We start from the raw sequence: 72,089 nt of genomic DNA, 5'->3' as shown, positions 1-72,089 counted from the left end.
AAAAATATTATAATAACAAATTGATTGGATGTATTCTCTTTTTGATGCCACCACCTCTAGCTTCATTTTTTCAATATCTCTAAGCTTTTTTTTCTTGTCTACGAGACCTAATGAGGTCTTCTTAATTCTTAATTCATCCCTTTGTTTGCCAAGCCCTAAAATGGTTTCCTTGCTGCTAAATAACTTTTTCACACACTGCTCCATGGTTTGCTTCAAATAAAATTTCTCCTTCTCAAACAAATCCCTATCTAATTTAAGAACATTACTTGTTGCTTCAAATGATGTGTATATCCAAGAAGCCCATTATAGCCATCTCCAACAATGTTAAGCAGAGATATATCCCTAAATAGGGATGTGGAGTTTATCAAAGAATCTTTAGGATATAGCCTCCTTTCAATCCATAAATCTATATTTTCTTCCCTTGCATCCTAAACATTTCTTTAGAAGCAATAGATAAAGTAGTGAAACCTCTACATGTGTTGTGTCCACACACAGCTAACCCTAGCTAATGTCCACACACTATGACCAGCTGGATGCGGTCATTTATGTCTCACACATGTTACTACCTAACATGCCAGCACATAGTGCAACTGGCACAAGCTGACATCGAGCTTGAATCTCAACAGCCCCTCTCAAGCTCATGATGTACTGCCATAAATGAAGATGTAGATGAGCTTGGGCTATCAAAGCTCTCAACACTCCCCCTCAAGCTCATCCCATGTACTCCCAACATTGTACGGAAGTACTCAAACTTCTCCCTGCTAAGTGGCTTTGTAAAGATGTCGGCCACCTGCTCTTCAATCTTCACATACTGCAAATCTACTGTACCATCCAACACTTTCTCTTTGATAAAATGATAGTGGACCTCTATATGTTTGGTCCGCACATGAAAGACTGGATTCTCGAAAGTACTCAAACTTCTCCCTGCTAAGTGGCTTTGTAAAGATGTCAACCACCTGCTCTTCAGTCTTCACATATTGCAAATCCATTGTACCATCCAACACTTTCTCTCTGACAAAATGATAGTGGACCTCTATATGTTTGGTCCGCGCATGAAAGACTGGATTCTTGGCCAACTTTATGCTGCTCATGTTGTCACAACAATGAATGACAACCTTGCCATCAATAGACTCCATCATCAAACAATATCAGTCCTCTATGTATGAACATGAAAATCACGAGAATTGTGTGAATAATCTAAGGCAAGCACCACATTCTTAAGATCCTCTTCACTCCAAGGATTTAGCCAATCTCCACTAGGAGGAACTAAGCCAAAAATGTATAGGTAATCTCAAAAGCTAGCTTCTCTTGTTGGTAGCTAAACCATAAGTTAGAATCAACCATAACAATGGAATAGTAAGATTAGAATGTATAGGTAAACTCAAAAGCTAGCTTCTCTTGTTGGTAGCTAAACCATAAGTTAGAATCAGCCATAACAATGGAATAGTAAGATTACAAAGTATTATGCAGGTGATTAAATTGCCAATCTTTTATAAGCAAAGGATCTACATGGAATCTTGTAAAATTCATAATTTTAGTATTGTCACAAATGGATGAGGATGAAAGTGGAACATCCTTTGAAGCACTTAAGGATTTTTTAAGATTCTCTATTTCATGAGATTAGACACCAATTACTCATGTACTCTCTTTTGATACTTGAACATCAACCACTCATGTACTTCCTTTTGAAGCTTGGTCATTAATGTTACCATTATTGATGTTGAGTCGCTTTCTTCATTCTCTAGAAATAGTAAGTTTGGATTTCTCACAGTCTTGCCTACACAAAAACAATTCATTCTTCATTCTCTAGAAGAAATAGTAAGTTTGGATTTCTCACAATCTTGCCTACACGAAAACAATTCATGAGATTGGACATTAACAATCACTCATGAGATTGGACATTAACAATCACTCATGTACTCCCTTTTGAGACTTGGTCATGCTGATGTTACTATTATGATGATGTCGAGTCTTTTTTAAAGTTACCACTTCATTCTCTAGAGAAAAACAGTAAGTTTATATTTCTCACAAAATCTTGTTTACATAAAAACACTTTAGCTTGTAATGTCATAAGCTCAACTTAAGAGGGTAGAAATATCAACTCATCTTTATTCGTATAGTGAGTTCTCCAAATCTACTCTTGGAGCTGGGAAGCAAGGGTATGATACTTTTCCTGAAAAAATAATGCAATGAAAGGGTAAATGGTAAAGGGTAGCTAAGGAAGATGAAACAGTATCCTCAAATATGCCCTTAAGACCCAAATTTTGAACTAAACGTCAACTCCTATATGAAGTGAATCATGCATCATCAATTCCCTTCCTTTCTCATTGAAAGGATTGGTACTTGTACTCACCATAATGTTTGGAAAAGGATTAGATGATGCAATAACCTTCTTGGCTATGGTGGATCATAACAAGAAGAGAGATTGATTAACAACATGATTAATTAATAATGATGATGATTACCAGTTAATAGACCTCTAATGACACACAAGCTAGATTAGAGAAAAAAATATATTACTTTATTCATAAAATTAAGCCTCTTTTATAGGCACATTCTTGATTCCATGTTTTCTCAAGAAATCACTAAACTCATTGAAAAAATACTCACATATGGAGCCAAGATTGATTCCCACAAAATCCTCCACTATTCTCTCCTTTTGACCCACTTTTCTCACCCCAAAATGTAGGCCTTTAGCTAGATTTGTGGTGGGCTCCTTTGACTCTCACTTGATTTTGTAGAGATTCCTAGGTATAATTTATGGCTTTTACTTGCTTACTACCTTTTGCAAAGCTTGAATGACTCTAGGTTGTTTAAACTAATACACATTTGGCTAAATGACTCTTCCTAGTGATGGGTACTACTTACACTCCCAACATTATCCCCCCCAAGTGTTATACATCCCTTTAACATATGGATTTAACCTATTTTGATACATAGATTTTCACCATTTTAATAATGGGTAATGTTTTACACAAGTAGGAGTTGGAGATGGCCTAAATACCTTTGGCAAGGTTTCCCCTTCTTCCAAGCTTGAGGCCCCTTCTTCTTCATTTGTTGCAAAGTAAGATTGAGACTTCTTCTTAAAGTAACAATCCTTATCTAAGTTATTAATCCTCCTAGTAGTTTCAGTTTATTTTACCCTTTTCTTTGTTTGGACCTTTGGTAGGCCCTTTGTTGGAGTTCTTGTTTTGGAGAAGTTTGCTATGTTGGAGTTCTTGTTGGAGATGTATGATGTGTGATGCTCCCCCTTCTTGCTTACTTTGAAACAATCTCTCCTTTTCTTGGAGTGATGCGATCACCCCTCGATCACCCCTTCTAATGTTGGCTCTAGAATATTCTTTAAATTGGTGACAATGTGGCCATAGATATCATCAGGCATTGTCTTGAGTAGCACGATTATGCCATCATCATCAGACATTAGTGCACTAATGCCTGATAACTAGTTCATGATACTTTTCATGTGATTGATGTGAATGGCAAAAAAATTATGTGTTTTCATCTTTAACTCAAAGAATTCAGTTTTAAGTGCAATTTTTGAATTCTTCCCTTTTTCTCGAGATAGCTTCTCAAGCTTCTCCCATGTATCAAATCATGATTGAAGATAAGAAATATGATGTATGTAATTATCACTCAAAGATAATGTGACGGAGCATTGGGGAAAATTTGGACTCAACTTTGGGCCCTCTAAGAAGTGCCAACTCAGCTTAGAGAGAGATAATCCATGAAGTCTAAAAAATAAGATGAAATTGAGGTTAACATATTTTCTCTCCATTTCTTTTAAAATATAAAAGATACATTTCTCTTCTCCAATCCTTGAAGTTTTTAATCACTATTTCTCTTCTCCAGTCCTTGAAGTTTTTAATCACTATTTCTTTTCATGTACATGAAGAATGAAGTGGTCAGTTTTCAGAGTTTCATGGCTCATCTCTCTAAAAATCTATGTACAAGCCGAAATAGCATCTCTCAAAATTTGAATGAAAAAGGTGCCTAAACAGTAGAATGAAGTAAATGGCACCTTTTTCTTTGCATTCTCATTTTGCTACTAGGGTTATCAAAAGCAAGGAGGAACACAAAGAGGATCAAGAATATGGTGGAGCGATCAAGAGCAAGGAGGAATAGAAAGAGGAGAGACATGTATAACCTGCACATCAAGCTGAATGCAAATATGAACCTGTGAGTAAGAGAAATAATCCCAATACTTTGTCTACTGCTTCTAAATAAATGTTTAGGATGCAAGGGAAGAAAATATAGATTTATGGATTGAAGGGAGGCTATATCCTAAAGATTCTTTGATAAACTCCACATCGCTATTTAGGGATATGTCTCTGCTTAACTTTGTTGGAGATGGCTATAATGGGATCCTTGGATATACACATCATTTGAAGCAACAAGTAATGTTCTTAAATTAAAAAGGGATTTGTTTGAGAAGAAGAAATTTTATTTGAAGCAAACCATGGAGTAGTGTGTGACAAAGTTATTTAGTAATAAGGAAACCATTTTAGGGCTTGGAAAACAAAGAGATGAATTAAGAATTAAGCAGAACTCATTAGGTCTTTATAGACAAGGAAAAAAACTTAGAGATATTGAAAAAATGAAGCTAGGGGTGGTGGCATCAAAAAGAGAATACATGCAATCAATTTGTTATTGTAATATTTTTATAAACATTATATTATTATTTTTTGTCAAATGTATGTTCGTGTATATGAATTTGTGCATTTCAATCTGATATTAGATCATTATTGCACCCTGATAAAGAATCATAATCAACAACGATAAAACCTTTTGGGGCACATTTTAGTCTTCTTTTTTGAATCACCAATATGTAGAATTAATGATGAAGGATAAGAAATACAAGGTCATAGATATGCATATAGAGGACTTTATCAAAGAGAATCAACTCAGTCCACATGACATCCATGCAATACTTGATGAGGCGAAGGATATTCAACCATTTATAAGATTTTATAGGCAAAGATGAAGGGATTTAGTATAAAAGGATTGTTATTGCCAAATCCTTCTTCATTAAAAAAATGTGTAAACAAGTAAATGAAGACATAGTGTAAGCATTGGGAACCCCATTTCATATTGAAGACGCTACACCAATGGGAGATGTGGTCTAAACTAAATACAATAATATTTTTTATGATTTGGAGGTTTTGTAATCATATGGCATTCAATTGTTTGAAGTTAATCCTGAAGAATGTGATGATATTCTCAAATTTGTGCTAAAACTTGATGAATGCCAAATTGAGGAGAGAAAGTTAAAAAGGGTTACCATCACACTGATGAACAAGGCAATTGATCTATCTATTAAAAAAGATGATCCTAGATGTTTAATCCGAAAATAATATATTCTCTTTGGGATCCTTGGAGGTAATTTTTTTATATATTTGTTTGTGAAAAAGCATTAGCTATAGCAAGCAATGAGTGCTTTATTCTTATGTCCTTTATGTGTTGCAAGTCGACTCAAAGAATTTTGATATTTCACATTGGATTTTTCATAGGACTTCTATACATGAGATCATCCGAGTTGAGAAATGGAAAAATCTTAGATGTGGAAGGTATTGGATAAGATAAGGTGGAGTGGCATATGGCAAGTGATCTTAAAGCTCTGAAATGTATATACAATGTATCAAAGGGTGCCAATTTAAAAAGCTACTGCTTATATTTCGTGCAAAGGTGCTTGATAAGAGGTATTGGAAGAAGGCACCAGATAGGCACATGAAAGACCAAAAATTTAAGACAGTTCTCGATATTCCATTGTCGAGATTCCACATTTGTACAATGTATGCTCTCTCCAAAATCATTGAAATTGTTTTTTTCTTATACATATTGGGAAGCCCTTGCACCATAGAAAGAGTGCAAGAACTAGCCAAGGTCGTGGGGCTTTGCCTAACTGCACTCGGGAGCATAAAATAGCTCAAAGCGAGAAGTTAATGTACCATAACCTAGCCCACAATTGCATAACCAAGATGTGTCACTCCAGGCCATATAAAGAGTGTAATAAATAGCCAAGGTTGAGGGGATTTGCCTAACTGCACTCGGGAGCATAAAATAGCTCAAACCGAGAAGTTAATCTACCATAACCTAGCCCATAATTGCATAATCAAGATGTTTCACTCACCTTGTGAATTCTTGTGCTCGGATTCTCCTGTACAAGACAATGTTTCCATGTAGCCACACTCCAAGATCCACTCCAATGCCACTGCTCGTTGCACTCCAAAGGAATGTCGACCCTCCTCTCACTCAATCACACATACTCACTCTCACATACATGCAAGAAAGAACACAAGAGCTCAAAAAAGCAAGAGGCAAGAAAGAAATCAATATCATAGGAGAGTAGAGATGAAGAGCACTCTATTGAATTAGCATCAGAGAATGAGTGGTGAGACTACAAAATGACCCTTATCTTCATCCCCAGCCTTCACACCTTGGGCGACCATACTTAAAAAATAGGTCCATGGCTATCCACGGCTACCTATGCTTATGTAAACACTGAATCTAAGAATATAATCTCCATAATTAATCCTGTGGCACGCCTTTCATAGACAAGGGACGATCGCATACGTAAAATGTACAATGATGCCAGAGAGGTGTTCAATGAGGGTTAACATGCCCCCCTTGTTGATGGAGATTTCGTCCTCAGAATATGTTGATAAATATTGGTCGAGGTTGTTGCTAGATGCATGAAATGTCAGAGGTCTTGGAAGGTCTACAAGGAAACATGATACCACGAGTAAGGTGCATTTAAGCATAATGCAAACACTAATCAAGAAGTGAGGAAATATATTTACGACTGGTCAAATTTTCTAGTTAAGACAAGTGCATTTAAGCATAATGCAAACACTAATCAAGAAGTGAGGAAATATATTTACGACTGGTCAAATTTTCTAGTTAAGACAAGTGTAATATATAGAGTGAGATCGCATAGGTAAAGGTGACTATTAACTATTGTACTAGATGGCGACAATCGTGGGGGAGTGGGGGGTGCCTTCACATGTGTTTGTGCATGCCCTCGTACACCTAGTGAAGGGTGATGGGCTGCATACATGGATTGCCTCTGAGAGCATCACCCAAATGAAGGATCTAGTGGTTGGGGGGGCAGGGGAATGAAGGGTCTGATGAGATGAAGAGGTCACGGGCAACGAAGGATGAGGGAAGGGACCCAAGAAGTCCTCGCCTGAGAGGGTCACCGAGAGAGTCATTATGCATGCTTAGAAGTCCCTAACTAGAGGAGAGAAGGTATGTTTGCAAGTGTCTCTCCTGATCTGGTGAGGAGCCACATTAATTTGTTTTCTTTGTGTAGTGTGATTGTGTTTTGCTCAGGTAGGATCCCATCGAAAGCTAATGTAGCGAGATGGCTGTAGGATGACATTTTTCATGGTAGTGTGATATCTTTGGTTTTTTATTTAGGCAAAGGCTTCTTTAAAATTTTATTTACTAAAGCACAAGCCATTCCGAAACTGTTTGCCAGAGCCCCCCTTTTCATGGATTATAGGCTGATGCATGTGATTCCTTTTGATCCCTTCTTTGATGTTAATAGAAGTTTGGATAAGTCCTGTCCTGTGTGGGTGGAAGTCATTGGGCTACTCCCTTGGCTTTGTCCTGCTTTGAGGGAGATTACTTGTATGATTAGCCCAGTGCTATATTTACCTAAGGAAGAAGCAAGCAAACAACAAGGTAACAATGTATGTATTGCATGCAATAGATCTATAGAAACTCCTAAATTTGTAGAGGTGGACTTAGGTGACTTAGGCAAGATGGAGTTAATGTTAAAATTTGGTCCTTTTCCCGGTGCATGCTTCAAATGTGGGGGTTTCGGGCATATGGCTAGAAAATGTGTTAAAGGGAGTCTGGGGAGAGCAGAGGCTGAAAGTATTAAGAGACTAAGGTTATGTAGAAGGGGAAGAGAAGGGTGTGTGTGTGAATGGACCTATGGTCCACTAGCTCACCTATTTGAAGGTGGAGCTAGAAGGCATTTTGTATGGAGCAAGAAGCCTAGTTGTATTTGAGCAACTTAATAAGCAAGATACTTTCTTGTATTTTGTGAGTCCCTCTCCTCCACATACTTGATCTAGCATGAGCACCACGAATTCTAACATGGTATCTAGAGCTTTGGTTGATTAGGTCCCTTTGTGGTGTAGAATAGGTCATTTTTCCTTATCTTTTCACTTGTGGAGCTAAACCTCCTGGCAGTGGAGCCCTTCCAGCACCTCGTGGAGGCAATATCTCAACAAGTTTTCATCTAAGAAAACGTAGAGGAGGTCTGGGCGCTCATCTTCATAGTACGACCAATTGATGGGTAGCACCTCTCTTCGCCGCCGTGGCATTGCTGTCTGAGTGCACCGGCGCCGATTCTCTGCTACGCTGGATGTCGTATACCTACAAGCAATTTGAAGCAGCATGGGCTTAGGGCTTTTGAAGCCCAATGTCTCAAGGAGCTACAGCTCTAATCTTAGCCCCAATGGCTGCTCCATTTGTCTGCTACAGTTAAAAGACTAGGGCTGCCTTCTTCAAATCCATTAAAGCTTCAAAATTAAGCTTTTTCTTGCTCTAATCCTCCCCTCTTTGCTCTAATCACCTAAGTGATCTTGTGAGAGCTTGTTGCTAATCTTATTTCTGAATTTGAAGCGGTGTCCATACACCATGAGGTATTCATGAGCCTCATTCTCATCAAGCTCCATCATCAACACCATCTTCAAGTTCACAAAGTTTTTCAAAGTGTGCTTATGAGCACTAATAGTGTTGATTAACACTAATGAGGCTTCTAATCCAACAAAGGGGAGTTATTCCAAAGTGTTTTTAAACTCACGTCCCCTATACCTCTACACACTTTATTAAAGAGTGGTTTCCCTAGTTCATGCAAACTCTACCTTGGCTTTAAAGACAGCTGATTCTGTGAAAAAGGTAATTTCATATTGGGTGTGTAAGTGGTGTGATTAATTTTAAGTTTGCATGAATACTCGGCTAGGGGGGCTAGGAACTCTTTTCCCTGGTACCCGGGACAAAACCTAACCAAATTCTTAATTGGATCCCATCACTATAGTGGTTGGGGGCGGTTGGCTACGGGACTGGATGGGGTTTGATGGATCCCTAAATTAAGACTCAATTCTGTTATGGTATGATAGATGAAGTAAATCCCGGACAAAAATTGTTCTATGCAAAAGAATCAACGGCTGTGCCTCTCAATGAGGAAAAAAGCGTTGGTCTCTATGATCCAAGTGCAATCTTTTCCCTGATCTGACTATGGGACTTACGGGTTCGGTTAGATCAATTCAGTTTGTTAAGGCTTTTGACTACGTTAGAGAAAAATTATCCTGGAGGAACTGCCCATGCTTTCCGGGCAAGGGAAGTTTTTCTAGGTTCGGTTTTTGAAGAACCGATGGATTAGTCTCTTGTCCGGACATCCATGGACAAGGCCCTGAGTAAACTTCAAGTGATGGGTCGTACCACAGGGCAAGCTTGTGCCCACCATGGTTCCATCCAGGGATGTACCTATACTAGGGGGTTAGTGGTAAAACGAGGTTAGTGTGTTTATGTATATTATAGACGGCGTGCATGCACATTGGGCAAAAACATGGATGAATACTTTATTCTGGTTGATGCTAAACATGAGGATAAACCAATATGATCTTATGTCCACCAACTTTTAATATGTCCTTGATCAAAGGCTTGTATACAGTTAATGACTTTTAATTGCTCTTTTTACTTCTTGAGTGTCATGATCACTCAGAAGCTTTACCTATACCATCAACCTTTTTCTAGTACACACTTGTATACACTAACTACAACCAATCTTACAGATAACCTCCTTTCCATGAGACACAATTCCCAAATAAGATTGTTCTATTACCTTTTAATACTTTACGTACTTGACTGACCTTGCATACCATAAGCAACGAGCGAAGAGTAAAGTAACCATTTACTCCCTTGGCCAATTCCTTTTACTTATCGACCGTCGATGCAATCAAGAAATTCTTTTAGATGAGACAACCTCAACGTTGCCTTGTCAACTCCTTTTGATTAATCATACGTTGGCTAGCCCACATCAATAGGCATCCCATTCCACCTAGTTGCTCCCAAGTACCTTGAGTAAACCGGTCATTAACACTAGACCTTGCCTTTTAAAAGTTTGGACATCCTTGAATTTGGATCTAGGCGATAACTTCTTTTTCATTACACTTCAATAAGTGAAACAATGTCCACATAGACATTTCTTTTTATTGGTAAACCTTTTTCAAGCAACTTATTTGCTTGATAACTTTTATGCATATATAGAAACAATTATAAGGTTCCTTGTACCATGTCTACCATTATGGAATCCACGAGCATAACCACTCGTAATTGTTGCCTCTCTTTGTCAACTTTTCTTTTCACAAATGAGTATGTCTCATTATTTCTTTTACAAGCACATACTCATACCTTTACAATTGTCACCACTATGAGAATTTATAGTCTTTCCTCTTTTCCAAGGATTTAGACTTTTATTTATAGATAGACAGGCCATTTTTACCCAGGCATTAACTATCTTTACTGTCCCGAATCAACATTGTTAACATGTTTTGTTCATGACCCAAAGTGGTACTTTTTTATGAGTCATACCTTTAAACGAATCTAAAAAGATTGTGTTTGAGACACATGGACCATTAAGGTTAAACTTCGTAAATGAACTTACCTAATAATAGATGTGAATTGTAATCCATTATGAACTGACTCACAAAAATCAAATCAAACGCTATAGTTATTATTACCAACCTTTAAGTGCTTGTACACAACATAAATACTAAAATAATTCAACCTTAAAATGCTTATATGTGCAATACATAAACATCAACATTTATCTTTAGATAACCTTTTAATCTCAATGAAAAATCAATGATCAAAGGAATATCCCCTTAAGTAACAAACTTCTTCGAAAAGGTAAGATCTCATTGGAATATGTTCTTACTAAGCACATGACACATAACTTTTGATATTGACGTCTGTTACTACCTTTTAACAATAAACACAAACTGTGTTCACTCAATAGGTCAACCACATAACATTGTGTGAAAGACCCTCGACCATATATTTCTAAAAAAATATGATTGACACAATAGGATCTTATGATACAAATTCACAAACCAACTTATTTGATGTGAACTCGACATAACATAACATAACACAAACATACACGTGATATGCATAAAAATAGTAAACCATAGGGCCAACAACTCTATGTCCCTTTACATCCACATGGAAGTAAAACTTACAAGAAAATTCCAATTGCATTGGTTTCTCAATCGTGTTAAAGCTCATTTACTGTGCAAGCAAGGGTACTACACTAAGATATGTACACTATGACTCAAATGAGTTGCTTGGACATAAATCAAAGACTTGAAAAAAATCCTCAACTGAACTCTCCAATAGTTCAAACTTTGTTGTTGACACAATACATAAAGAGAGTAAGGGAAAATTTTTTGTCCATAACTTTCTAGTGTGTCAGTAGTGCACCCCTAACTCCATTAAAAACATTGACTATTGATTATCACTAAAGGGTGAGGAAAAAAGAACGGTTCAAGAAGAAATCATTAAGTTGTAGCGTGAGAGTAGCTAAAGTGCAGCTAAATGCCCACACCGTACAAACGTGCAATCTTCCAGCAATAGCTTTACACATCCTACAACATCTACAACGCTTCACAGAACAACTACAGCCTTAGTGGCCTCCACTGCAACACGTGGGATGGAACCAAGTCTCTGGCATGGCACTTCGAGTTCAAACCTTTATTAACCATTGATATGGATTGAACTTTCTATCATACACTTAAATATATATAACCACTGAAGGTTATAGATAAGCTTAGCTAGTCATCGTGTTGTAACTGATGCCAAGAGTCTTTTGAAATCAAGCAATCATAGCTCCGATTTTCTCATTCCAGCAAAAGCAAGTGAACAAGAGAGAGAGAGAGAGAGAGAGAGCTGCACGGTGGTATTGTGGTGGCTCTCCTACCCATGGGGTGCCTATTGCTTGCTATGGCTAGGCTGTTGTGGGAATGTAGCCATGCAATGGCTGGTGTGCGACTATGCAGCAAATGTAGCCATGCTATGGCTGGTCCTCTCAGCATACACAACTGTTGTGCCCATGCCGTTCTATGCCATCACATTGACGTGATCTTCAAGAAAACACATGTCAGTATCTATGTATGTAGAATTCACTGACACTTGGTTATTCGTGCGATGACCACTCAAATCAATGCGGTTCCAACCTCAAGAGGATTTTTGGAAAATCCATGGCATACACTCAACACCTTGCATGCAAGCACTAATTGAGCGCTTAAACATCACACTCGTGCTTTTGCTATTTTGTCTTCTTCTCCTTGGCTCTTGTGTGTGTATACCAAAACACACCCTATATTATCAATTTGGAACGAGTAAAAAGAGAGTCTACATAGAGTCCTTTTTTTTAACTCCTTTCTCTTGAAAAGCAAAATTTCTTTCATCTTTTACCCAAGAGACTACTCAAAGTTTGATAATCAAATCTTTAAACTTTCCTTTATTTTTCCAAAGAGAAACCCTACCATAATTGCCAAAAATATGGCTATGGCTATTGAATCTTTCAATCAAAATAATATAGCAAAAAGATGAAGGAAAGCACCTTATCCTCTTACTAAAAAGAGCAAAAAGATAACTTATCCATTCGTTGTGTTCATCGCGAGAAGCATGAAGAGTCCCCCGAGATTGAACTCTAGCTTTGATACCAATGTAATGCTCCTTGCATTATAAGCTTGAGGACTTGTAAGACTAGAACTTTGATTCTCCACCCAACCATATCCCAAATAGTACCTAAACTCTTGGTTATATAGGCCTAAGTGGTGCATGACCTTCCAACTTCAACCCCTTGACCTTTCATTGGCTAGACATTTCATGTCCTTCAACTACCCCTAGGAGTGCCTACTTCTATGTCCCTTGGGCTTCCATTGTGCACCATCTACTTCCCTTTTTACTTTAACTTTACTGCTTTATCAACCATTGCTTAGGTATTTTCTATTTGAAATTCCCTGGACCTTATTTATATGTAACCTTTTACATATAAATAATCTTTCCTAGTCTTACCTTTTAGTGTTTCCTTTCAGTCTCATAGCATACTTAGATATCTTCAATCGGTATGCCAACATATCCAAATGATAAAGGAACTCCATGCATGATATTAACATTGGAGATTACATGTAACACAATGCCAATAGCTACTTTCATATTGTTGAATATTGAAAACACTCATGTCCCTCTTTCAAGTTAAGAAGGCATCATATTGAGGAGACAAGAAAGAGAGGAGAAGAGAAAGGAGCAAAAGAAGAGGTGAGAAATAAGAGGGGGAGGAGGAAGAAGAGTAGAAAAGAGATTAAAAAATAGAAGGGAAGGAGACTCAAAGAGAAAGGAAAGAGGATAGGTAGAGAAAGTGAACAATAATGAGAAGATCAAGAAGAGAGAGTCACGGGAAAGATATAAGGGAAGAAAGAGAGAGACAAAAGCAAGTTATAAAGGGAGAAAAAGAGAGGATGGAAAGAAACAAGAGAAAAAAATCAAGCACAGCTAGCAAAAGAATAAGAAAGAGAGAAAGAATAAAGAGGAGAAACAAGGCAAGCTTTTAGGGTTAAGGATAAGAACGAGAGCAAGAAAATAGTGAGGGAAACAAAGTTTGCTTTTAAAAAAGAGAGAGAGAATAAAGAGAGAAGACAAGACAAACTTTTAGGGTTTATAAAAAGAAAGAGAGAAAAGTGAGAGAAGAAAAGGTAACTTATATAAACAAGGGGGAGAGAAGAGGGAGGAAGAGAGAGGAAGAGAAGAGAGAACAGAGATAGAGAAAGGAAAGAGAGAGAGAGAGGGGAAAGATAGAGAGAGAGAGAGAGAGAGAGAGAGAGAGGAAAGAGGGGAGGAGGGGGCGAGAGAGGAGGGACGAGACAAGGAGGCTAAGGGAGGTCGCCCTTACTTAGTAGCAGCGACCCCCACGAAGGTCGCCCTTACTAAGGGCGATCACCCTTACTAAAGGTGACATCACCCTTACTATAGTGAGCGGTGACCCTACCTGGTCACCCTTACCAAGGGTGATGTCACTCTTCCATTGGGTAGGGTCGCCCTCACTAAAGGTGACCTACTAAGGTCGCCCTTACTAAGGGTGAGGTCGTCATCACCCTAAGCGTCATCAAGGGCGACCTCGATCCTATTAAGGTTGCCCTCACTACTAAAGGTGACCTCCTATTAAGGTTTCTCTTAGTGAGGGCAACCTATTAACGTCACCCTTAGTCAGGGGGGCGACCTAATAAAGTCACCCTCTCTTTCTCCTCTCTTTCTCTCTCTTTTCTCTTCTTTCTCTTTCTCTCACTTATCTTAAAACATTATTCAAACTTGCATGCTACTTCCTTGCATACAAAACTTCAAGGATTCTTTGTCAAGTTTCTCCCACTAAGATACCATAGGTACATACACACATGAAAGTTCCATAGCTTTCACAACTTTGCTCATCTCCTTGAGCAACCTCCACAAGTGCATCCTCTTCTTGATGCACACACATGGACTCCAAATCAAGCCCACAAACTTGCCTATCCCCACAGCCAAGCAACTATGCACCTTCAATTTTTTGGCCCATTTGCAAAGAATCATGGGATCTTCTCATCCCATAAATCAGCAACCCTTCTTTAAAATTTCATGAGGAAAAACTCACAAAACCAACCTTCTTGAGACACCTCTGTCTCCTTGGCAGATTCCTTCTTGACACCGAAGACTCCATAGCCTTTATACTTGCTGAAAATCCTTATTTCAGCTTCTTTGATGATGAGCAAGCTCTCCATATTGCAAAACTTCCACTTGCAACTCTCTTGGGCAGCTTCTTTGATGTTGATGAAGACTTCATAGTCTTCATATCACTGAAATCTCCATTTTTAGCTTCCATGGACACCATAATCTCTAACTGTTGATAGTTTGGTGGAGACACCATTGAGAATTGGTGAGCCATCATCCAATATTGCCAACCTTACTTTTAGAGTTGTGCAACTTCATTGAAAGCTTTAAAAAATAGTGGAAAGAAGTTCCCTCTGAGAAATCCATGTATATTTTAGAAAGAAGTGCCCTCTCCTTAATGTGCTGGAAAAAGTGTTGTTCTTCACACCCCCTCTCAGGCCAAAAAAGGGACCATGAGAGAAGATGAAAGAAGATGAAGTATGCCAAGGTCCCACACAAACACAATGGAAGAAGGAAAGTATCCCCCTCTGGAATCAAAATCTGATAAAGTCAGAGAGGGCGATCGTGATAGCAAAGGTGGTGTCGATAAGGTGATGTGCATGGGTGATGAGTAGCTTCCAAGACTCCAAATGCAATCCATGATGATAAGTGTGCATAATTTTTTTCATAATAAAGTGAAAATAATGCTTAATCAAATAACCTCATAACCAAGAAAACTATACATAAATATTCACCACCATGACCAAGAGTCCACCCAAGCTCTGATACCATGTTAAACAATCCTAAAATGGGATTGATCATGGTGATAGCCATAGATTAAGCAACATAATTAAGGTAGATTAAACCACACCTTATAAGAACTCCATAAGAGAGAGAGAGAGAGAGAGAGAGAGAGAGAGAGAGAGATTACACACTCAACACTCAATTCTGTTGCATATCTCAATTGAACCATACAATGATATAGGCTTTCTAGCCTTATCCCACTTTACATGTCATCATCCATGTAGCAACTCCTTTTCCACTCTTTTGGTCAATACTCACACACCATTCAATATTACATGTTGCATTCTTATCTTGCCACAATATCTTGCACCTCTAGGGTGCTTTACCACACACGAGCTTTACATATTTCAACACCCCCTCTTAAGTGAGGTGTTCTCACTCACCCATCACCCATCAATGTAGCATTGCACAACCGCAATCGCTACCTCTCAACATAGACCCACACTTAAACAAGTGCAAAATAAACTATCATGGATAAGTGTCAAAGGTGAGACACACTTGGAACGCAGATTCCAGCCATCATTGAAGAAAGCAAGGAACATGTCCAATAAGAAAGAATTCCACACAAGATAAACTCGAAAAAAAAAATCATGGAAAAATTAAGTCACATGATGAATGGAATCAAACAAAGGTTCAACCATAACACCATCCCATTCACCAACTGTGAATGTGTGTGTCAAAATAAAATTTGTGTACAAAGACACACATATGTGGCACAAAAAGTCTTAATCTTTCTAGATTCTACACTTTACGCCTACCAGGTTTTCTTGCCCTCTTCCTAGCTGCCGTGTTTTCTTAGAGAGAGGGGGGGAAAGCATAAGCTTCACATGACATACAAGCACGATGCCAGTCAACACGCATGCAGGCTTTTCGCAAAAAACCGCTAAAAACAGCCTAATTTACCATTTCTATGGTCAAAAAAATGTCTTAAAAATTTTAGGGAAAAAAATTCCTAAAATTTCATGAGATGTAAGGAGAACCTTTCTACCGAAATTATCTACAATATCATGTGCAGAACTCCGATAACAAATCCGCAAAATGCTTATTTTACCCCATGAAAAAGAGAGAAAAATAGCATTTACACTCACAGAATTCCCTCGCAACGTCGATACGTCCATTGAAATTGAGAAGCATGCGTTCTGATCGCCATATTGACATTCCGCATGCATAGGTTACCAAAACCAACCAAAAAATAACATTTTTTGCTTAGTAAATATTAAAATTTACTTTTAAAAAATGCTAAAAGTTTGGTATAATGAGAGAAAAACATCAAAAATTAACTAGAGACCGCTCTAATACCACTATTAAAACCCTAAGATCTCTCTAGCTAATAACCATGCATAAACATGCATGAACCAAGCACATTCTCATCCACCCAACCACCCCCGAGCCCAAGGGTATACACATAAATACAATAAAGTATCACATATCTTACCTTAGTGTCCCATACCACCAAGAGATATGACTTCACTCTAGCAACACTTGGCTTTAGCTTGAAATGGCAAGAGAGTAGACACAATGCTCTACACAAGAGAACATCTCTTGAGAGTGCCCCATGCCCTTATTATATAGGAGAGCTCTTAAGTGACTCTTGACTCTCTATTCCAAAGTGACTCTTGACCTTCCATTTCTAGAGTGACTCTTGGCCTTCCATTTCCAAAGTGGCTCTTGACCTTCCATTTCCAGTGTGACTCTTGGCCTTCCATTTCCATGTGTGACTCTTGGTTGCCTGATCCTAACCTCAACCCAAGGTTAGACCTAACCCTTACCCCACTAGAGCATGTTCCCATGCTCCATGTTCATATGCCTAGGATGGGTTAGCCTCCTAGTATATGCACATATAATGTGCACATAACATCATCGAATCCGGAGATCTATATGTGTGGAACATGAAGATTAGAACTGCCATCGATACCACTTGGCGGAGCTACGGCTACATTAGTGAAGAAAAGGAGGAGCCCCTCTAAGAGGAATTAAAGAATAGAGTAGCCCATAAAAGCACTTAGGTGTAGGAACCCTTATGTAGTTATCTCATATTGTCTTTAGGAAATAGTATTTAAGGCTGTAGCCCTTAAAAGTACTTAGTTGTAGGAACTTTTATGTAGTTACGTGAGGATATTATGTTGTCTTTAGTAAACAATATGTAAGGCTGATGTAAAAACCTTTTTAGAATAAAATTTTCTTTTAACTATAATTCACCTTGTCAATTTGACATTGGTCGTTGTTTTTAGGAAACAGTATGTGATCCCGATATAATATGTTTTGTGGAATAAAATTATCTTTTACCCACAATTGTCTATAATATTATCCTTTAAAATTTTACATTGTTTGTTTTATTTATGAAATAGTATGTAAGGCTGATGTAATATCTTTCCAAGAGAAAAATGACATAAAGTCACATGCAAGGTAAGCAATGACATGAAGTCATATGCAAAAGCATGCAATGACATATAGTCACATGCAATGACATGTGCAGGAATGCAATGGCGTGCAATACTCCTCAAGTGCATGCAATGACATGAAACACTATACAATATAAAGTAGTACCATGCAATGAAATGCAATTACATGCACATGTAATAACATCCAAATGCAATGCCATGCCATACAATGCAATGTATTGTAATGTCTCATACATGCATTGGCATGCAGGAGAGAGTAATTAGAGAGAGTAAGTAAGACGAGAAGACAGAGAGAGGGAGGATGGGAGAGTGAGAGAGAGAGTGAAAGAGGAGGGTGGGAGAGTGAGGGGGAGAGGGAAAGGAAGGAGAGAAAGGGGGAAGAGGGTGGGAGAGGGGGAAAAAATTCAGGAGATAAGAAGAGAGAGGGAAGGAGAGAGAGTGAGAGGGAGGGAGGGTGGGATAGGGAGAAAGAGTGAGAGAGAAGGAAGGAGAGACTATGCATACAGAGGGTGGGAGAGGGAGAGGGCAAGGAAGGAGTGAGGGAAGAGGGTGGGAGAGGGGCAATGAAGGAGTGAGGGAAGCGGGTGGGAGAGGGAGAGGGAGAGAGAAAGGGAAGAGGGTGGGAGAGAGAGAGAGAGAGAGAGAGAGAGAGGGAAGGAGGGTGGGTGGAAAAGGGAGAGAGACTGAGAGAGACGGAATGAGAGATAATGCATAGGGAGGTTGGGAGAGGGAGAGGGAAGAGGGCAAGGAAGGAGAAAGGGAAGAGGGAGAGAGAGAAAGGGAAGAGGTTGGGAGAGAGAGGGAAGAAGATATTATATGTAGGAAGGGAGAAGGAGAGAGAGAAAGGGAAGAGGTTGGGAGAGAGAGGGAAGGAGAGATTATGCATAGGGAGGGTGGAAGAGGGAGAGGGAGAGGGAGAGGGAGAGAGGAAGGGAGAGGTAGAGAGAAAGGGAAGAGGTTGGGATATATTGAGAGAGAGGGGGGGGGAAGGAGAGAGGGTGAGAGGGAGGGTGGATAAGGGAGAAATATTGAGAGGGGGAGAGAGAGATAGAGACAGAGACAGAGACAAAGAAGGGAGGAGCTAAGTGGGCTAGAGGGAAGAAAGTGGGATGGGGCTGAGAGGTGGAGGTGGAGGTGGAGGTTGTAGGAGGAGATGGGAGGATAGTGGTGGAGGGGCTAGAGAGAGAGTGTCTACATTTTTAAGAGAGAAGAGTTGCCAGCAAAAGCTCCCTCCAAAACTCCCTCAAAAAACATACTCTTTTTCAACATGAAAGGCTTGAGCTTTTAACATCTTGATGGGGAAAACCTCTATTGCTTGGGACTCCTACTTGGCAGATCCTTGCTTACAGGTAGCCTTAGTTTGTGTGACTACTATCCCCATATATAGTTCTTCACGTGGTGCAATTGGCATGTGCACACATCATGGGTAGCCATGCTACATTGGCACAACCCACCATACAACCACGCTACATTCACACAATCCATCGCTCGAGTATCAGTAATAGAGTATCAATAATACAGCCAACCACCACCTACCACTAGTTAGAAGATTGTAAAAACTTTACACTATATTGGCTTAACCTCCTCTGCCCGCATATCCATAACATGGCCTATCGACCACCTATCACTAGTTTAGAGGCCAAATTTTTAATCCGAGATCATCTGGGCCCTCAAATGGCCCCACAAGTTAAGAATAAAATGGAGCAACTTGCTCAAACCACTCCTCATGGGAGGTCACAAGTGAAGAAGCACTACTACACCATTGTTCTTGACAAGGATCATCAAGATAAGAAATGTAATTACATGCATTTAAATACATTAGCTTTCTCCCACATAATTTAGATCATTACTTGATCCTTGGGATGAAAGAAGAGATGCTCCCCTAGGGAATTGTCATTTGATGCATAGTTGATGTGTTCAAGTTTGGTGTTTGCATGGTAAGGGTGCTCACCTTTGTTCACTTGGGTGCCCTTGAAATATATTAGATTTATTTCACATACTTTAGATCATTACTTGATCCTTGAGATGCAATAAGAGATTCTTACCTAGCGAGTTGTTATTTGATGCATAGTTGATGTGTTCTTGGGATAAGGGTGCTCACCTTTCTTCACTTCGGCACCCTCAAAATAGGCTAAAAACAAGCCTTTCTTCACCTTTAATGTCTAATCTCCCTTAGCTACAAAAGAAGTTTCATTACAAGATCTTCTAATGAAACGTCACACATGAAGTCAAGCATTTTGTAGGAACCCAAATATCAATATGCACAATTTATAGTCCGATAAAAAATGGGATATCTATAAGTATACATTTTCTTGTGCACACTCTTAGCAAGTACCTCATGGATTGTAGAATAGTATTGTCCTTAAAATGTTTATAACATTTGTCGTCGCTGAGCTCCAATCAAAATGCCACCTTAAATACAATAAAATTTACATAACATAGAGTTTAACTTGATTTATTGGTATTTTTGAGTTTTGTTTCTAATTTTTTAAATTATTTTAAAAACTTATGAGTGCTGAAAAAGACACTACTTTTTGTGCATATAAGATTAATGACTTACAATGCTTCATTTTAGAGATCCAACTATTAGAACATAGATGAAGTTTAATGGAGTGTGGGGCTTGGATGAAATTATAAATTCAATGGCTATAATTTTTTAAATCTCATTTATAAAATTTTATCAATCTATTAGAAGTCTTGTGGAAGTTTTATAATTTAATAATAAAAATCTAATATTAATACTCTAACTTTATGTGGATTAAGGTAGTTGTAATGGTCAATTTGTTTAAAAGAAAATGGGTTAACATGAGTTTGGGAAGCCTATTTTTCACCCTATACAAGTGAAAATCCTCATTTTCTTTCCATGCAAGTTTAAACCCAAGCCTATTTAGGTCTGGTACTAGGCTTGGTAATAAGCCAAACCTAGAAGCCATGCCTAATTTAACTATTGTATCATCCTAGGCTTGGTAGGGGCACACCTCTTATATGTCTATGCCACCTTGTATCCATCTCAACTTGGGAAGATGAGCATCATGCCACCTCAACTATCTATGTCAACATAGTCAACCTAATTGAGTTGCTAAGTCATCATTCTAGTCATCAATAATGCCACATCATTCCTGCCACCTCCCATATGTTGAGATGGCATGACACCTCATGTGATCCCATGTCATGCATGTATGTACACATGGATATGTCACATCACCATCACCTCATGTGATGCCATGTGGTAGCAGTGCCATGCCACATCATCATCCATCCACCCATAATTCCATGCATGCACACCTCTATGCTTTAAGTGATTTTTTAATCTATACTTTAAATTATAATTATTTAGCAGTAGTGCCATGCCACATCATCATCCATCCACCCACCCATAATACCATGCACCCACCCATAATACCATGCATGCATACCTCTATGCTTTAAGTAAATTTTTATTCTATACTTTAAATTATAATTATTTAACATAAATAATATATATTAAAAATAGGACTATATATTATTTAAAATATATAAAAGTAATATATATATATATTTATCATTAAAAATATATATAAATATTTTATATTAAAACTATATGATAATGATAATTTAATTAAATTGATTATTAAAATAAAAAAGTATGCATAAAAATATATGAATATATCTATATATAAATAATAAAGATTTAAAAATAGTAATCTAGAATCTTCTATCTAGCTCCACTCCTTATATATTGGCACACAATTCTAAGCTCATATAAGTAAACTTGTGGATGAGCTCTCTTTAATCCTATTAGCTCTCAACATTAATTTTTTCTTAATCCTTATCTTAGCTCTTCTAATCCTCTTATTGGCTCTTCTAATCCTTGTCTTAGCTCTTAGAATAGGTTCCCAAAGCTATAGGAGCTAAAAAGGTGATAGGTCTAGAAACCACCCCACATATCTCGTTCATGAGGAGGAAAGGAAAAGGATAAATAGCTCATGGGTGAAGGAGAGAGTGAAGAGCATGCCAACGAGTAGCAAAAACTAACGTAGTGAGCTAAATCCTCCTCCTCATCATGTTCCCCTCTCTCCAAATAATGTGCACACTCATCCCTCATCTCGTCCTCCTTCAAAAGGGCCCACCCCTCCTCAGCTCCTCCTTTTCCCCCTCCTCCTCTAGGTGTCCATAGAGAACTATCTAAGGATGGGGTACATTGTCATGCCAAAGAAATCTTCAACTCCTATTTCAAGGATCTCACACCTTCATTACAAGAGGCAGTCGTGCTCGCTTCATTGAATCGAGCATCCCTACATGGTGGAGTGTAGGAGGGCGCATTCCCACATTGGAAGTCAAAGAAAGAGAAGGGCTAGCATGACAATCTTAGGAAGTGTGCATAGTTCTTATGCGGTGCCAATCAAGAGAAGGAATACCATGGATGTTGTATTGGGGTAGCTCAACGGGCCATTTGGCAGCCATAACTACCTCACAAATTGCGGGTAAGGTGAGTGCCACATCTCACATCCTTTCCATAACACCACTCACACTTAGAGTTGGGTCTAGTAGAAGGCAAAGGTGAGTGCCACATCTCATTTCCTTTCCATAACACCACTCACACTTAGAGTTGGGTCTAGTAGAAGGCAAATTCTATATGCTAATGATTCTAGGGCATTATGGGTGGTCAGGCACCTAGCACTATCATAGATTAGGCTAATCCCTTAGAGACTTGATAAAACATTAGGATTGGGTAATAATCATTTCGGGCATTAGCATTCCCCCACATTAGGATTGGGTAACGATCATTTCAGGCATGTAAGCCATAGTTCGTGAGAAACATCAATGTGACACATGTTGTACTGTGTGGAGTTTCAGCTCTCCTTTATAGATAACATCGAGTTACAAAAACCAACAATGAGTCGTGAGTTGTTGTTTTGAAAAATGTTGTGCATAAAAAACTTAAAGTTGAAGCAATTTCAAGTCTTGATTGTAATACTTATTCTAACATTTGTAAATAAAAATAAAAAATCAAACCAATTTCAAGACGCTATTATTGAACTAATGACTATTACATTTTTTCTCTTTGTTAAAACCCCCCAAAAAATCTTCAATTTACATAATCCAGTAATGCACAAATCATAATTTACTTGCAACTCCTCAATTATTTATAAACTTACATAATCTAAATTTGTTTAAATCTATTTTCTTGCATGAATTTATAATATTTAATGAACTTCATGTATTGTCATTTCAAAAGAATTGAGATTTATAGTAGATCTAACTATCTTTTTTAATGTTGACAAAGCCACCTATTTCACTCATTGGAATGGGTGGCAATACATGCATGTAGACTATTTACTCTTGATTCTATGTTGTCCACAAACTCACACGTGGTAAAATTGGTGTTACTTCTAGTCTAGGTGTAATTTAATAAAACGATCTTACAAGGAGTTATTCTATGAAGTAAGAAATAATTATTCTTTTTATACCAAGTCAATTCAACAACTAGATCAAAACCAATTTTGATGACAATATATGTCTCTAATTACGTTATGTCATTTCCAAAAACTAATAAATGAAAGATCTGATGTTTCTTCTAGACCAAAAGAATTTGATGAAACCCTCTTAGAAGCAGCTAGTCCATGACCTAAGAACCGGCTTTTCTTTTTAGACCAAGTTGATATGCTCGATGATTTAACAGAGATTTTGATATTAATATAGGTAGGTATATGTAGTCCTCAAATTTTAGGCCATAGAAGCAGCCTAATAAAAATTAAGACGTCTCTAGATCTAAATAAAAACCCAATGATCCCAATGGTCAAACATTAGATGCCCTTGAGTACTACATTTTCTTTTAACTTCACCTCGATCCAATGGTTAGATTTTGAGTTATAACGTTCACAAAACAATGCTTAATTTGTAAAACACCTCAGCAAACAACGAGTTATGAAAAACGATAACTAAATCACGCAAATGACAACTCTTTAGATTCTAGAATATCCACTCCATCAACGGAGTGGATTCTAGAATCCACTTTGTTGACAAAGGTTGACTCTAGAATCCAAATTTCTATCCAACTATGGAGGAAAATTTCACTCCATTGATGGAAATTTGGATTCTAGAATCCACTTTGTTTTGATGAAGTGGATTCTAGAATCCAAATTTCCATCATACTATGGATAGAATTTTCACTCCATTGATGGAAATTCAGACTCTAGAATGACGGAGTGGATTTTACAATTGACTTTGTCAATAGAGTGGATTCTAGGATCCAAATTTTCGTTGATGTAGTGGAATTATCGTTGTTGATGGAGTGGATTCTAGAATCTAAATTTTCGTCTAACTACAAACAAAAACTTTACTCTATCAGGGGAAATTCAAACTTTTTGTCTAACTATGGACGGAACCTTTACTCTATCGACAGAAATTTGGATTCTCGAATCCACTTTATCGACAAAGTGAATGCTAGACTCCACATTGTCGCTAGAGTGGATTCTAAAATCTAAATTTATGTTGATGTTGTGGAATTCCCATCTGTTTGATGGAGAGGGTTCTTGACATTTTGTCGAGAAGCAAAAGGGCAGGGAGGGTAGGGGATAGTGGTGTGTGCGTATAGGCAGGTGGGGAACGACAAGGTGGGGATGCACAACAGGTGGGCGAGCACAACAGGTGGGGATGCACAACAAGGTGGGGATGCACAACAGGTGGGCGAGCACGGTGGGTGGTGCGTACACACGACAAGCAAATGGAGGCATGGCGGGGGGAGGGTGGTCTATGCACAACAGGTGGGCGAGCACGGTGGGTGGTGCGTACACACGACAAGCAAACGGGGGGGGTGGTCTATGCACACGAGTGGGTGGTGGGCAGGGGAGGAAGCTGCGGTTTCACCAGGCATGGGCAGCATGGCCACATAGATACAAGGGGTAGAGCTAGGAGTGGGGGCGAGGAGGATGTATGGAGGCACATTGGCATGCATAAGGGGATGGGTGATGTGTGCACATGAAAGGGAAAGGGACATCAGGCAGGGGCAAATAGGCATGCAAAGAGATGTAGGGGGTGGATGCACAGGCAAGGAGGAGGGGGGGAGTTGGGCACGGGTGAGAGGGCAGGGCGAGGGGCAGAGCAGTGGGGCATGGGCATAGTTGGGGGGATGGGGGTGTGTGTGTGGGGGGGGTGGGGGGATGTAGGAGTAGGTTTAGGAGATGGGTGGTGTGTTCTTATAGGCCGGTGTGAAGGTGAGGGTGTCTAGACAGGTGGGCAAGTGTTAGTCGGAGAGGTGCAGGGTGCACATGCATGGGGGTTGGGTGGTATCTATACAACCAGGCAGGCATGAGAGGGGGGTGTGGTTGGTGGTGTGTGCAAGGCATGGGGGTTTGAGATTCGAGGGGGGATGGGGGCAAACGGGTCAGTGTGCGTGGAAAGACAAGTGCTGAGAGAGGAAGCATGGACACTTGGGCATGGAAGGCGGGGGTGGTATGGGAATTGGGTAGTGAGGCAAGGCATGTAGGGGAAAGAGCTCGACCAAGAGACAAGGAGGAAAGAAGAGGACATGTAGGAAGGGATTGGGCAAAAGCTTAAGCAAGAGATAGGGAAGAAAGGAGAGGACATGTAGCCGAGGATTGGATATGCAGGAGGATAGGTAGGGCAAGCCCATGAGCTAGGTGGATGCGAAAACGACTAAGCCCCAAGGAGGGTAAACAAGGGTGAAAATAGAAAAATAAAGTAAAACTTTAGCAATTTTAATAAGGACGTGCAAGTAGTATAAGAGATTATAGCCAGAAATTTGGATTTCTGCCTTTGTACTATTTTCATGATTTTCGATGTAGTTTCTTATTTTATTTAACATTTTGATAAAATTTTCATATTTTTTAAAATTAGTGTAGTTTGGAAAAAATATCAAAAATAGTGGGGTTTTCAACTTTTTATTTGAAAAACCTTTCAAAACCTTCAAAATATGAAAAATGGTGTGTTTCGAGAGATGGAAAAAAGAGAGTTGTTATTTGCATGATTTAGTCATTTTTTCATAACTCAATGTTAGATGTTTTCCACTCTCTTAGTGGGTATACCTAGCTTCCTCTTGTAGCCCTCGAGATTTCATCCTCTCCCTACTATTGTGTGCCCAAGACGTAGATACGCTTTATCATCAACTTGCTTGTGTGGGGGGTACTTGTGTCACATGTAGTGAGGTGGAGTTGGTTTGATAGCAACATGTTATGAGTATATTGTGCATCAATTGTTGTAGGGTGGTGGGTGGGTCTAGGATATTACAGCTTGTGGAGCATCATACACCACGTGCAATATTCACACACACTTTTAGGCAGCAAGTGTATCTATACATATACGATACACACACACTTTCAGGGAGCAAGTGTATCCATACATAAATACGATACACACATATTGCCAAGTAGCAAGATTGATAGTTCCAAGCATGTCTATAGTAGAGTTTCCTTTGGGTGTAGTTATACTGGATTTTGTAGAAAACTACACGTTTGCACCATACCAGGAGATTTAGCCAAGATTCAATGTACTTCTCTAAGTAGATAACGATATTTTATTAAATTTTTGGATTTATTCATTGTAAAATTAATGTCATCTTCTTTGCAAGTATTTATTATTTTCAACCCTCCCTTTTGCTCACCCCCCATTAGAGTGCGATCATGTTGCCATTAGCTACGGTAACTAATGCCATACAGAGCTAGATATGGATAGAGTGGCTAGTACTCTAGATTTGCACGTTATCATTAGGGAGGAGTACCACTTCTACAAATTTAGCAATAATTGCTCGCATGATGCACACTTTGTGTAACATTGCTTCTCTCTCCATGATTCCTTCTTGAGAGAGCGTTGTAACACTTGTTGATGACAACAATGGGTATGGTTGTATGGACATTGTGCACATTTGAAGAGTGCACAATAGTTCTATTTGTAGGTGGCATTGTCCAACAGGCACTGAGATCATTTAAAACTATGAGATGGGGTTGTCATGAGGCAATTTTGGTGTGTCATTAATCTCACATCGCATGATTTTGAGATAGCAAGCACTCTTGGACTCCATTCCATTAGGAGCATGATGGCAAGAGACCCTAGGATGTTTACTTGAAATTTTGCATACTTTTGTGGGGCATGTATGGATAATGCCTAAACAAATTGTACTATGTCGGCATGTATGAATAGTGCCTACATAGATTGTACTAATGTTAGCTTGAGCTAATCATTGGTTTGAGTAGATATTGACTCCCGCGCACTATCCACATCCTGTATAGCTCCTAGTACCTATGGGCCCAATTCGTTTCATTGTTGGCAAACTATGACACATTGACATGTGATGGTTTTGTAGTCATTGTTGCCAATAATGAGGATAATGAGGAGGGGGTCAATTATTATCTCGTGAGATGCACTAGGTCAAAGTGCATCCTTGACTGGTGGATGAGCATAGGTTTTACTTTGATGGACACATCACGATTGCGGTAGGATGTTTCTACGAGCAGGTCAGCTAGGCATGGAGATTTATTCACTTCTAGCACTGGAGGTGGGATTTAAAGGCCTTTCAATTTTCCCATTTAGTGGTTGCAATCAAGCCTAATCTTGATCAAGTACACAACACCAAACATGGATCTCAATCACGTTGGTCTCTTACAATAGTTGATTAGTATATTACTTTGAGAACACAAAAGGGTGGTAATGGCTAGGTCCTTTTTAGATGGTTTATCACTTAAGATATGTACTTAAAAAGTTCTATTAGCAAAATGACCTAAACTTAGACTACCTAGGTAAGCTCACATGATGATGTACTTGGTTGATGCTTATGTTTTATAACATTGTGTAAACTTTTTGACCTCGTTGTGCCCGAACGACGTCTGATGTGATGATGACTATACTTTTTGCAAGTATGTAGGGGGGACCTTTCTCCTTACACTTACAAAGTATGTTCATCATCTCGAATGTTGTTCATGTGAGATATGGTGCTCTATCTCATGTTTTCTACGTGGATTTTCCCAAGAGGACCCAAACACACAAATTATGTGTTTTCTCGACCCGATCATGCACAAACGGCCGCGTTGATGGTGACCGTAACTTTGCAAGTGTGTGTAAGGGGCACCCTCTCTACATACTTTCAAAGTTTGGTCACCCCATCAAGCATCGTTCAAGTGAGATATGATACTCCATCTCACGTTTTCTACTCGAGTGTGGGCCTAAACACACAAATTATGGGTTTTCTCGACCCCTTCATGCACGAATGGCCACATCTTATGATGACCGTAACTTTGCAAGCGTGTGTAAGGGGCACCCTCTCCACACACTTTCAAAGTTTGGTCACCATCGAGTATCGTTCAAGTGAGGTATGATACTCCATCTCAAGTTTCTACTCAGGTTTTCCCAAAGAGGGCCCAAACACCAAAATGTGGGCTTTCTCAACCCTGTCGTGCCTAAACAACATCTGATGGTGGCAAAACTTTGTAAGAATTTAGGGAACACCCCTCTCCACACATTTGCAAAGTTTTATCATCAAACTTTGTTTATGTGAGATATGATACTCCATCTCAGGTTGTCCCCACCTGCAGGTTTCCCCAAGAGGGCCCAAACACCCAATCTCGATCTCTCGTCATGCACGAATGACATTTAATGGTGACCAAACTTTGTGTGTGGAGGGCACACTTACAAAGTTTTTCATTATCAGATGTGGTTCAGGTGTGAGATATGGTGCTCCATCTCTTGTTTTCTATTCGAGTTTACCCAAGTAGTTCCAAACACCCAAAATGTAGGTTTTCTCGACCTCATAATGTCTGAAAGATGTCCCGGTGATGGTAATCAAACTTTGTAAATGTATGGGGAACCTCTCTCCACACACTTAGAGAGTTCGTCATTCAAGTGAGATATGGTGCTCCATCTCACATTTCTATAGGGGTTTTTCCCTAAGAAGATCCAAATACCCAAAATGTGGGTTTTCTCGACTTTGTCATGCATGAATGACATCCAATGATGACTCAACTTTGTAAGTGTGTAGGAGGTAAACGTCGTTTGAGTTAGATATGGTGCTCCATCTCACGTTTTCTATGTGAGTTTCCCCAAGAGGGTCCAAATGCCCAAAATGTGGGTTTTCTTGACCCTGTCATGCCTAGACGATGTCTTGCCGATGGTGACCAAACTTTACAAGTGCGTGGGGACCCCCTCTCTACACACTTGCAAAGTTTGGTCTCACCAATCGAACGTTGTTCATGTGAGGGTGATTGTTCATGTGAGGGTGATCTATTTCACATTTCTATGTGGGTTTCCCTAAGAGGGTCCAAACATTTAAAGAGCATCTAAAATGTGGGTTTTCTCCACCCCATCATGCCTAAATGACATCAAAAGGTCAGCCAACTGTACAAATGTTTAGAAGGCACCCTTTATGTTTGGTTACCATTAGATGTCATTCATGTGAGATATGTTGCTCCATCTCACGTTTTCTATGCGGATTTTCCCAAGAGGTTCCAAAACACCTAAAATGTGGGTTTTCTCAACCCCGTCACGCCCGAACACACCATCCAATGGTGTGATCAAAATTCATAAGTGTTTAGAGGGCACCCTCTCCACACACTTGCAAAGTTTGGTCACCACCATTGAATGTCATTCAGGTGAGATATGGTGCTCCTTCTCATGTTTTCTTCGTGCGGCTTCCCTAAGAGGGTCTAAAACACCCAAAATGTAGGTTTTCTCGACCCCATTATGCTTGAACGACGTTTAATGTGGTGACCAAACTTTGTAAGTGTAGGGACACCCCTCTCCACACATTTACAATGTTTGGTCACATTGAACATCATTTAAATGAGGTATGGTGCTACATCCTCACTTTTCTATGTGAGCTTTTCCAAGAGAGCCAAAATGCCCAAAATATGGGTTTTCTCGACCCCATCATGCCTAGATGACATTCGATAATGAACATAATTTGTAAGTGTGGAGGGAACCCCTCTCCACATACTTGCAAAGCTTGGTCCATCGGGCATCCTTCAGGTGAGATATGGTGCTCCATCTCTCATTTTCTATGTGGGTTTCCCCAAGAGTTTCCCCAACAGGGCCCAAAATGCCCAAAATGTGGGTTTCCTAGATCTTATCGTTGCCCAAATGACATCTGATGGTGATCAAACTTTGCAAGTATATGGGGGCACCCCTCTCCACACACTTATAGAGTTTAGTCACCTTCAAACATCCCTCCCCTACACCCCTACAATAAGGACAACGAAAATCACACTATAGTGTGTGAAATATGTATTAATAGCTAAAGCAATGATCCAAACAATGATAAAATGAATAAAAGAAAAAAGCATTAGCTTAATATAAGCTTGATCCAAATAAGTAAACATCCACTAAGATAGATTTTGATCTTACTAGATTACTCCTTAAGATATTATTATAGAACTTAGTCTATCTAACTACATAGAGCTAATTAGTTACATTGCTACAACTACATAGGTGATAATTCAGATGATTAGTTACAATGCTACAACTACATAGGTGATAATTGACTAGTTACATTAAATGGTGCTAATTAATTACATTACTGCACTGTTAAAGAGTGGAGATCAAAGTAGCAATACACACATAGATTCAACAAGCAAGAAGAGATAGATAGAAGCACAACACTCAAAGTAGAACACTCAAGTGTGCCTTTTAAGGCACAACAAATCTCTAACACATAATGCAAATATCAAAAATACCTCTAGGTACTATCAATGCTTATTGAATGCAACCGAAATGGCTACTAGTGGATCACTGATGTTGAAGGAAGCCTACAAAGTGTATGAAAAATTACAGAGTCTAGAGCATGGAGCTGATACTTTGTAGGAATGCATAAATCGATGATAATGTTGAGACGATGCTATCGAAGCTAAGGTCGAAGATAACAATAGCCCTTTCTGCACACCAAATACTGCTTCTACTATAAAGAATACCCAAAATCAAACAAAAATAGTTCAAACTAACACTCCCCCCCAGGATGCTTGTAGAAACCTTGTAGCCTACAAAATGAGCCCCTCGAAATGCTCTGAAATGCATAAAAAGATATGTTAATACAGTTAACAACACACTGTAGGGTATACCTTCTCCACCTCAGAGGATCGCTCAATTTGAGACAATCAAAAAAGCAACTCCATGAGATGATGAAAAGGGGGTGAGAGCTAAGAGAACCACCTCTGATACCAATTTTTGGGGTGGAGATCAAAGTAGTAACACAAAGATGTAGTAAGCAAGAAGAGATAGATGGAAGCACAACGCTCAAAGTAGATTGATGAGAATGAGTGAAGTACAAGTGAAGTGACATGATAAGGTCACACACACTCATAAGAGTGCGTACATACACTCGGGGGAAATAAAACTCCTAAAGAGGGAGAAAGTGCCCTGGCCCATTCTTAGCCTACATCCATATATCGCTACTATATACATGACTACATGCACTATGTAGATAATAGCCTCAATGGTTTTGTAAAAAAATATTCGTACAACAAATTTGTAGAAGACGCAGTAGTTGGATTTCACTATTGAAGCTCACTTACATAGTTAGGTATAAGGTTTCCCGATATCTTATAGTCTCTAACTAAGATACCCTCCCCTCGTTAAAATCTTAGAGTTGAATGTTGAGATATCAACTCTATGTACGAGTTACTAAATAGCCCTTGATTTTAAGAGCTTTCTTTGTAGGCACACATTGTTGCATGCATTTAATCCTAAATGCACAATGGAGAAGAACTATGTTAAACTTGCTTCTTCAACATATTCTTTGTCATTAAATCATCTTACCCACCACAAAAAGGCCACTAATATGGCATATATGAACATGACATGTACTTTAAATTAGGGTGAGTGATGAACTAAATGTGCCTGCTCTTCTTTGAGATTAAATGCACTTTAAATGGGTGTGGTGGGGTGGAGGCCTAGTTCTTTCTTTTTTTCTTTTTTTCTTGCAAGATCAAGATCTAGGCAATTTAAATTGTTTTTTTGTTATGATTTCTAAGTATGAGTTGCCATCTAAGATTCAACACTTTTATTATAGTTAGCATATTTGTTACCTCTTAACCTTTTTATTATATGTGTACATTTTTGTTATGATTTCTAAGTATGAGTTGCCATCTAAGATTCAACACTTTTATTATAGTTAGCATATTTGTTACCTCTTAACCTTTTTATTATATGTGTACATTTTTTGTTGCTCTTGTTTACTCTATGTGGTATACTATCTTAGGTTTTAGCATGTCTTGTTCTCTAATAATGATCATGTGTTCTCATTTTAAATTTACCAAATATTATTTTAATATTGTAAGCAACACAATAATTTCTCAAAGCCCAAGTTGTTTTTTAGACTGCATTACCCACTGTACATCTTGATGATGACTTTTCTTTATACTTTCAAATTTGCTATTTTTTCCTTTTTTAATACTTAGGTCTCTTTTCTTTATATATATCATGGGGATTTGTTTTTACTTTCTTTGCTTAATGAGACCAGATAATAGATAATTGGTTTACCTGCTGCTGCTGCTAGATAATAGATAAGATGAATGATTTAGACTAGCCACCCACTAACTGTTGCTAGATAATAGATAAGATGAATGATTTAGACTAGCCACCCACTACCTGCTGCAAGCCACTAGAAGAGATCTTTACCCACGAGATAAGTAGTGTTGAGTAGTACAACTTGAACGGAGTACTGAAAGACATTGCATGCCTGAGTGACAACATCGTAGATTAGCACATGAGAATGTGGAGTTCCATCTTATTAGTGTGGAAATCGATGAAGCTTATTAGGGGTATTTAACTTGTAATTAATTAGTGGTAGAATATGTAGTCCCATCTTTGTTAATGTGGAAATCAATGAAGCTTATTAAGGGTAATTAGCTTGTAATTAATGAGGGACAGAATGTGGAGTTCCATCTTGTTAGTGTGGAAATTGATGAAGTTTATTAGGGGTGATTAGCTTATAATTAATGAGGGTAATACCATGATTATGAGTTATTGTTTGATAAACATATTATGCTTAGTAATTCTAGTTGACTACAAAGACATCATAATTAAATGTTAATGACTATATACAGTGAGTGGGTTGGGAAAGAGGAATGACATAGCCACATTTGGAGGGGTGGTTGTCCATGCCCAACAATGTGGAGGTTGATGAAGATGGCAATTTTCAAGGTGGAAAGAGGGGCTGTACTGGAATGGGAGCCATCCACCACCACCTCAAATCATTCTTCTTCAAGTACATCACCCACATACGCGCTACTTTGCCTCCACTCCACTTCTTATGCACAATTGACACCATTATGATGGCCCTCGGATCTTCTTTACGAATGAGGTGTATTACTTACTTTCAACTCCCAATCCTTATGTAAGACACCCTAGTGTTGTGCTTAGTTTTGCCACAAATATTTAAGCAAAATAACCCTTGTTTACTTATTAGTAAAGTTAGTCTTCTCAACTCATTTTGATTGCAATTCACTCAATTTTGGCTCTTCAAACACTTTATTGATTACTTGACTCTTTTTTACCTTTGTAATTCTCCTCAACAAAAATACAAAGGTGAAATAAGTTGCTATAATATGAACTTTACATACATAGACAAGAATGATACACCAATAACTTGGCCATACTTGACCACTATAATATGAACTTTACATACATAGACAAGAATGATACACCAATAACTTGGCCATACTTGACCGCTTTCCTTTGTTTCTTTGCAACAAAGGAATTATACACCAATAACTTGGCCATACTTGACCACTTTCCTTTGTTTCATTGTAACATACATGGATGATAATATGCTTAAATTCTAGTGCATATTAGTTTGTGAGGATATGGGTGTATGATATATTTATGTGGTTTTGATGCTTTGGCTATCATATTACTATTATGAAGAACATGATAATTAACCTATTTACAGAGCATGATAGTGAGGCCTTGAATTCAATCTTGAATATTGAACTAGAAAAATCTTATATACATTGTAGTACACAAAAGTTCCCACAAAAGTTGATAATTCTAACGTATTTACAGAGCATGAAGTTCCCACAAAAGTTGATTCAGTTTTCTCAATTTGTAAGGGAGGCAAGGCCCTGAGTTTGGTTTAAATGATGTTTGCTAAAGTTTATTCAAGTTGTGCTAAAGTGGACCATACAAGGATTGCTCATGCAACGTCTACGATTATCGACTCCATTTTGACCAATTTGGCAACTAGTGGCCATTTTGTGATTAAGCATGATGTGGCTTCAAATGTCACACAATTGAATGTTGTTTGTGAGCTTTTCTATGATAGATTGCTCTCTATACAATTTTGTTGTGATTGTGTATAATCATTGAATAACCCACATTAACACCACATTCCATTTGATTCCTAGATTGGATTGTTTCACCTTTTCTATGATAGATTGCTCTCTATGCAATTTTGTTGTGATTGTATATAATCATTGAATAACCCACATTAACACCACATTCCATTTGATTCCTAGATTGGATTGTTTCACCTTTCTCGAAGTGGGTTAGTTCCTCCTGGCTTTCCTTCCGGAGATCTACTGTGGCAACGTGCGCGGGCTTGGCTTTGCGCTCGAAATGATTTGGTGTGAACCTGCTCACTTGTTCCCACAACTTGCAAGGCTAAGGTTTGAAAAGTGCGTCCATTTTGGTACAGTTGAGCTCATGTGACAAATGCGTGCAATAAAAAGTCAAACAAGTATTAAACGTGACATTCAAAGTGTGATGAGAAATTGGAATGAAATGTTAGAATACCAGCAAAAGCGCACCTCTTTTGCACATCCCTCATGAGGAGGAGGAGGAGGAGGAGGAGGAGGGCTCCTTTTATGCTGAGCTGAAGAAGACCGGTGAAAGAGGATGTTGTCGCGGGCCTTGTGTGCGGGGGTGCCAGGCCACCCAGATGATGCGAAGAGTATCGATGCGCAGCTCCTCGTGAGAGCCGCGGAGCTCGCAGACAGCTCTGCAGGCCTCACCGCCCCTCATCCCAACTCCGCCTGCCTCATTGCAAGGGGTTCCACGATTGTTGGAGATGGCTTCCTCTACGGGCAGGGCACCCTGTGTGCAGAGGTCCAGGCCTGCCAAAAGGCCCGCGAGCTTGCCCGCGGCGCCACTGCCTACATCAACCTTGAGCCCGGTGACTGCCATGGAGATGAAACTGCGGTTTCTGCCCTCAAGCAGGTTGGTGATCTCCTCTCGTTTATTCTTCCTTTTATGCGTGTATATGTCTTGTGATGTGAATGAAGAGGACAAAAGGTGTGCTGTGTTGTGCTAAGCTGCAAGGATTTTATCAACATAGATACCTTCTTAACAGCCATTCCATCTGCCGTGATTCACATAATATGCGCTTTCCAAACTTGTTGGACCACAAGGATCTACGAAACCAAAGCGTACAATATCTATTAGATAACCACACGTCAAATGACATGTACCAAAAGAATAAAAGAAACAGAAAAAAGCACTAGAATTTCCTTGTACAATAGAATACTCTTACCAGTTTTCCCCGCAAAAAGATCAAGCCATGTAGAAACTTATCATGGCCTGTGAATGCTGAAAGGTGGAGGGGTTCTGGGTGCGCTTCATCCATAACCTTTTTACGAAGCTGCTTGACTACACAGATAGCTTGATGACGTGACAGTCAGGTACAGGTGGCCGACAACAATAATACTAGTTGACTAGGAGTATTGGTGCATATGTATACATGGGTAGCCAAATTGTCATATTCATCTGCTTTCCTCAGTGTTGGTCTTCTTAGAGCGTTTCTTTGTAGGCGAAGGGCTAGCTAGGAGTGTCCACTAAGTCACAGGGTTATGGTTGACGTCTTCATTCTCAGCCACATCTTGTACTTGAATTTCAATTGTATTACTTCTTTCTTTTACATAATACAAAGTAGTAGTTTAGGACTCTTGAGTGTGCCATATGTGTGATTTTGCCGCACTCTTCTTTCTATCTTTGGAAAACCCTAGCACATAGGCATAGGTGTCCTACAGAGACCCACTTGGAGTTTTGAGATTTTGTGCTGTGCATCCATGTCCACACTGTTCAACTAAATGAGGACAGTTACACTTAGTGGGAGAATGTGATGAACCCGTAGATCCAAAGTGCACAACAACAGAGGGCATCGATGTAGTTTGCCGGCTTGGATAGCAAAGCTGGACGGGTTTTGAACATGGCCCAAAGTTAGCTCTAGGTAGGTTGGGTAGGTCTGGTCTAGTAGCAACAAAGTCTTGTCGGGCTGTATAAAAAGGAAATTGTGGACCTGGATGACCAGCATAAGGGACTATAAATGGCCCTATAAATAGGCGTGGTCCCTTCTCACTTATTCATCATCAAGCATATAGCCTTATTGAGTGGTTTAGCAGCCCATACCAAGGCCAAGCGTGCATTTGAGGGCAAAACTTGTAGGATATTGCCAAAGATTGAAGGACATTATCATTCACCCTCGACTTGGGTGAATCTCTTTGTAGGTAGATCAGTTTATTTCGTAAACAACATTGTACATATTATCTTGTATAATTAAGCTTGGGTCCTTGGGATTACACCATCATAAATGGCCCTATAAATAGGCATGGCCCCTCTCCACTCATTCATCATCAACCATTTGGTCTTACACAACAGTCAAGTAGCCAAGGGCAAGGCCATGCATGCATATGAAGAAAGAATGTCTAGGAGATTGCGAGTGATTGAAGGACATCAGCATTCCAATCAAACTTGGGCAATCTTTTGGTTGGTTCATCACTTTGTATTTCTTAGACAACATTGTACACGTTATTTTGTATAATTAAGCTTATATACATCAGATTGGAGTAGATACTAGTGTGTGTGTGCTTGTGTCGCATAAGGCTTCTGTTGAGATTCTCTTCTAACACTCTCCACTGCATTAGTAGCATAGTTGGTTTGGTGAAATGTATGGTACGATCTATATTGTTTCTAATGTATGGCACCTCAAAAACCTTACATTTCTTTTACTTACACATACACTTATACATACATACATATTACATACATACATACTATAAGTACATACTGTACATATTGTATGTATGTATGTATGTGTGTGTGCGTATGTTTATATGGATGTATGCACTACGTATATATTGTATGCATGTATATATGTGTATGTGTGTCCGCGCGCGCAAGCATATACATGTGCGTGCACGCGCACACACATTTGTACAAGGGTACAGTACCTCCCCTTGGGGAATCAAAACTTTTGAAACTTTGTCTGCACGTATTTGAAGGTTCTGACAACCGTGATTACCAGGTCCATAGTGAAAGGGCTGGCTGGTGTTTGTGATAGCTGTCCTCTTCTGTGCCCGCGTTTACCCGGCTGCGTGCTTGCTTTTGTTCCCTAGTGTTAACAACTATCAAGATTTGAATTTTGGGGCCCTATTTGACAACCAACTCATGAGGGCTTTATCTTGACCAGCTGCTTGTGATGGTGCTGTGAGTCGTGACATAGCGGAAGCCTTCATGCCTTAAATCATGTGAAAGTATGCATAGGCAGAAGCGATCATCACATAGACAAAGGTAGAGAGAGTCAAAGAGGAGGAGAGAGTAGGCAATGATCAAGTTCTATTATCATAGCATGAGATTACAAGGTAGCAGCCAACATATGGGCTTCAGACGATATGTGCTGGGATTGATTGCTTGCAACAAGTGGGAGAGAGGCCCTTTATATAGGGAGGTCATGTAGCTTGCTGAGAGCAGCCCACGACCTACATAATCCCCCCCTCCCCCCCCTTCCCCCGCGACTAGAAAAAATATGTGTGCCAGTATAAGGTCCAAATCCCACACTTCGAGATGCACATAAAATTCTAACACCCGCCTTGCAGCTCATAGTGTGGAAAAGAAAACTAATGAAGAAGATACGGCCATGGACACCCCAATACTGGCCGGATACTGAATACACCGTAGAAGATTTACCTACCAACCTGTCTCTTCAAAAACACAATGCCACCCTGAATAGCTTGGCTCTGAATTCCCACACCAGTGTGCAATGAACTCCATTCACCCCAACAGTGGATTGTGAACACATCACGTCCCAAAACCTCGAACAATGAACTTGAAACGCATCCAGTTCATAGCTTCTGCCACACCAAGCAATGAATCTGGAACACAACCGATCCATAGTTATCAAAATTGACTTTTACCTGCCAGATTTTCCATGGACTCACGGTCCCCATGCACCGGAAATGAGGAGCTGCTAACAGCCCCCTTTGCTGCCCACAAGCCTCCTCTAGCTAGAAGCACACGGGGGTAAACTATCTGCATAACTAGAGAACCACACCATCCCGGTCCTCCCGAGCCGGAAGCGCCTTGGGAGCCCTAGATGAGTCACTAGAAACATTTGAATCACTGTCCTATGTCCTGTCTTTGCCCTTGCTATGGGATGAAGACTTGCCCTTGCCCTTGTCCTTCTTGGACAAGTAGTCCTTAGACAAATGTCCTTTCTTCCCACACAAGTAGCAATGACTCCGAATCTTCTTTTGCACTAATGCTAAGGCATGATCTGGATCATGAGACAAAACCTTTAACTTACCCTGTGTCATGAGGATTGATTCCTCTTCCAATAGGTGGGAGCTTAGGTCATCAAAATCTAAAAGATTGGAAGTGACTTGGCATTGCAAAGCTCTGGCGACCATGTGTCCCATCAAGCTTGTCCTCTTGTGTCCAGCCCTTAGATCACCAACGCAGCCCCCCCCTAGATTGCACCTAGAATCCGCAAGGAAAACGCAGGGCAGGAGCACTAGAAGAGAAAAAAACGCTTGATGAAGAAGGGGCTATACAGCAGAAAACACAGCCTCCAGAAGAGAAAAAACGCAGCCACTTGTAGCTTGCCCCTTGACGTCTAGCTGGAAGCTTTGGAGTAGGGACAGTCCGCAGAAGAAGCAATGATGTGGAAGACACTTCGGAGAAGAAAAACGCAGCCACCTGTTGAAAAACGCAGCAGCACTTCTTGCTACAAAAACGCAGGTGAGGGAGGGAAAGGGTTGCCAAGAGGTGGGGAGCTAGGACCTAGATGTCTGACACCATGTGAAAGTATGCACAGGCAGAAGCGATCATCATATAGACAAAGGTAGAGAGAGTCGGAGAGAGGGAGAGAGTAGGCAATGATCAAGTTCTATTGTCATAGCATGAGATTACAAGGGGTAGTACAACAGCCAGCAGATGGGCTTGAGATGATATGCGTTGGGATTGATTGCTTGCAACGAGTGGGAGAGAAGCCCTTTATATAGGGAGGTCATGTAGCTGGCTGACAGCAGCCCACGACCTACATAAATCCCCACGACTAGAGAAAATGTGTGTGCCAATATAAGGTCCAGATCCCACACTCAGAGATGCACATAAAATTCTGTGCAAACTGGCCTTTTATTGGCACTTATATGTTTTTCCCAACTCATTTATAGTCATGGGCTGATTTATGGGTCGTGGGTATTTTGTCATGTGAGTAGGCAATCCTGCCCATTGCCTATATAAAGCACCCTTTCCCTCGCTTGTAATTATCCATTCTCAAGCGCATTGTTGACTCCCATCTGCTGGCATGGTATTGCCTTTGTAAGGCCTCTTGCTACATAATCTAATGTTCATTGTGTGATCTCTCTCTTTCTTTGCCTCTCCCCCTCTCTCCTATGTGTTGCTTCCGCTAGTTCTATTCTATCATTAAGCACCCTATAGGAACATTAACGCAGAATGCATGAGAGAGAGAGAGAGAGAGAGAGAGAGAGAGAGAGAGAGAGAGAGAGAGGTTTTTGAGTATAATGTATTATGTGGACCCAAAAGGGCTACTAACTACTTCTACTGATGCTAACTATGACCAAATCCAAAGGGAGTGAGATGAAATGATGCAAAAGATGCTACTTCTATTTATATGATGTTTGGATGCTGGTTGGTCAGCTTCAACTGCTGTTGGCCAGCTGATTTGTTCTCTAACATGATATGTGTGACATAAAATGCCAAACTCTTCACCATAATTACCGATAAATGCTACCGACTCTCACACAATGCTGCCGACTGATATTTTACTGCTGTCGACCTGATGCATGTTGATGAAGATGCCCTAAATGCATCTAATATTGCTCCCTAATGAGGGATGTGGTCAAGGATTAGACATGGCACTGTCTTGTGCACGTGACATCCCCTCGTGTTGAGCTTGATGATGGGAATCCAGCTTTTTCTGTCTTTGAATTTGGATGATTGCATCCCTTGACTGTTGTGGGATTCCAACTTTGTCATACTTTTTTCCTAGCAATTTAACTGAATCTCTTGTTCTGTTGCATGTGCGGGAGCCTTGCAGTAGTACTGATCCATAGCCCTAAGCGTGATTAAGAACAAGATGCTGATTTAAACATGATTAAGACAGAGGAGAGAGAAGAAGAGAGAGATTGGTGTCAGGGTTTTCTGTATTTCATATGGTCCAAAAAGGTGACATGATTGTCTATGCATGGTTGGGCCCTTGGTCAGCCCCAAAGGGGTTGACCTTTGGCCCCTTGCATAACTTCTATTGATGACTATGATGATGAATGAGTGTTGACCGCTGATTGTGGTCTGAATGCTTATATATATGTGTTGAGGTGCTGGTTGGCCAGCTATAGGGGCAGTCGGTCAGCTCTTGGACAAAGATTCATGAACAAACACTTGTAAATGCTGTGCTTTATCATCAATGCTGCCCCTCCTGTTGGCATTATCATCTCCAGATTGGGTATATATGTGCATATTTCATGCTGTATCTGGCCAGATTTATGAGGCCATGCATTCATCTTATTTTAGATATTTTTTTACTATTTTTTCTAATTTTTAGACATTATTCTAGTATTTTTTGCATAGTCGGCCAGCCCACGGTTTTTATGCTGTCACATGCACTCTGCACTCAGTGCATGGTGACAAACTGGCTCATCATCAGCAGTGCAACAGTTGTACAGTATTAGAACCCAGTAGGATGATATTTGTCGTACGCCGTGACCCCATTGTACATCCTTATCAGTCCAGGATAAGTCAGGCACGAGCTACGTAGGTCATTCCTCAGCCTTAGCAGGTTAGTCAGTCAGTCAAGTCCCTTAACCCACTTGGAGAGAATCATTCATGCATGTAGAGTCAGTAGAAGCCTTAGGGTTTGCATCAGAAAGCACTCTGCATAATATGCATTCATATGCCTGTGCATCATTTAGAACATCCCAGAAGCCTTAGGGAATTTACTAGGATTTATTTGGTATTTTTTCCATATTTTATAGTATTTATTTAGCATTTATTGTCATTTATAAATAGAAACTTTATTAAATGACCAGCCAACTTGACCAACCTCTAGTTAGTATAAATAGGCTTGCATAGGGCTTAGTTTCTCATTCAGTCTTTAGTGTGCTAAGAGCTTTCCTCCTCAGCCCTAGGAGTTCCCTTGCCTTTAGCACTAGACTAGTCTCATCTAGCCCTTGGAGAGCTTGAGTTTGCTTCAGCCAATCTTGGTTCTCCAACGCATGCATCTTCAGCAGTCCCTCCAACCATAAGTGCATCAGATCAGCCCCAAGTCAGCATAAACACCTGCGTTTTCTGCATGTGAATCAGCCGCCTACAGTCAGCCTGCGTTTACAGATCTGCAGCACCTCCAGTTCTGCGTTTTCTGTCCAGCATCAGAATTCCGCAAGTGTTTCAGTCCACCCTCAGTTTCACGCCAGAAAATAGCTATTCAGTCTTGCGTTTGCAGATTTCCAGCAGCCCCTTTCATGCGTTTTCAGTCCCACAGCAGTTTACATCAGTATTCAGCATCATCCAGTCATACACCAGCCCTCTAGTGAAGGTAATACAGCATTCATAAGCATTTACAGCATTCTAACATAGCTTAGAACAGTCCACTATCTTCTTTTCTCAGCCTCAGGTGTGCAGTCCTTCCTCATGCCCTTGGGAAGAGTACATAGGCTCGAGATCAGTTCATCGAGGTGTTTCTACAGCCGTGTACAGTTCAGCCAATCTCCGATCCTCCGAGATTTTGCGTTTGGCTTATCTACAGTCCACAGTCATTCTCTCTAAAGAAATAAAGCAAATACTATCTCGTTATCGGGATGGGGGGCCATGACCGGTCTGAAAGATGAGTTCTATGGACTTAGACAGAACGGATCCCCAGTGCTTCAGTTTTCCGGTAAGGTTATTACTTTAGCACATCAGTTAGGGTTATCTGAGCAGGCTAAGATGGAGCAATTCATTCGTGGATTGGACTACATTCGGTTCACAGTTCGTAACTTTGAACCAAGTACATATGACCGGGCTCTGACTCTTACTCAGAATGAAGAAATGAAGATGAACGGAGGCAAGCCCAAGCAGTCATCTCAGTCGAGTACCAAAACCCAACAGGGGAAGGGTAATTCGTCTTCTAAAGACACTAAGACAGACAACAGTCCTAGCTCTAGTTCAGGGGGTAAGGAATCCAAGCCTAAGAAGACCCCTGAGGAAAAGGCTCAAGCAGGCATCACTGGAGGCTATCTTCCTCCAAAGGAGCAAAGATAGTATCAGTTAGAAAACAGATGTTTTTTCTGTCATACCATTGGGCATGGTAAGAAGGATTGTCCAAAAAGACAAGCGGAGCAATTCTCCAAAGAGCCTTCTGCCACAGTTGTCGCAGTATCCCCCGCTCCTTCTCCAAACCTGCCTGCTACCACCAATGCGGTTCAGATCTTCCCTTCTATGCATTCCATGCCATCCGTAGTACTTGATGCTAAGCATGAGGGTGAGGCAACAACCACACAGAAAAGCCTGATCCGAGCTTATGGCTCTGCCAAGGGCCGATAGTTCATAATCCTTTTTGACATGGGCAGTTCTGAGGATGCCATCTCTCCCCAGTTGGCTACCAACATGAGCTGTACCTTAGTGCCCTATCGTTTGGAGGTAGATGGGTTTACACCTGGTCTCCGCACCCGCATCTCTCAGAAGGCACAGCATTTTTCTTTTCAAGTTCAAAAGGCCTCCTTCCAGCGAGAATTCATTGTCTCTCCTCTTTTGGGATGTGACATGATCTTAGGAATCCAGTGGTTTCGTCAGCATGAACCTATTCCCAATTGGGGGCAGGACACCTTTATTATCTCTATGGACGCATTTTCACAGTCATCACAGACCACCAAGCACTGAAGTGGCTCGCGACGATGCCAAGTGCCTAGTGGAGTACTCAGCACACTAGACAGGGTCAGCTCTTCCACCAGTTTGGAGGAATGATCAAGTACATCCTTGGTCAGCATAACCTAGTAGCAGATGTTCTTCGTAGAAAGACCAGTATCCAGACCAGTCAGGAGTCTACCATTCTCAACATCTCTGGAAAAGACTTAGCAAGCATAGAAGATCAGTCTGTCAATTCCGCAGAGTTTGGTACTCAACCCAGTTTGGTGCTCAATTTTTAGCCTGGCCTTTATTCAGTTTACAGACAGGTAAATAAGTTTAGACGAGATATCCACTTCAAGAAAGGGGATTGGGTCTATTTGCGTACATTCCGTAGTTTTGGCCCTTTTCCAATAGTCAAAAAGTTAAGTGATGTCTCCATGAAGTTAAAGTTGCCTACCAGTTGGACAATGCATGATGTTTTCCATGTTTCTTGGCTAAAACCATATGTTGGTCCAGAAGTGTTTGATGTTTCAGATGAACAGCAGCCTCTCTTGAGCATAAGTTGAAGAAGAACCTCTTCATCGCGTTGCCATCTTTGTTGAAGCGTGGGATCATCTTCTCCATCATCTACTTGATCATGAACCAAATCATGGAATTTTTCATCATTGGCCGCTGATTCAAAGTGCCTCCGTCAACTGTTGCGCCATGTCATCACCTGCCCGTACGACTGTACGGATCCATACAGCCGTATGGAACTGTACGGACTGAATTTCAAAAACCCTAAAATTGCTCCAAAAATCCTAAAAACTGTTTTTGGATGTTTTTATTGCCCGAAAACCATTAAAACAGGTTTTATATTAGTTTTCTTGCCCAGAAAGAGCTTTTCCATGGTTTCCTACATCAACAAGGTTGTAGGAGTTGTGGAGATTATTCACGGGATGAGCGAGTGATACCTGGACTTGGATTTGGAACTTGGAACTTCGACTTGGACTTGGATTTGGATTTGGATTTGGATTTGGATTTGGATTCTGGACTTGGACTAGAACTTGGATTGGAACTTGGACTTGGATATGGACTTGGACTTGGATCTGGAACTTGGAACTTGGACTTGGACTTGGACTTGGAACTTGGACTTGGATTCATTGGATGTGAATTTGGATATTAGATCTGGTGAGAGTTTCTTGTGGGTCATCCCAGTGGTGTGCTCAGCATCAGAGATCTTGTGCCTCGACATCGACTTGGATTCTACTTCAACATTTTTGTTTGTTTTGTATTCATTGAATGTATTGATCCTGGCCAGTGTGCCCGTGGATTGTTCTTGAATAAATTCCTGAAAGGGGGCGGGGCCTGTTCCCCGCTCAGTGTGGTGTATTGTGCAAGATCCCTACTCCCTTCTTTCTCCCTTCTCTCTCTATCTTTACCTCTTGGACGCGTGGTTGAGTTTGTCACTGCACGCCACGTTGGGCTTACAACAACAATGCCAGTATGATGCCCTTGGGGTGGAGGTTGGTGCTCACGTGATGAAGGTAGGGTGGGTGTGGGAACTAGTCAAGGAAGAATGACCACTAGTCTGGGTATTGGAACTTTGTATATTCTGATGTGAAACTGTGGGACTTGCAGTGCTTGGTGATGTTGTTGCACTTAATGCTCTGATACCAGTGTGACATAGCGGAAGCCTTCATGCCTTAATCGCAGCTTTTAAGCACCTTGTAGGAACATTAACGTAGAACGCTTGAGAGAGAGAGAGAGAGAGAGAGAGAGAGAGAGAGAGAGAGAGAGAGAAAGGTTTTCCAATATAATATATTGTATTATGTACATAGAAAAAGGTTACATGTATACTGACCCAAAAGGGCTACTGACTACTTCTACTGATGCTAACATGATATGTGTGACATAAAATGCCAAACTCTTTACCATAATGATAAATGCTGCTGACTCTCACACAATGTTGTTGTCACCAGCCTGGACATTTTCCAGTATGAAAGAGGTATGGTGGACTCCAGGATGTCTAAATATTTGGAAAGTACAAGCTTTGGGAATGGGGGATTATCCTAGAATACAAAGGACCACACTCCTAAAATTTAGGAGAGTTGCTATTTTTGGCCCGGCTCCGATGGAAATTCTGTTCGCGTCATTACATTTGGAATTGAGCAGATACCAAGAGTTGGCAAAGTGCCTATGACAGAATGTCTACCAGTTGGGATATTTTTAGAGATAAAGTTTAGGGAAGGACCCATCTCTTAGATTGGGACATGTGGCAAGAAAGTGGACCAAAGCGAGACAAGTGGCCTGACACTTGTTAGAAAGTGGATCAAAGTGAGACAAGTGGCTCACACTTGTCACTTCAGCTATTGTGTGGCTCTCCTCTTGTCATTGTAGCCTTCTCTTGCCATTTTAGCTCATGGAAGGCCCAAATCTATAAATTGGAGTCCTCTCTCTTCATTAATAGAGGCTCTCTTGCTGCACACTAGCCTCTACCACCGTTACAGGTTGCCCTAATGATGGCTACTCTCTTTCTCTCTCTCTTGAAGGCTGCCCATGAAGAATATCGGCTGTTGGGGACTGTTTTGGAGGCTTTCATCGCGAAGAAATACTAAAGGCAAGGGTATTTAATCATTTATTATGATTTCTAGCCATTGTACTTGTTGTACCAGTCCTTGTACCTATTGTACGAGCCATTATACTGGCTGTACCAGTCTTTGTACTTATTGTACCTGTTGTATCACCCATTGTACCAGCTGTACCAACCATTGTATTGGTTGTACCAGCCATTGTACCTGTTGTACCAACCACTATACATGTTGTACCAGCATTTGTACTTGCTATACTTGTTGTACCAGCCACCGTACCTACTGTACCAGCCATTGTACTTATTGTACCGACTGAATGGAGCGTTGTACTTGCTGTACCAGCTCTATTGCATGAAGACCCATGGTTTTTGGGGAAGAATCAGTACCCACACGGAGGTATATGGATTATATTGTTGGTTCGCCATTTCTACAGCCTGTGTTCCGGCTTGGTAGCCTCGTGTTGGGCTGTGTTATGGCATTTGTATATGGACAATCCGGCATCTCCCGTGGGGAGAGTAAGGCCCTCAAAGTTTGTACATGATATTATTCTCCTTGGGTAATAAAATACTCCAAGGGGGGGGATCGGCCCATTCCGGCCTCTATGCGGTGTCACACGTTCAAGCTCCATTTTCAGCATTTGTGGATATTTTGTCCAGCTTTTATGTTTTATGTAAAGTGATGATGGATATGTGTTAAGGTTGTGGCCATGTTTAAATGCTTTAATATGCATTGATGGTATCAACAAGTGTGTCAAAGGCCCTAGCTCCCCGGGCGCCGCGAGTTACATTGGTATCAGAGCGTAGGCTTCCTTTTATCAATAAGGAAGAGAAAAGATCTCAAGTGGGGACCACACTTACCATCATTGCTGTTAAGCATGGCCAACCACTTCATAGCTTATGAAGCAAGAGCATGAGCAGTAGCCAACTTGTTGATCTAAGGATTTATGAATTCACAAAATTTATCTTGTAAGTATGGGGTTGGCTTTATGTGCATACATTTAGCACTCAATCCATATGGATATTGTGGATTATATTATCAAGCTTACAGGCAAGCTATATGGAGGTATATCTTAGGATATCTTAAGGATATGGTGACGAGATATTTCTTTTGGCTTCATGACCAACTTGGCAAACAAAAGCTCTTAGCACTTGGTTGGTGATTTTCATTGGCATATGGTTATCTCATTGATATTGGTGATTGAGACACAATTGGCTCTTGTGCCTTGTGCTTGTGTCTAGCATATCTTCCACGGAATTCTCGCCCATTTATTTTGGGACATGATTTTAATATTTGCTATTATAGAGACTTATTTAGTCTCACCCATTTCTTTGGGACATGGATTCTTCAGTTATATTGGATTTTTGAGACTGTCTCGTCTCGCCCACTCGATGGGACATGATTATATCTTGAATATATGGCTTGAAAATTAAAGTTGCGGATAACTTTTAAGAAGCTGGGAAGGATGTCACCAGCCTGGACATTTTCCAGTATGAAAGAGGTATGGTGGACTCCAGGATGTCTAAATATTTGGAAAGTACAAGCTTTGGGAATGGGGGATTATCCTAGAATACAAAGGACCACACTCCTAAAATTTAGGAGAGTTGCTATTTTTGGCCCGGCTCCGATGGAAATTCTGTTCGCGTCATTACATTTGGAATTGAGCAGATACCAAGAGTTGGCAAAGTGTCTATGGCAGAATGTGTACGAGTTCGGATATTTTTAGAGATAAAGTTTAGGGAAGGACCCATCTCTTAGATTGGGACATGTGGTAAGAAAGTGGACCAAAGCGAGACAAGTGGCCTGACACTTGTTAGACAGTGGATCAAAGTGAGACAAGTGGCTCACACTTGTCACTTCAGCTATTGTGTGGCTCACCACTTGTCATTGTAGCCTTCTCTTGCCATTTTAGCTCGTGGAAGGCCCAAATCTATAAATTGGAGTCCTCTCTCTTCATTAATAGAGGCTGTCTTGCTGCACACTAGCCTCTACCACCGTTACAGGGTGCCCTAATGATGGCTACTCTCTTTCTCTCTCTCTTGAAGGCTGCCCATGAAGAATACCGGCTGTTGGGGACTGTTTTGGAGGCTTCCATCGCGAAGAAATACTGAAGGCAAGGGTATTTAATCATTTATTATGATTTCTAGCCATTGTACTTGTTGTACCAGTCCTTGTACCTGTACCAGCCATTATATTGGCTGTACTAGCCCTTGTACTTGTTGCACCTGTTGTACCACCCATTGTACCAGCCATTGTATCGGCTGTACCAGCCACTGTACCTGTTGTACCAGCCACTATACATGCTGTACCAGCATTTGTACTTGCTATACCTCTTGTACTAGCCACCATACCTACTGTACCAACCATTGTACCTGCTGTACCGGTTGAATGGAGCGTTGTACTTGCTGTACCAGCTCTATTGCATGAAGACCCGTGGTTTTTGGGGAAGAATCAGTACCCACACGGAGGTATATGGATTATATTGTTGGTTCGCCATTTCTACAGCCTGTATTCCGGCTTGGTAGCCTCGTGTTGGGCTGTGTTATGGCATTTGTATATGGACAATCCGGCATCTCCCGTGGGGAGAGTAAGGCCCTCAAAGTTTGTACATGATATTATTCTCCTTGGGTAATAAAATACTCCAAGGGGGGGGTTCCAGCATTTGTGGATGTTTTGTCCAGCTTTTATGTTTTATGCAAAGTGATGATGGATATGTGTTAAGGTTGTGGCCATGTTTAAATGTTTTAATATGCATTGATGCTATCAACAAGTGTGTCAAAGGCCCGAGTCCCCCGGGCGCTGCGAGTTACAGCTGTTGACTAATATTCTATATTCTATTGCTGCCGAGTCCGGACCTGATATATGTGTGCTGAACTGCTGCTGACCTAATGCATGCTGACGAAGATGCCCTAAATGCATCTAATATTGGTGCCTAATGAGGTATATGATCAGGGATTAGACATGGCACTGCCTTGTGCACGTGACAAGTGCTACACACATGCCTGAAATAAACTCGATCTACACCATCAAGTATGGTACACAGGGTGTCATACACGAGGTGGCTAAATATAGCAAGAACAACTAAGAATCAAGCAAGATTACATAGATCACAAATTTGATTACTATGAGAAAAGGAACATTAAGTGCATTTGCGGTTATTGGAGCTTTTGACTTATTAAAAGAATGCTTGTGTTCGTGATGGTTTGATCATGTTGTGTGATATTTTTAACCTAGTACAATACTCAATGCATTTTATGGTGTTAAAGCAAATCTCATATTTTTTGTGTGCTTGTGGTTTCTTACATGAGGGTTCTAAACATGAACAATGACTGGTAGGCTGGGGTTTCACGGGTGGTGGTGGGCCTACGTCATCCACTCCAGCATTTCCGAAGCAAAGCAATAAAGGAACTAAGAAATGCTAATACAAAGGTGGATATTCTTGGAGAGGATTTGAGAAATGGTGCAGGTTTAGAGGTAAAGATTGAACTTGTGCTCAGTTTCAGAGTTTTCTCGCTTGTTTATGTCTAGAGGGGAAAATTGCCTTGTTCAGTTATCTTCTTGATTCCTATTTAAGGAATAGAGAAGACAATAGATATATTTCCTGCATTGTCATGTGGTGATGTGTTAAAACTGTGGGTATGTGTTAGAACTGCAGATATTTGAGGCCTGTGGTGGGAAGCACATACCTCATGGTACATAATTGTGATACACACTCACATAAACTGAGCATACTTTTCGTTTTGGACTGCTAAGAGTGATGACTGTGTGTGAAGAGCATAGCATAGCCTCCCCATGCAGCTTTTGTCATCATTCCTGAATGTAGATTCTCAGATCTTCCTAGTATGGTGCATGTGTACACGAGTGTGTATGTCTTCTATGACCTCAGGCTCACTTTGGGCCTTTGCTGCTGGTTTGCAAATGTTTTTTTCTATCCAAAGCGCTGCAATTCGCCCAGCTAGCTATTGTGCACACGCGCACGTGTGTGTTCTCTTTAGTGCTAGCCTCCATAGTTTTTGAGTCTGCCCTTTGACTCCCGAGAAGTGACAGAAATTCAGTTTGATTGCATGAAAATTTGTTTGACATATCCTTATACATGAACCTGCACCTACTCTTGGGTGCTAATGGTGTGAGTGAGGATGTCATAGCAAGCAATCTTTGCTATGCATGATACAGTCCATGGTTTGAAGCATTGTGAGTAGGTTCTCATGGAGTCAAGATCACACCTTGGTTTTTGTTAAGTTTTGGAAATAGCTTGAACTTTTCACATTGATATATCGCTTTGGGCGATAACAGCTCTAAACAGCCATACACAGCTTTACTTTGCCTCATGGGCTGTGGCACAAAAACTTTACTAGATATGTACAGGGCATATTTTCCTGCTAGCTGTTGTCACTGTTTTCGTCTTTTCCTCCTTGTTTCACCTCCTTATTGTTCATGACTAATTAAGCTTGTGTGCCCCAAGCTGAAGCATATTACAGAAAGTCTTACATTTTGCCAATGTTGCTTATCATAGCTTTTGATGAGAGGTCCCGATTTATGAGATAGCTGATTTTTTAATCCAGGAAGCTTTGAAGGCTTGTGAGGAAGTCAATGCACCTCTTTTTTACAGGGCTGCATTTAGAGTCCCATTTTCCACTTTGAAGTATGCAATGACACTTGATGGTACGCTTCAATCTAGCAAACAGGTTTTCAGAAGGAACTGTAATATTAAGCCTGGCAACTTTTTTTTTGGGATCTCCTTTGAGTAACACTATTTTTTTGAATCTGGTATAGGAAAAATTGCTGCTAGCACCGGACATGCAGCCTGGGTGAGTAGCAAGATGTCACGGCAGCGAGTGTTTTCAACTCGTGGAAGAAGTGATGCGATTATAGTTGGAGGAAATACAGTTCGTCGTGACAGTGAGTGCTATGCTTTAGCTCGTGTACAAGTGCTTCCATGACGCATACATACAGACATGCATGCATGCGTACAGACACAAAAATTTTACAACCATATTCAGAGCTTTTACTATTCTCATTCAGAATGTTCTTTTCTCTTTTTTCCCCCTTTTTTTGCAGACCCAAGATTGACAACAAGGAGAGATGGTGGACACTTACCAGTGCGGATAGTCATGTCACGATGCCTACATTTACCTGAGGATGCTAACCTCTGGGATGTGTCTAACACACCAACCATAGTCATGACACAAAGGGGGGCACGAAAGGATTTTCAACACAGACTAGAGAAAAAAGGAGTAGAAATTGTGGAGTTTGATTTTTTGACACCGAAAGCGGTGGTGGACTATTGCTACGATCGAGGTTTTCTTAGTGTCTTGTGGGAATGTGGGGGCACACTGGCTGCACCTGCGATCACATCTGGAGTCATTCACAAAGTAAGTGTATGAAACAGCCTTTGTTTATCAAGGTGATACTGGTTTTTTGTCTGTCTTCTGACCTTCTATATTACAGGTGATATCTTTTATTGCTCCCAAGATAATCGGAGGCGTGACCGCCCCTTCTCCTGTTGGAGAAATGGGAATGGTAGAAATGACCCAGGCATTGAACCTTACAGATGTCTCTTTTGAGCAGGTACAAGTGCTCGTAATTTTAAGAGTCAAGTTGGACGCTGTCTAAATGATAATTGGGAAGTTTAGTATTAAACAGAGGACTTTGTTCCACATTTCTATTTTGGTGGAATGCTTCAGGTTGGTCCTGACATGCTGATTTCCGGGTTCCTTCAACCAATACCTAATCTGAATCCTCCAATCCCAAAAGGGACCGACGATTTAAGTATCAGAGAAGCAGTACTTTCTCCAGAAAAGCCAACCATTATATCGTTTTATAAGACATGGGATGCATATGGTGCCTTCTCAAACTTTTCGCCGCATTCTGTAACTGTTCTCAGCTCCAATGGCAAGCCAACGCTATGGAAGACTATTGAGCATTACTACCAGGTTTTATTTTGATGAATTTATTTGTTTGATGTAAGATCTCTTAAGATATGTGAATGTTTTAAGAATGAAAGAAGGGGATTGAGGTGTGAAGCACGAGAAGCCTGAGGGAAATCAGGGAGCGGTTGCCATGGAGTCCTCCTGAAGGGGTGAAGACCAAAGGGAGCCGGCACTCTTCGGGATAGCTGCAACCCAAACACTGAAACGTGTTGGAATGGGAGGGCACGGAAAAAGAGGGGGGAAGGCAAAAAAGGGGGCGGGGAAACAGGCGGAGGTGGAATAGAGGGTGGCGAAGGACTAGGGGGGGACGGTGGGCAGGAGATGAGGTGGTGGAAGGGTACACGAAAAAGCTGAGGTGGGCGCTTGAGAAGAATACCGGGGAGAGGGTGAGCTTGAGCTCCTCTTCACACACACACACACAGTACACAAGTACACACGAGAGATGGATGGTTGAATTTTCTTCTTTCGTCTTCACTTTTCTATAATCATAACATAAAGATAAGAGTATATACTATCAGGGAAAGTATTCTCCTATTAAATTATACAAGGTTGGTCCATAGTGTGAACCTGACTATATAAGCTAGCGTTATAGCTATGCCATAACTCTAGTAAACCAAAGTGACAGTCACATAGCCTGTAAACCTTTGGCAGCATATCACCATAATCTCACCAACCATGCCAGTGGGGTAAGTGCAAAGCTATCATCCTTGCGTATCATCTGATGTTCTCAGTCGCACAGGTGCAGATCTAAGATGGTTGATGGAGAGCCACACTGTGCATGTGTGGTGGGTGAGAGAGAGAGAGAGAGAGAGAGAGAGAGAGAGAGAGAGTTATATTAAACGTCTTCAAAAGACCAATGGGTCTATGAGACCAAAAGTGATACAATAGTGTCAATGTAATCTCGTCTCATGGTACAAAAGAAAACGAAGATGAGAGCTATGAGCTGGGAATATCAAATCCAAGCCATATGATACAAAAAGGGGACCATCATCATCATACAACCTATGGAGCTAACCCCTCGGTAGGAGGAGGGGGCCATCAAGGATATCAAGCATGGGGTTAGCTTGTAGTAGGCTTTGCAGATTTGTTGTCTAGGATGTTGGGCTTGTTGTAGTGCTATGGCTCGATCTAGATAATAAGAGGGGGGTCTGGCGGTAGGTTGGGGCACTCCAGAATGTGTGGCTCAATAAGGCTATCGGGTATGTCATCCATGGTTGGTGTGGCGTCCTCTTGTGGTCAGAAGAACTTAGTGATGGTCGCCTGGGGCCGGGGTGGATGTCTCCCACAGAGTCTTGATTCCCTAATCAACGAGTTTCTGTGGGGATGAAGCTCTAGTAGGAAGAGGCCTAGGCATCGTTGATCTTTGTAATCCATGATCCTAGATAAAGGTCCAAACCCCTCTTTGAAGAGACAGTGGAACCTCCCTTGAAACTCGTAATATATGGTGCAACTGCATATGAAGTGCTCCTTTGACTCGACCTTCCATTGGCACATTAGTGCATATCCTCTCCTCACAAGGTATCTGCATGGCTCTCCCTGTCTCTATCCTCAGGTAGTGCGATGACGCCCGTTGCTGGCCCACTGCAATCCGCATGGCATGTGACATGTATATGTCAAGATATCTGGTCCTTAGTATGAAACCAGCCTCTGTAATAAGCCTCATGAAAGTGTCCATGTAGTACTGTCGTTTGTGTGAGAGTGGCTTATGTGTTGTGATCCAAGTATCTTGAGAGAGTATGATGAATGGGGAGTTCGGTTCATATTGGAGTGGCGGAGGCAATCCATCTTGAGTCCCTGCCTCGTGAACCAGGTGCATACTTAGCTATACCATGACTTGTGCCCATTTGCTGCTAGCTGTTGGGAGGACTGTAGGGGGAGCCCCAGGGGGCCATGGCACTGATCTTGTGAGTGTATGTCACTGTGTGGAAGAGTGCCTTTACTACCATGGGTGCTGTAGCAAACTCTACTAGGATAATATCACGTGGGACCGATGGTTGCTGTGTATCATACGGGAGAGCATCATGACCTCAAGGCTCATGCCTCTCTATCTTTGGCCATTTGGCCGTTGTAAGATCAGGTGCCCAAAAAGGGTGCTCCATATGTCAATGTTGGAGTGACCAAGGTGTCAAATAGCCACATCTTGGTCCTCGGCTCCTTGAAATGGGCATGGAAGCATTGTCTCCCTGAGAGAGCGAGAGAAGCATACCCTTGCATCAATTTAGCCTCTCTGCAGCATGGCTCATCGAGAAGACTATGTTGGGTTAAAGGCTAAATGCCTCCCTTGTATTTGTATATAGCCTTTTATAAGGCTCAATGTATACTTTTAAAGTCTTGGCCAAGTTCACATTGAACTTGGCCTAGGACTATTTTTAAAGGCCCAAAGGCCACAACAATAAAAAAAGGGTAAGTGGGCTTCTAAAGCACACAAGCATTACCCCAACTCCAAGAATCGTACGTTTTCTCTCTCTCTCTCTCATTTTCGAATCTCCACGCTCACCCTCATAGAGGCTCACGCTCCATTTCTCTTGCTCAAGGCTTCAAGCCATTGCATCCGGCCTTCATCTCGTGCACTCTTTCATCCCTACAACTGGTATCAGAGCATATTAGGGTTACAAAACAGAAAGTGCAGGTGGCTGGACAGCAGCAAAACAGGTGTTTTTTAGCAAGATTTGGCGCTTCTATCGCGAAGCCCCTTGCTTCCGGAGTACTTTAGGGTACCTACAGTGCCAAAACAGCCCTAAACAGGCTGAAATTAGGGCAAAAACAGGTTATGACAGCAAAAACACAGGTTTTTATTTGATGTTTTAACTTGAGGGAACGATTCCTCTTGCTTCCCACAACCCGAAAACACCGAAATTGCCGCAAACAGGTCGCCAAAACAGAGTTTTACAGCAAATTTCAGATTTGCGCAGGTTTTTATAAGCGTGCGGGGGATGCATTTACATTGAGGGAAATGCAAATTGACATAATTTATGCACAATTGACCAAATTTGCTCATGTATGACCATTTGTGGCTCAATTCCATGCAAACTTGATGCTACAAATTGGGGCTTTTCATGCTACATGCTTCTACAGGCTGTGAATTAGCCTTATGTATGTCTTTTGAGGGTAAAAACAACAAAATTTGTTGTTTTTAGGCACAAATCAACTTGCTGTAATTTTCTGCGCAGAAAATTCAGAATTGATTTTTTGTGCCCAAACGGACCCGTTTTGCCTTAAATTGCTCCTGTGACCATTTAGAGCTGCAGTGCACACTTCTGTGAGGCTATACTCCGATTTTGGTGCATTTTTGCCCAAAATTTCAGATTGTTAGCCCTTTTGTGCAACTATGGCGTCATCCTCCGACGTGAAGAATCTCTTTGAGATCCGGCGGTTTGAGGGTACAGGTTTTGACCTATGGAAGGAAAGGATTCAAGGAATCCTCTTCCTCGAGGATTGTGACAGGGCATTAGAGGCAGAGAAGCCAGGGGACATGTCTGAGGATGCATGGGCTACTTTGAACAAGAAGGCTATTACGTACATAAAGATGGCCGTTTCTGACGAGATCTTGGTTGATCTCAAAGGTCTTGTCACTGCTTTTGAGCTATGGGCAAAGTTAAAGGCAACGTATGAAAATACAACGCCGGTCAACCAAGTGCATTTGATGCGAAAACTTGTTGGCATGCAGCTGGATGAGTCCAAGAGCGCTGCAGAGCACTTGTCGTTGTTTACAGGTACTTTATCACAGTTACAGGATTCTGGCATGCCTCCCTTTGAGGATAAGCTGAAAGCTATCTTCTTGCTTATGACGTTACCTGATTCTTGGGAAACATTGGTGGTTTCGTTGTCTAACAACCCCAATCTGACCTTTGATGGTGTTAGGGGTTCAATCTTGAATGAGGAAATCAGGAGGAAAGCAAGTGGAGAGGGAGGCAGTGCAGCCAACATGGTTAGAGGCAGGACAGAGAAGAAGACTGCCTATGCACAGAGAGGTAAGAGTAAGAGTAAGGAAAGGGGAAATGCCAGCAAGGGCAAAAGTGATGTGACTTGCTATCAGTGTGGCAGGAAAGGTCACAAGAAACCTGATTGCAAGTTCTACAAAGCAGAATTGGAAAGAAGAAAGAATGGCGGAGACAAAAAGAAAGAGAAGAAGGAAGTCAAGGTAGATGCACAGGACAGCTCTAAGGACAAAGAGAATGCCAATGTGGCCTCAAGTGTTGTTATTGAGGAACTGTCAGATGTAGAGGACATTCTATGTGCTACTTTGTCAGCTGATGATGTCCATGAGTTTGATGCCTCTCTCTATGTTCATACACAGGATATGCAGATCACTAAAAGTGATCTCATTGATGCTTTGTTGACTGTGAACGATGCATTGTCTCAGACTTGGATTGTTGATTCCGGTGCCTCGTTTCATGTGACTCCTATTAAGGAGTGTTTTTCCACGTTTACTGCAGGCAGCCATGGCCATGTATACCTTGGAAACAATCATGCATGTTCCATTGAGGGTATTGGCACGGTGCATCTTTCTACGGATGGTGAATAATGTTAGATATGTGCCGGGAATCAAGAAGAGTCTGCTTTCTGTTGGGCAGATGGATATGCATGGTTACAGCATCTTGTTTGAGAGAGGATCATGGAAAATGACTAAAGGCTCAAGGCTGATTGTGAAAGGCACAAAGAAAGGGACACTTTACTGCTTGCATGGCAAGGCCTTGTTGGGCAAGTTTATTGCCTTGGCTGAAATTAATTCCCATATGGAATTGTGGCATAAGAGGCTTGGCCATATGAGCCAAAAGGGCCTCACGAAGCTTTGTAACTTGAATAAGCTTGATGCTAAAGGCACAAAGCTTGAATTTTGTAATGAATGTCAATATGGCAAGCAAGTGAAGCGTTCTTATTACTCCGGTGTCTCTCGTAAGCCATGTGTGCTTCATCTTGTCCATTCTGATGTGTGTAGCATGCCCGCCAAGTCTATGGGGGGTGCAAATTATTTTGTCTCTTTTGTGGATGACCATTCTAGAAAAATTTGGGTTTCTTTGATTAAATCTAAGGATGAAGCCTTTGCTGCGTTTAAGCGCTTTCATGCATTTGTGACCACCCAAACAGGTAGAAAGCTGAAATGCTTGCGTACAGACAATGGGGGGGAGTTCACAAGTGCTGAATTTACGAGATTTTGTGAAAATTTAGGCATTAAGAGGGAGCTTACTGTTCCATACAGCCCCTCTTCTAATGGTGTGGCTGAAAGATACAATAGGACACTTTGTGAGAGGGTGAGATGCATGCTGTCCACAGCTAATCTCCCACATGGTTTTTGGGGAGAGGCTTTGAAAACTGCAGTACACATATGCAATCGATCCCCTCACATGTCTATCAAAGGTGACATCCCTGAAGAGGTTTGGTCTGGCAAACCTGCTTCATATGATCACTTACGCGTCTTTGGCTGTGAAGCTTTTGTACATATTAGACCTGAGTTGAGAAGTAAACTCGATGCCAAGTCCATTAAAGGCCTCTTCATGGGATATGGTGAAGAAGGCGAAATGGGTTACAGGATTTGGTTACCTTCACTCAGAAAGGTTGTACGCAGCCGGGATGTTGTGTTTAATGAGGCAAAGCTGCTTAAACACAATTGTGCCTCTCATGGTGACCATAAAAAGGTCAAATTTCAGTATGTACAGCCACCTATTAGGCCTCTTTTAGACCCTCAGGATGCACCACATATGACTGAAAATGTTGATGAGCCAGTGGTGTTTGAGCCAGATGATGTTGGACAGCAAAATGAGGCTCCTGAAGGGCTTGGACAGCAGCCTATCAATGCTGAAAATGGTGCTGAAATTGATGGACAGCAGCCCATACTTGATGATGGTGTTATCCCACCTGATGTAAACCCATTTCCGGATAATGTGGATCATTGGGTGAGGCGTTCTACTCGTCCAAGACGGAATGTGAGTAGATACGATCCCTCTTTGCATTACATTATGTTGACAGATGAGGGGGAGCCTCTTACTTACAAGGAGGCAAAGACATGTGAGCACAGTAGCAAGTGGGAGCTTGCTATGGAGGAAGAGGTTAAAGCTTTGCATGCTAATGATACTTGGGACTTGGTTGAATTGCCCAAAGGTAGGAAGGCCATTCCTAACAAATGGGTGTATAAAATCAAGACAGTTGATGCAAAACCCAAGTATAAAGCAAGGCTGGTTGCAAAGGGATATGCGCAAACAAAAGGCATAGACTTTCAGGAAGTGTTCTCTCCTGTTGTGAAGATGACCACTTTGCGTGTCTTGTTTGCCATAGCGGCTGTCCTTGATTTGGAATTAGACCAAATGGATGTACATACAGCTTTTTTGCATGGTGATGTTGAGGAAGAGCTTTATATGAAACAGCCCGAGGGTTTTGTGATTCCCGGAAAGGAACACATGGTATGTAAGCTCAATAGAAGCTTATACGGGCTGAAGCAAGCTTCTAGACAGTGGTACAAAAAGTTTGATGCGTTTATGCTCAAACATGGTTACAAAAGAAGCCATGCAGATCACTGTTTGTATACAAAACTTGATGAGGATGGCAGCCCTATCATTCTTGTGCTCTATGTCGATGATATGCTGATTGCTGGTAAGAAAAGAGGCACTGTTGATGCTCTTAAGCAACAGCTGAAATCTGCGTTTTCTATGAAAGACCTTGGGGCAGCAGAGCATGTTCTTGGAGTGAGAATTAGAAGGCAAAGAGACCAGCGCATATTGTATTTGTCGCAAGAAAAATACATTGAAAAGGTGCTGGACAGGTTTAACATGGCTGATGCAAAGCCACTTAGTGTGCCATTACAGCCACATGTGAAATTCTCCAAGGAAGATTGTCCCAAGTCTGACACGGCAACCAATGAGATGCAAAGTGTTCCTTATGCATCAGCTTGTGGTTCACTTATGTATGCTATGGTTGCTACTAGGCCTGACATAGCCCATGCAGTGGGAGTTGTGAGCCGTTTTATGGCTAATCCAGGCAAATTGCATTGGGATGCAATAAAGTCCATTATGAGGTACTTGAAAGGGACTAAAAACAAATGCCTCTGTTATGGTAAGGGTCCTTTGGAGTTGAAGGGATTTTGTGACTCTGACATGGCAGGTGATGTGGATACACGCAAATCCACAAGTGGTTATGTGTTTACTCTTGCAGGAGGTGCCGTCTCATGGTGCTCTAGACTACAAAAAATAGTTGCACTGTCTACTACAGAGGCTGAATATATTTCAGCCACTGAGGCTTCCAAGGAAGCCATATGGTTGGCACGTTTATGCAGGGAGTTTGGTTTGCCTGACAAGGCACCTATGCTTGGTTGTGATAGCCAGAGTGCCATATGTCTGGCAAAGAATGCCATGTTTCATGCGCGCACAAAGCATATTGATGTGCGTTATCACTTCATTCGAGAGGTGCTTGAGGATGGACTTCTCACTATGGTTAAAGTCCATACGTCACAAAACCCTGCAGATGCTCTCACTAAGTGCTTACCCAAAGCACAACATCAGCTATGCATACAGATGGTGGGAGTTACATAGCTGAAAGGCGCCATTTATGCCTTTAAGTGGGAGGTTGTTGGGTTAAAGGCTAAATGCCTCCCTTGTATTTGTATATAGCCTTTTATAAGGCTCAATGTATACTTTTAAAGTCTTGGCCAAGTTCACATTGAACTTGGCCTAGGACTATTTTTAAAGGCCCAAAGGCCACAACAATAAAAAAGGGTAAGTGGGCTTCTAAAGCACACAAGCATTACCCCAACTCCAAGAATCGTACGTTTTCTCTCTCTCTCTGATTTTCGAATCTCCACGCTCACCCTCATAGAGGCTCACGCTCCATTTCTCTTGCTCAAGGCTTCAAGCCATTGCATCCGGCCTTCATCTCGTGCACTCTTTCATCCCTACAGACTAGTCTAGTTACTAGTATAAGTGACTCCCAAGCACACATATGAGTGTACAATCTCCACTGGGCTGCCCATGTAGGTGAAACTTACTCGAGATGTGAAAAGAGAGGATGTGCTGAATCCCATTTTCCAAGGTTTACTACGAGATTCAGCAACTCCTGTAATGTGTCAAGATGCCTCTTGAGAATCTGCAATAAGCACAATGTCATCAACATTAAGCAGCATGGAAACAAGGATGTGTGCTAGAGTGATACGCCTGCTCCCCTTCCTCTATCAATGAAGTTTGAAATCTTGTCGATATAGAGGCCAAAGAGAGTGGGTGACAATGGGCATCCTTGCTTCACTCCGATGGTACTGGAGACCTCCTTTGATAATCCTCCTGGGCATCTCACCCACCCTATAACCGACTCATATAATGCAACGATCCCCTAGATCATGTTTGATGGTACTCCCAAATCTTGGAGTCTCTATATTAGTCTGGTTCAAGGCCCCATATCAAAGGCTTTGTGGAAATCCACAAAGCAATAGTAAACCCTTCGGTGTCATGCTCTAGCCTCCTCTATGATGGCTTGGAGGGTGAAGATGTGATCCAAAGTGGAGAATGACGTGTGGAAGCTTGCTTGCCTTGATGCTATATGCCCACGTCTCTTTGCTAGTTTGTTGAGCTCCATCTCAAGTATTGACCCATAAAGTTTGGCCAGTGTGTGGCCAATCATAATAGTCATGTAATTGTTGGGGTCCATGGCATCTCTGGCTTTATGCACTGTCCAAGTGGGTGGCAAGCTTTCCGAAAGAGCCCGGTTGAACATATGGGCCAAGAGGGGTGCTAGAGTTTTCCCCACATGGGAGATGTGCTTTGCCAAGAGGCCCTCATGTTCTTGTGATCTACTGGACTCGGGCTACCACGGCGGGTGTGAAAAAGGTGGATGTGATGGGATGTGAATGTGGTGGTGGGATGGGGGGTTGATCTGGTATTTCGAACTGGGATCGTGCTTATGTGTGCCATATGGATGGAGATGTGATTGTTAGAAGTCATCTCCTGTCTAGATTTATACACCAGGGCCTTTGTTGTGGGTGTGCCCGCCCTTATGAGGTGTTTTCCCATTTTTCCCCACTCTCCGTATTTTTCCCCTATTTTTTCCCATTTTTCTGAGGCTTGGGAGGGCTGCCAGAGGGTGCCAAGAGCAGTACAGTGCTGACCGACTGGATGTTTATCAGTCGTGGGCACTCTTGCTGTTGGCCAACTGGTTTTGATCAGTTTTGGGCACCAGATTGCTGGCCGACTGCATTTATGCAGTCGTGGACCTTTTTATCAGTCGTGGGTCTTTTCTTATGCTGGCCGACTGCCCTCTAGGGGGGTATATATAGGTCCTCAGCCCCCATACCTCATTTGTATCATTCCTCGGGATCTTCTTGTGTATATAGAGCAAAGTTACACGCCTACATCTCTCTCTCTTGTGCTGTTTTTCTGCCTGCGTTTTTGCTCGTGTTCCCAGATTTGGTCATCATCTCCGCTGCATATTCTGACATGGTATCAGAGCCTTAGGCTCTAGATAGGTCTTGGGATTTGTGTGAGCAAGAGGGGGCTGTTTTGTGGCTGATTGGTGGACTGTTTTGGGCTGATCGGGAAGAGGAGAAGCAAGAGGAAGGCGGGCTGATTTGCTGGACAGCCACTTGCAGGTATCAATTCTTCTTTGTTCCCACCCACCCAGCCTTTTCAGAGTACATCCCCGCTATGGCAAATCTATATGAGATGGCCGAGAGACATGTGAAGATCCCGACACTCCCCACGTTCCCGGTGGACCGTCAGTTGGACGGGAGCAACTACGGCATATGGAAGGTGATGATGGAATCCGTTCTGGAGTCTTACGACCTCGCCGATTTCGTCGTTGTTGGTGTTCCACGGCTGGAAGTAGAGGAAGGGGAGGTACCGTCGATCCGAAAGGACCGGGAGGCCCAGACACAGATGTGGGATCGTGTTAACGCCAAGGTCCGTTCGTTTATTTTCCTCAACTGCACACCACAGGTAATCAATCATGTAAAGCACATGACGCTGGCCAGAGGTATATGGCAGCATTTGGCCTCACTTTACAACAGGGTATCACCCATGAAGAGGATTTCCTTGGAAGTACAGATGCGGGTTATGAGCCCTACAAAGTCGTCGACGATGCGGGAGCATATTAATAAGCTGCAGGCTCTTCAGCAGGAAGTTCTTCAGGATGGGAAGGAGATATCGTCAGAGGACATGGCCATAACGTTGCTATCACATTTGCCCTCTTCGTACTCAGCATTCTACTCGTCGTTGATTACCAGTGGCAGGCTCAGCACCATCACGTGGGAGGAGCTTGTGCCCATGGTCCTGGACCAGGAGGAACGATTCACGAACCCTCCTCAGGGTGGAGGTTCGGAGGCCTTAATTGGCCAACGGTCGAAAGGCCGTAACTCGGGCAAAGGGAAGGCTTCATCGGAGAAGTCTTCTGAGAAGAAGTCCGAAGCTGACCGCGAGAAGCTGAAGGCAGAGAGGACTTGTAATGATTGTGGCGAGAAAGGCCACTATTGGAGACAGTGTCCCAAGCGGAAGACCGAGAAGGGTGAAGACTTCTCAGCAATCATGAAGACTCCGGCTTTTGTGCACCTGGAGGTGATGGACACCGATGTTTCATTTTCTTCAGGCAGGGAGGAGATTGGAGGACTCTCCGCAACGGATACTCGGGAGTGGATTCTCGATAGTGGTGCTTCCAGGCACATGACTCCTTCCCGTTCCGGTTTACAGGATCTCTGCAGGCTTTCTGGTCATATTCTTACTGGGGATACGTCCACTATCCCAGTTCACAGTGAGGGCAGGATGGAGATAGTTCCCGATGGCAGAGGGGGGAAGCATTCCTCCCAGGTGTTGTATGTTCCGGCACTTGGTTTTCATCTGTTGTCAGTGCATCAGGTTTGCAAGACTGGCGTACGGGTGGAGTTTGACGAGCATTTTGTTGCTCTCCGGGACAAGGCAACAGGCCAAGTGGTTTGGGAAGGTGGAGTGGAGAATGGAGTCTACAGGCTTTCAGCACTCTCTCTCCCAGGTCCTTAGGATTGTGATGAGTGGCAGACTCGTAATGGCTACTCAAGTGTGGATACGCTGCAGGAGCGGGCTTTCCGAGACCAGGTGGTGGATAGCTTGCTAGTAGATGGCAGCAGTTGGCAGGAACTTTCCAGTACTGAGGTTGGTAGTTCTTGTGTTCGTGAGTCAGAGGAAGCTGAACAGGTCACTTATGCTCTGATGTCTCGTCGTGTTCGGGACATAGAACTTCCAGTAGTTGAGGATGTTCTTTCCACGGGGACCTTTCGGAAAGCCAGGCAGGTGACAGGTGATTACTTGCAGAAGGAGGTGGTTTCTCCAGGCTTTGTGGTTCCGGATTCAGAGGGGGTGGTTGACAGTTTTCATCAGGCTTCCAGGACTTGCCTGTGCACCATAACAGGTGTTGATCCTTGTGAGCAGTGTGATGTCTCTGAGACTCAGAAGCTGTATGGTTCATTGATCTGGTTGATGGACACCAGATTGGACGGGAGCTTCCTGATGAGGCGGTTGAGCTCATGGTTGCAGATGTCTCTTTGTGAGGCAGGATCGCGTTTCCTGTGGTTTCTGCGGCATGCGAAGGATCATGGACTCTTGTACACAGGAGGGGGATTGTTGGATGGAGTCCGACTCCACGGTTGGAGTGACTCGGTTTGGGGAGGAGATCCGGACACGAGGAGATCTACTTATGGCCCAGGAGCAGTTTTACGGAGCAGCAGGAGGTTACATTGCAGGTTTGGGCTTCCACTGGAGGAACCCATGGTCATCCAGAGGCACTTTGTTCGTGAACAGATCGTTGCTGATGACATCTTGCTGGAGTTCTGTTCGACGGAGGACAGTACGGTGGACCTCTTCACGAAGTCGCTCTCTCAGGATTTGCTCAGGCGGCACCCCAGCTCCCAGTGGTTGGTTACACAGCCAGGAGCTGAGAGGGGGTGTTAGAAGTCATCTCCTGTCTAGATTTATACACCAGGGCCTTTGTTGTGGGTGTGCCCGCCCTTATGAGGTGTTTTCCCATTTTTTCCCACTCTCCGTATTTTTCCCCTATTTTTTCCCATTTTTCTGAGGCTTGGGAGGGTTGCCAGAGGGTGCCAAGAGCAGTACAGTGCTGACCGACTGGATGTTTATCAGTCGTGGGCACTCTTGCTGCTGGCCAACTGGTTTTGATCAGTTTTGGGCACCAGATTGCTGGCCGACTGCATTTATGCAGTCGTGGACCTTTTTATCAGTCGTGGGCCTTTTCTTATGCTGGCCGACTGCCCTCTAGGGGGGTATATATAGGTCCTCAGCCCCCATACCTCATTTGTATCATTCCTCGGGATCTTCTTGTGTATATAGAGCAAAGTTACACGCCTGCATCTCTCTCTCTCTTGTGCTATTTTTCTGCCTGCGTTTTTGCTCGTGTTCCCAGATTTGGTCATCATCTCCGCTGCATATTCTGACAGTGATGGGTGTAGGTGGGCATTTCTCCTAGATTTTCTTTCAGCTCTCGTTATAGTTCACACCTTTGAGAGATTGGTATAATTCCATGTATTGGCCCTTAACATGTGCTCATTTCTTACGTATGGTTGTGTATTGGTTAATCCTTTGAGCATCTCGCTGTCGGATTTGGCCAGTTGCATCCTTGCATAGGAGATGCTCACGTGTTGTGCGGCATTCCTCGTCATACCTGTAACTTTTTGGCATTTCTAGCACTAGTCGCATGATGGAACCCTTGCGAGGAAACTGGACTGGTGGAAGAAGGCATGGGGACAGGGACCGTAAGGTTTGCACATGGAAAAGCACTAGCTTTGGTCAAAAAGCAAAGAAAAGCAAAAAGTCAAACTGACTTGTCCGTGAGCCAGAAGCATCACTGGCAAGAGGGGATTGAGCAGGACCAAAAAGTAAAAGCTGCTTTTTTGAAAAGCAACTCTAGGGCCAAAAAGCAAGGCCCTAAAGCCAGAAAAGCAAAGTACAAAAGCACTTTGGAAAAGCTTGCCTTATTAAATAATATTTTATTATAAAAAGTGAAAAAGAGGATTAGTAAAACAAAAGCAAAGCAAAAAGAAAAACAAAAGCATGGCTAGCTTTTGGGCAAAAAGCAGGATCCCCTTAGGTATAAAACTATCATGAACCTCTCTCTCCATCATCAACCAAGCGTGGAGTTATTTCATCGCCGCTTGTTGTTTAGAACACTGTATGATTGTCTGCACCGCATCATCATCCAGTCGTACGACTGTACGGATCTGTACAGTTCGTATGGAACTGTACCGGCCCTATGGATCTATGTTCACTGAAATGCATTGCCGCCTGCTGACCTGAACTGTGCCGCTGCTTGTTGATCTGGCCGCCGTCGCCGCCTGCTGATCTAGGCCGACTGGACTGCTGGTTTGGAGCTCCTATTTTTGCAGGTACCGCTTTCAAGGGAATGTCAGCAGAAGTGACCCCTATTTTGGGAAAGCCTTGTTTACAGATTGGGGATTATGACCGCATGTGTGTATCTCCTCTTGGTAGGCGGATGCCCGCTCATAGCCAGAAATGCATGGTAGCCCTCTCTCTAGGCTCAGGTGGGTCTCTATGTGTCATGTACATCTCGCACTTGGATGCCACATGGACATATCTGTACAACAGGTGCAGGACTTGGAGTGGAAATTAGTCCCATGTGAGCCCCAGTCTGGGACGAGTCAGCCAGGGTTCCACTCTAAGCATCCAAGGTCATGTGTACAAGTCCCGTACATGGTCTTGGTTAGGTGTGCAAGTCCCGCACATGAAACAGTGCCAGTCTGTACTGTGAGTCACCCTTTGGAATGATGACAGGTGTTCTGAGTGTTTGGTTTGCAGCCAGATACCAAGCGTTTGTGTAGGAAGCATGTAGTTGCATGTAGAAGAAGGGGGGCAGCCCTTTGGGCTACCCCAGAAAGGGGTTTATATCCCTTGCCTTAGAGAAGGGGTAGGCCTTAGGCCACCCTTGTGGGCCAATCTAGGGGCCATGGAGGCCTATGGCCATTGCCCAACAGCCAGCATGGCTATGGCAGGCTGTCGGCCAGCCCTAGAGGGCCTGGACAGCAAGGCAGCCAGCCTGTCGGCCAGAACCTGTGGTGTGGGCAGCCCAGTCAGCCAGCCTCATGGCTTGGCCAGACTGTGGGGTAGCCCATGGGCAGCTAGCCCAGCAAGGAGGGTCAGCATGCTCAGGCTAGACAGCTCAGCAGAGACGAGCTAGAGCACACAGCAGGGGCGGCCAGTGGACAGGTGTGAAGGGTGCCTTTTTCGCAGGTTGTGGAGAATATAAACAGGCCGACCTCTTTTAGTCATCCACCGACCAGCACCTAGAGGGGCTATAAAAGCATTGCATAGGAATTCATTTGGCTATCTCATAATTCACAAGGGGTTGAAGTCTTCTAAGGGCCAGGACAGCCGAGGGGAAAGATACAGTAAGGGTGAAGGTTGAAGGTCAAGAATCAGATCAGATGATCTACAGATATTTGCGTTATTTGTGCATCATTCTAATAAAGCAAATACACCATTTGTGGTGGGGGCCCTACAGACCTCTCTCTCTCTCTCTATTTCTGCACATAGCTCTCTATCTTGTGCGTTATCTTCGTCACAGAAGATTGTTGAATTCTGTCCATTGAAGTAGCGATTCTGTTCATCAAACTTCCACATGTTACATTGGTACAGAGCCTTCTTCTTCAAGTGTGAAGATTCAGCCAGAAAAGCAAAAAAAAAGAAAGATTTTTTTTTCGCTTGTGTGGTTGGTTTCTAGACTCCGGAGGACATGGACGGCAGACATGAGTGTTCACGGGATGTTCCAGAAAATGATGTGAGCATTTGCAAACTAGAACACCAAGGGAAGAGTAGAAGGCGCAGATCTTGGCCCTAGAAGATAGAACCCGTACTTCCGAGCCCCTTTTTCTCCATCTCCTCCTCTCTCTTCATCTCTTTCTCAAAACCTGATAGCCGATCCTCGCCCGGGTAACCCTCCTGAAGGGTTATTACTGTAGCCGAGTTCGCCACTCGAGTTGCAGATGCAAGCATTTGGAGATTCGATTGATGTGCGGCAGCATCCCGAGCTGCCATACAAGAAGATGTTAGATGACGCATGGAGCACAAAAATTTTCTTGTGGCTTTAAACACGAGTGACACTGGCTTCTTCCTCGGTTAGAAAAAATGATATTGACTGAGTGATCTTGGCTAGTTGGTATTTAGAGGGTGAGGCCATCCCATGATGGACTCAGTGGGCTCATGCACATGCCAGATTAGGTATGTCAGCTTATGTCTGGAACAAATTTGTCCTAGATCTTAAGTGACGGTTTCTACCACACCATTACCTCAGCGATTGAGTTCAGGGGAGCGCGTTAAAATGCGCAGCCAGTCCTGCAGTTTGTGAACAAAATTTCAAACTTATGTTTGCAATTGGTCATTTTTGATAAGGACAAGAAAGGGCAATTCCTCTTTGGCCTTGACACGCAAATCCAACGTGAAGTGCGTATGTTTCGGCCAGTCCGCTATGAGCATGCACTCTCGCTTGCGCAGAGCGTTGAGATGAAGTACAATTGAGGAAAGCCTAGACTTTCCAGCCTTTCACTTCCAAGGCACCCGCCTCGGGGGGAAAAGGCTAGAACCAGACAGGGTATTCCCCAGGACAGAGCATGGGAGCGTCTGGCTCCAAGAACTCGACTAATGTGCCCAAGCTTACTTCTGACCAGACAACTCAGGCAGGCAAGACCGGCGGAAGGGTGAGCCTAGAAGAAACAACTCAGTACAAGGAGAATGGTAGGTATTTCTTTTTTCATACAAAAGGACACTTCTAAGGATTGTCCAAAGAAGACTACCACTCCCTAGACTCCCACCCAGCCTCCACGGCTTCTGTGGTGAGCCCTGCTCCCACATGGACCCCAGCGGTTGTCCCTCATTCTTTGGACCTCGGTTCTTTGGTTGGTGCAATCATCAACTAGGAGCTCGAAGATAAGTAGAAGGGCGACCAAGGCTAGGAGTTTGAGGGCAATGAACTATTCAAGACATTTGGCTACATAGGTGGCGAGAGAGTCGTCGTCTTGTTTGATAGCGGGCAGCACGGAGGATGTGGTCACAGAACAGGCTACTCAACGAGCCCGGTTCCTGTTGACTTCAGTGGACAAGAAGGTAGAGGGACTTAGCAAAGGCATGACAACAAGCATCAAGTTTGAAGCTCAAGGTGCTAAACTAGTGATTCAGGGCATTGAGTTCGAGAGTTTATGGTTGTCCCTCTTGTAGGAGCAGACATTATTTTGGGCATTCAATGGTTTCACAAGTTCCAACCAGACATTGATTGGGATACGTAGACTTTTTGGATTACCCTAAATGTGTCCAAAGCCCTGACAAGTGCTTCAATTTATCCCTGTGTTGAGTTAGGGGAGTAGTTTAGGATGACTAAAAAACATCATGTGTGGTCAAGCCCCTTACTAGGCTTGGCATGAGAGTCCAGGTGTTGGCCCCTGTGATCTTTTGAATCACGTATGCAGTTGTGGGCCCAAATCACCATAGATATGAAGGTCAATCCCTATAACACCACCTTAACTCCGAACGGGTTTTGTTGGGTATTTCGGAGTCTCAGTGTGTTTTCCCTGTGTTTGTGTGTAAACAGCCCCTAAAAAGGCTATTGTTCTGTTGTGTGTGTGAACAGTCACTTGTGTGAGTAATTGAGTAAGTGTGTGTGAACCCACTCTTAGAGTGGTTAAGAATAATATCTAGCTATTATATACCTGTTTGACATAAGCTGTGATGTCACTACAATGGCTACAAACAAGGGGGCATGGAGATTGTCCGTCCTGTAGAAAGTCCTTCGAAGGTGGATGTCTCAAGCGGGAAATAACACGCTGTTGGTAGAAATCTACAATGTCTGCAAACAAGGGGGCATGTCTTGCAGCAAGTCCTGTGCAAAGGCGGATGTCTCAAGCAGGAAATAAAACACTGCAATATGCTAGTAGATCTTGGTAGCTTGTAGGGCCACCCTTTTTCCGAAGAAGGCTACCCGTGATCCTTGATCTCTGAGAGAGAGAGAGAGAGAGAAAGAGAGAGAGCCCTACTTTTTGTAACAGGCACAAAAGTTTGAGGGGGTTCAAGACCCTCTTGCAATTGAGTGTATTGAGAAAATTCAGTCATCAGAGAGTCCAGAAGAGGCAGCAAGACTGGGGAGGAGTTTAGAGAAGCAGAGACCTGATCTGGTAATTTTCTCTCTTCATGTCGGATTCCTGATGCACTCTTTTATATTGAGTATATATGTGTGGAATATTTGATCATTTTTTTGGTGCAGGTGCGCCCCGACTGGGACACAATTAAAATGGAACTGATGTATAAGGCTCTTTATTCAAAGTTCACGGGACACCCTCCCTTGAAGTCTTTGCTCCTGTCGACAGCTGGGTCAATCCTTGTAGAAGCCTCCCCACATGATCTTTTTTGGGGAGCTGGACGAGAAGGTGAAGGCCTTAGCTACCTTGGGCACTTACTAGTGAAGCTTCGAACAGAGCTACATGCACAGGAAAGTGTCAAGGTTAATGACAAGCATTACACCTCAAAAAGTGAGGAACCTCAGTGGGCTTTCTGAACAAGGACGTGCAGAAGGGTAAGTGATTTCTAAGGAGAGGTATACTTGGTGAAGCCCTCTGAGGGGTTGAGCCGACATATAACAGTTGATTGAATAGTGAGAGTGCTTCAGCATCCTGTGCACAAGTTCTCTACAGTAGGTATAGACGCCCTAAGTTTGATAGTGGAAGGTATCAGATATGAGAGTTTTGTAGAGAATTCTCAGCATGAGGGAGTTAGGCTTCGTCATTGTGCCTGCCTCCCATAAATGAATGTTTTGCGAAAGAACTATGAAAAGCATATGTTTTGGTAATGTTGTGATGTAAGGTCTTCCTATATCTAGTGTCATGTAAAGTTTGCTGTTCATTTTTCAAAACACGGTGCTGCTGTAAATCAATAGTTAAGCTCTATCACACACACCATACAAGGTTTCTAAGAAGGCAGGCCACACTAGCACTGTATCTATGCAACATTGCCCTTCGAGAGTTGTTGAAGATGCTCGATCCCAACCAAATGGCTATATCCTGTTGTTCAGTCTCTCACAGTGCATGAAAGCTCGGTCTGCCACAATGGTTGTTTTTCCGTTAGCAAGTGATCATTATGGTGTTGCTAATGATCTAGTTTTTGTAGTCTTGAACAGTTTAATTTGTTGCTCATTGGTTTGCAATGCTCATTTTATTTTCGTTAGTTTGGCAATGGTAACAGGTCACTCGCATATACTTCTGATACCGCTAGTCACCTGTGTGCAATTTTTTCCACTTCTTACTTTTCTGATTGGATGGAGTAAATGACAAAGACAACTATAGAAATGGACCTTTCCCAAGTGGGTAGCTAGAAGGGTAGTGCTATAGACAATCCCAGGTGATCCAAGGCTTGCTTTGTCAAGGGGTTTCATATCGATCAGCTTGGATCTAGCAGGATCACCCTCATGTAGGCAGGTATGATACATTTTTGCTCACCACAAATTGCTGCACCTAATACCCAAGGATATTCTATAGCCACGTTCTTTTAATTACCCACTAGAAGTGCACATTGGTTTATTCTCTATATGGCATGATTATCGAGATGTGTGTGCTTGCATGATGCATTTCTTATGCTAAGGCAGGCATCGATACCTCTTGGATATCAAGATGTAATGGATAACGAAATGGAAACTCCAAGCAATAGTACAATAGGGGAAAGTAGCATGAACATGAAAAAACTCGACCAATCAAAGTCATCTTGAGAGGGAACAACGGAGTTGGGAAGTAGTCAGTACTTGTTTGTGAAGATGATTTGGCACTGAATGTTATGTGTCCGTGGCTTATATGTCATCTCGTTTACCCCTTGCTTATTTGTTATCTATAGGCCTAACTTAATGTAAAGCTGTTGAAGAGGAATTCAGTGAGCTTTATAGCTAAATAATTTCAATACATGCACTAAGATGAGATGCACACAAGTGTGGCTCTTGCACAAAGGTCATGGTAATATTATATCACAAATTTACTGGCATTCTACATTCTTTATCTTTTCAGGGCTTCAGAAATACATATTTTGTTGTGACCAAACTTTTTCTTTTGGTGTAATGTGTATCTTCTTACAAGTTGCATAATTGTATTGAATTAGGTACCACAAGGATAATGTTCATTAAGGTTCGATTGAGGTTGGGTTCAGAAAATCCAATGTTAAGTGTGTAATCTAGTGGAAATGTTTAGTGCACTAGCACGTAGAACTCTTATTGGAGAATATGGGGACATCTGCTACATCTTAGAAGAAACGCAAAGCGAAAACCTTTTGGTCTCCACATGTGCTACATCTTAGAAGAAACAAAAAGCAAAAACCTTCTGGTCTCCACTTGCAGGCTAGAGGCATTGCAAAGAGGCAGATGATCCCTTGCCATTGGTTGGGGAGATTACATGCCTACAGACCCTCCTCCATTAATTTTTTGAGTATGTATGAACCTCCACCCGGAAGCTTGGTCCTCAAGTGCAACCCTTTCGATGAAAGTTTTGGACCAGCCTTGAGTTAACTAGTGTTCTAGAGACTGGTAGATAGCAACCACTGCATGATTAGCCTATGAGAAGGATATAAAGTTTTTTTTGTAACTTATATCAAAGGATTACATGTGCTTAATTAACACTAGTCTTGCAAGTGTGCCATAAAATTGTCCCCTAACACTAGTCTTTTAAAATTGCCCCCTAACACTAGGCTTGTAAGTGACCCATAAAATTGGCCCTTGTAAAAAAATGGCTTAAATTTTTTCAAGCGATGGGAAGGTAAAATATACATTAAAAATATACAATAGTATGTAAAAATTCATTAGTATGTGTCTACACATTGTAAGAGTCTTAACTTTGAAAATATTGAAAGTGGCTTAAAAATGTTGTAGTACCCTCAACGCTAAAATCTTGCCCATCAAAGCTCTGATAAACACTAGCCAAGCAAATCAAAACCCCCAAGGAGATGATAACCTCAAAAGGTTGCACCATGCTTCGACATTGCTAAACTAAATCATAAGCCCACTTAAAGCTAAATAATTTGTCGATGTTGTTGCCACTATGGCATCTCTAGCAAGTTAGTTGTTCTAGTGAGTAGGAAAGGAGAGGCCCAACCACGCTTTACAAGCAAGCATCTCTTTCCTTTTTCCCATGCTATTGTGACTATGTCCATCATGTCCGTTTGGCCTCATATAATCTATAGCAAGGTATTCTCTCATTGCCTTGGCCTCTTACTACCCACTAGAGGCATTGCAGTTACACCATGTGAACAGCATCTATGTCTTTAGAATGGGGTTGCAAATCTAGCAAGTTGCAAATGTACTATGTAACCTCACTTTCAACTAGCCTTGGTTGATTGAGAAGATTGCAAGACTAAAATAAAATAAAATAATGTAACGTTAATAATAACAAGCATGATTTTAAATTTATTAATCTAAATTATTTTTAGAAAAAATTCTCAAAAAGCTAGCTTTCGATAGAAAGGCCATTTTTTGGGCCTTTCTTTGAGAAGGGATATTTATTTAACTTTAACCTATTGTTGAAGGTTCAAAATTTTTATTCGATTTTCTTGAAGGCCAAATGCCCCTTAGAATGGTGCCGCAACCAACAAAAATAAACATTGGTAGAGAGACAAAAGAAGAAAGAAAGAAAGTGAGCTACCTTATGTTTGTTGGAGGCCAAAATAATA

General features: G+C 41.9%; 1 protein-coding gene across 1 annotated transcript; it reads left to right on the top strand.

The window, feature by feature from the left end:
* The first annotated feature begins 34,622 nt into the window (after positions 1-34,622).
* Positions 34,623-69,237, top strand: LOC147627786 (riboflavin biosynthesis protein PYRR, chloroplastic-like). Its single transcript, XM_086814751.1, has 9 exons — positions 34,623-35,039; positions 48,842-48,979; positions 50,068-50,167; positions 50,279-50,404; positions 50,564-50,877; positions 50,954-51,073; positions 51,190-51,438; positions 68,441-68,566; positions 68,656-69,237. The coding sequence occupies exons 1-9, from the start codon at positions 34,719-34,721 to the stop codon at positions 68,944-68,946; spliced, it is 1,785 nt and encodes a 594-aa protein (XP_086670877.1). The 5' UTR covers positions 34,623-34,718; the 3' UTR covers positions 68,947-69,237.
* The last annotated feature ends 2,852 nt before the right edge of the window (positions 69,238-72,089 follow it).

Source organism: Cibotium barometz, chromosome 20 (assembly GCF_041138505.1).
Source record: "Cibotium barometz isolate CiBa-2024 chromosome 20, ASM4113850v1, whole genome shotgun sequence".
NCBI lineage: Eukaryota > Viridiplantae > Streptophyta > Polypodiopsida > Cyatheales > Cibotiaceae > Cibotium > Cibotium barometz.
Note: the sequence above shows the minus strand (reverse complement) of the source record. Positions and strands in the feature narration are given on the sequence as shown.

Coding starts and splice junctions, on each gene's coding strand:
- LOC147627786 (XM_086814751.1), top strand. CDS start 34,719: ATGTTGTCGCGGGCCTTGTGTGCGGGGGTGCCAGGCCACCCAGATGAT. Junction 50,405..50,563: donor AAATACAGTTCGTCGTGACA/GTGAGTGCTATG, acceptor CTTTTTTTGCAG/ACCCAAGATTGACAACAAGG. Junction 51,439..68,440: donor CTATTGAGCATTACTACCAG/GTTTTATTTTGA, acceptor TTTTTGTAACAG/GCACAAAAGTTTGAGGGGGT.